Below are 72,089 nucleotides of genomic sequence, written 5' to 3' on the forward strand. Positions count from 1 at the left end.
AATTCCATTGGGATTTTGATAAGAATTGCATTGAATTTACCTTCAGTAATATGAACATTTTAACAATATTAAGTCTTCCAATCCACATGGGATGTCTTTCCAATTATTTGTGTCTTCTTTAATTCCTCTTAGCAATGTTTTGTAGTTTTCAATGTATAAGTCTTTTGCTTCCTTGGTTAAGTTTATTCTCAAGTATTTTATTGTTTTTGATGCTATTGTAAGTGAAATTCTTTTCTTAATTTTCTTTTTAGGATGTCTGTTGTTACTGTATAGAAATGCAACAGATTTTTATGTGCTGATTTTGTATCTTAAAACTTTGCTAAATTTGTTCATTAGTTCTAACGGGTTTTTTTTTTTTTTGAGTGTAGAATCTCTAGCGTTTTCATATAAGATCATGTCACCTGTGGACAGAGATAATTTTACTCTCCCTTTCTGATTTGGATAAGTTTTACTTCTTTTCCTTGCCTAATTGCTCCGGCTAGTACTTTTAATACAATATTAAATAGAAGCAGCAAGAGTAGGCATCCTTGTTGTGTTTTTGATTTTACAGTAAAGGCTTTCAGTTTTTAACCAATGAGTATAGCATTAGATATAGGCTTTTCATATATGACTTTTATCATATTCAGGTAATTTCCTTCTAGTCCTAGCTTATACAATGTTTTTTTATCATGAAAGGGTATTGAATTTTGTCAGATGCTTTTTCTGCCTGTATTGAGAAGATCATGTGATTTTGATCATTTGTTCTGTTAATGTGGTTTATCACAGTGTTTGATTTTTATATGTTGAACCATGCTTTCATCACAGGTACCAATCCCCCTTGGTCCTGGTGTATGGTTCTTTTAATGTACTATTGAATTCAGTTTGCTAGTATTTTGTTGAGGAGTTCTGCGTCTCAAGTCATCAAGAATATTGACCCGTAGTTTTCTTATAGTGTCTTTTTTTGGCTTTGGTATCAAGGTAATTCTGGCTTCATTGGAAGTGTTCCCTCCTCTTCAATTTTTTGGAAGAAACTTGAGAAGTGTTGGCGTTAATTCTCTTAAATATTTGGTAGAATTCCCCACTGAGGCCATCTTGTCTTGGGCTTTTCTTTGTTGGGAGACTTTTGATTACTGACTCAATCTCTTTACTCATTCTAGGTGTGTTTAGATTTTCTATTTCTTCATGATTTAATCTTGGTACATTGTATATTTCTAGAGATTCATCCATTTCTTCTAGGTTGTCCAATTTGTTGGCATATAATTGTTTATTGTAGTCTCTTATGACCCTTTTAATTTCTGTGGCACCAGTTGTTGTGTCTCATCTTTCATTGCTGCTTTTATTGACTCGAGTCTTCTCTTTTGTGTTCTTAGTTAATCTAGTTTGTCAATTTTATTCATCGTTTTAAAAAAAATCAGCTCAGTTTTATTGAATTTTCTACTGTTTTCTAGTCGCTATTTCTTTTATTTCTGCTTAATCTTAATTATTTCCTGCCATCTGCTAACTTTGGGCTCAGTTTGTTCTTCTTTTCTAGTTCTTTGAGGTGTAAAGTTAGCCTAACTTAAGATCTTTCTTTTTTTTAATGTAAGCATTTATTACTATAAACTTTTCTCTGAGTACTGCTTTTGCTGCATCTTCTAAGTTTCAGTGTTGTGTTTTCATTTTCATTTATCTCAAGACATTTTCTGATTTCTCTTTTAACTTCTTCCATTACTCATTGATTGTTTACGAGTGTGTTGTTTGTATTTGTGAATATTCACATTTGTGAATTTTCCAGCTTTCTTCCTGTTATTGATTTCTAGTTTTATACCATTGTGGTCAGAAAAGATACTTGATATAATTTCTATCTTCTTGAATTTTTTGAGACATGTTTTGTGACCTAATGTATGCTCTGTCCTGGAGAATGTTCCATGTGCACTTGAGAAAAATGTGTCTTCTATTGCTTTTGGATGGAATGTTCTGTATATACCTGTTAGGCCCATTTGTTCCATACGGTTGTTCAAGTCTAATATTTCCTTATTAATCTTTTGTCTGGATGTTCTATCCATTTTTGAAAGTGGCATATTAAAGTCCCCAACTATTATTGTATTGCTGTCTATTTCTCCCTTCAGTTCTGTCAATGTTTGTTTCATATTTTTGGGTGCTCTGATGTTGGGTGCATATGTATTTATAATTTTCATATCTTCCTTGTGAATTGATCTTTTTATTGTTATATAATGTCCTTCTTTGTCTCTTGTGACAGCTTTTGAATTAAAATCTCTCCTGTCTGATAAAAGTATGGCCAGCTCTGCTCTCTTTTGGTTACCATTTGCATAGAATATCTTCTTTCTGTCCTTTCACTTTCAGCCTTTGTGTGTCCTTAAATCTAACGTGAATCTCCTGTAAACAGCACATAGTGAGATCTTGGGGTTTCTTTATCCATTTAGCCTCTCTATGGCTTGTGATTTGGTGTTTAATACATTTACATTTAACATAATTATTGATAGAGAAGAACTTATTATTGCCATTTTGTTAATTGTTTTCTATCTGTCCTATAGCTTTTGATTCCTCTTTTGATTCCTTACTCATTTTCTTTTGTGCATTCTCTGTAGGTATTTTCTTTGTGGTTACCATGGGTTTACATAAAATGTCTTAAGTTATAATAGTCTATTCTAAGATGATAAGAACTTAACTTCAATCATATACATATATTTTACACTTTTACTTTTCTCTCACACACGTGTTATTGATGTCACAAATTACATCTTTTTTTTTTTTTTTTTTGTGAGGAAGAATAGCCCTGAGCTAACATCTGTTACTAGTCCTCCTCTTTTTGCTGGAGAAAGATTGGCCCTGGGCTAACATCTATGCCCATCTTCCTCTACTTAAGCATGGCTTGATAAGCGGTGCATAGGTCCATACCTGGAATCCGAACCTGCGAAACCCCAGGCTGCCAAGGCAGAGCGTGCGAACTTAACCACTAAGCCACCAGGCCAGCTCCATAAATTACATCTTTTTATATTGTGTACCCATTAATGTATTTTTATATTTACAGTTATTTTTTTATTCTTTTGTACTTTAACTTCTAAACCAGAATTAAAAGTGATTTATGCTTCACTGTTACAGTGTTATTCTCTATTTGTCTGTATATTTACCTTTACTAGCAAACTTCATGCTTTCATGTATTTTCATGTTGCTGTTTAGTGTCCTTTTCTTTTAACCTAGAGGACTCCCTTTAGCTTTTCTTTTAAGACAGGTCTGGTGGTGATGACTTTCCTTGCTTTTGTTTATCTCAAAGAGTCTTTATTTCTCCTTCATTTTTTAAAAGTAGTTTTGCCAGATATATTCTTGCTTGGCAGGTGGTTTTTTTTCCAGCAGTTTGGATATATCATTATACTTCCTTCTGGCCTGCAAGGTTTCTGCTGAGAAATCTGCAGATAGTGTTATGGAAGAGGTTCCCTTATACAAGACTAGGTAGTTTTCTCTTGGTGCTTTCAAAATTCTCTTTGTCTTTGACTTTTGACAATAATTTGTCAAAGATATAATATGTCTTTGATAATAATATGTCTTGGTGTGGATTTCTTTGGGTTCATCCTAGTATAGTCTTTTGGTCTTCTTGTATCTGGATGACAATTTCTTTCCCTAGATTTGAGAAGTTTTTATCCATTATTTCTTTCTTTTTTTTTTTTTTTGTGAGGAAGATCAGCCCTGAGCTAACATCCGTGCTAATCCTCCTCTTTTAGCTGAGGAAGACTGGCTGTGAGCTAACATCTATTGCCAATCCTCCTCCTTTTTTTTCCCAAAGTTCCAGTAGATAGTTGTATGTCATAGTTGCACATCCTTCTAGTTGCTGTATGTGGGACGCGGCCTCAGCATGGCCGGAGAAGCAGTGCATCGGTGCGCACCTAGGATCCGAACCTGGGCTGCCAGCAGCAGAGCGCGCTCACTTAACCGCTAAGCCACAGGGCCGGCCCCATATCCATTGTTTCTTTAAATCAGCTTTCTACCCCTTTCTCTCTCTCTTCTTCCTCTGGGATACCATTAATGCATATATTGGTTCCCTTGCTGGTTTCCCATAAGTCCTTTAGGCTTTCTTTACTTTTTCATTCCTTTCCCTTTTTATTCCTCTGACTGGAAAAATTCAAATGACCTGTCTTTGGGTTTGCTAATTCTTTCTTCTCCTTGGTCAAGTCTGCTCTTGAACTTCTCTAGTGAATTTTTCTGTTCAATTATTGTGTTCTTCAGCTCCAAAATTTCTGTTTGGTTCTGTTTTATATTTTCTACATCTTTGTTGATATTCTCATTTTGCTCATGCATCATCTTCTTGAGCTCACGGAGCATTTTTATGATGGTTATTTTGAACTCTTTTGAACCATTTTATGATGGTTATTATTTTGATCTCAAAACTGGTATTTTTTTTTTAATTTTTTGTTTATTGCAGTAACATTGGTTTATAACATTGTAAAAATTTCAGGTGTACATCATTATACTTCTATTTCTGCATAGATTACATCATGTTCACCACCAAAATACTAATTACAACCCATCACCACACACATGTACTGAATTATCCCTTTCACCCTCTTCCCTCCCCCCTTCCCCTCTGGTAACCACCAATCCAATCTCTGTCTCTATGTGTTTGCTTATTGTTGTTATTATCTACTACTTAATGAAGGAAATCATACAGTATTTGACCTTCTCCTTCTGACTTATTTCACTTTGCATTATACCCTCAATGTCCATCCACGTTGTCACAAATGGCTGGATTTCATCGTTTCTTATGGCTGAGCGGTATTCCATTGTGTATATATACCACATCTTCTTTATCCATTCGTCCCTTGATGGGCACTTAGGTTGCTTCCAAGTCTTGGCTATTGTGAATAATGCTGCAATGAACACAGGGGTGCATGTACCTTTACAAATTGGTGTTTTCAAGTTCTTTGGATAAATACCCAACAGTGGAATAGCTGGATCATATGATAGTTCTATCCTTGATTTTTTGAGGAATCTCCATACTGTTTTCCATAGTGGCTGCACCAGTTTGCACTTCCACCAGCAGTGTATGAGAGTTCCCTTCTCTCCACATCCTCTCCAACACATGTTGTTTCCTGTCTTGTTAATTATAGCCATTCTGACGGGTGTGAGGTGATATCTCATTGTAGTTTTGATTTGCATTTCCCTGATAGTTAGTGATTTTGAACATCTTTTCATGTGCCTGTTGGCCATCCGTATATCTTCTTTGGAGAAATGTCTGTTCAGGGCTTTTGCCCATTTTTTAATTGGGTTGGTAGTTTTTTTGTTGTTGAGATGCATGAGTTCTTTATATATTTTGGAGATTAAGCCCTTACCAGTATGGTTTGCAAATATCTTCTCCCAATCGTTAGGTTGTCTTTTCGTTTTGTTGATGGTTTCCTTTGCTGTGCAGAAGCTTTTTAGTTTGATGTAGTCCCATTTGTTTATTTTTTCTATTGTTTCTCTTGCCCGGTCAGATACGGTGTTTGAAAAGATGTTGCTAAGACCGATGTCGAAGAGCATACTGCCTATGTTTTCTTCTAGAAGTTTCACAGTTTCAGGTCTTATATTCAAGTCTTTAATCCATTTGGAGTTAATTTTTGTGTATAGTGTAAGGTAAGGGTCTACTTTCATTTTTTTGCACGTGGCTATCCAGTTTTCCCAACACCATTTGTTGAAGAGACTTTCTTTTCCCCATTGTATGTTCTTGGCTCCTTTGTCAAAGATTAGCTGTCCATAGATGTGTGGGTTTATTTCTGGGCTTTCGATTCTATTCCATTGATCTGTGTGTCTGTTTTTGTGCCAGTACCACGCTGTTTTGGTTACTATAGCTTTGTAGCATATTTTGAAATCAGGGATTGTGGTAACTCCAGCTTTGTTCTTTTTTCTCAGGATTCCTTTAGCTATTCGGGGTCTTTTGTTGTTCCATATAAATTTTAGGATTCTTTGTTCTATTTCTGTGAAAAATGTTCTTGGAACTTTGATAGGGATTGCATTGAATCTATAGATGGCTTTAGGAAGTATGGACATCTTAACTATGTTAATTCTTCCAATCCAAGAGCACGGAATATCTTTCCATTTCTTTGTGTCTTCTTCAATTTCTTTCAGAAATGTTTTATAGTTTTTGGTGTACAGATCTTTCGCTTCTTTGGTTAAGTTTATTCCTAGGTATTTTATTCTTTTTGTTGCAATTGTAAATGGGATGGTATTCTTAATTTCTCTTTCTGCTACTTCGTTGTTAGTGTACAGAAATGCAACTGATTTTTGTATGATTTTGTATCCTGCAACTTTACCATATTCGTTTATTACTTCTAAAAGTTTTCTGGTGGATTCTTTAGGGTTTTCTATATATAAAATCATGTCATCTGCAAATAGTGACAGTTTCACTTCTTCCTTTCCAATTTGGATACCTTTTATTTCTTTCTCTTGCCTGATTGCTCTGGCTAGGACTTCCAGTACTATGTTAAATAGGAGTGGTGACAGTGGGCATCCTTGTCTGGTTCCTGTTCTTAGAGGGATAGCTTTCGGTTTTTCACCATTGAGGATGATATTAGCTGTGGGTTTGTCATATATGGTCTTTATTATGTTGAGGTACTTTCCTTCTATACCCATTTTATTCAGAGTTTTTATCATAAATGGATGCTGTATCTTGTCAAATGCTTTCTCTGCATCTATTGAGATGATCATGTGATTTTTATTCTTCATTTTATTAATGTGGTGTATTACGTTGATTGATCTGCAAATGTTAAAGCATTCCTGCATCCCTGGAATAAATCCCACTTGATCATGGTGTATAATCTTTTTAACGTATTGTTGTATGTGATTTGCTAGTATTTTGTTGAGGATTTTTGCATCGATGTTCATCAGTGATATTGGCCTGTAATTTTCTTTTTTTGTGTTTTCCTTGTCTGGTTTTGGTATCAGGGTAATGTCAACTTCGTAGAATGAGTTAGGGAGCTTCCCCCCCTCCTCAATTTTTTGGAAGAGTTTGAGAAGGATAGGTGTTAAGTCTTCTTTGAATGTTTGGTAGAATTCACCAGGGAAGCCGTCTGGTCCTGGACTTTTATTTTTGGGGAGGTTTGTGATTACTGTTTCGATCTCCTTACTGGTGATTGGTCTATTCAAATCCTCTACTTCTTCTTGATCCAGTTTTGGAAGGTTGTATGATTCTAAGAATTTATCCATTTCTTCCAGATTGTCGAATTGGTTGGCATATAGCTTTTCATAGTATTCTCTTATAATCTTTTGTATTTCTGAGGTGTCTGTTGTAACCTCTCCTCTTTCATTTCTGATTTTACTTATTTGTGCCTTCTCTCTTTTTTTCTTGGTGAGTCTAGCCAAAGGTTTGTCAATTTTGTTGATCTTTTCAAAGAACCAGCTCTTGGTTTTATTAATTTTTTCTATTGTTTTTTTGGTCTCTACTTCATTTATTTCTGCTCTAATTTTTATTATTTCCCTTCTTCTACTGATTTTTGGCTTTGTTTGTTCTTTTTTTTCCAGTTCTTTTAGGTGCATTGTTAGATTGTTTATTTGAGATTTTTCTTGTTTGTTGAGATAGGCCTGTATTGCTATAAACTTCCGTCTTAGAACTGCTTTTGCTGTATCCCATAAATTCTGGCATGTCGTATTTTCATTTTCATTTGTCTCCAGGTATTTTTCGATTTCTTCTTTGATTTCTTCATTAACCCAGTCATTGTTCAGTAACATTTTGTTTAATCTCCATGTATTTGTGGCTTTTCTGATTTTCTTCCTATAGTTGATTTCTAGTTCCATACCGTTGTGGTCAGAAAAGATGCTTGGTATTATTTCAATCTTCTTAAATTTATGGAGACTTGTTTTGTGGCCTAATATGTGATCAATCCTGGAGAATGTTCCATGTGCATTTGAAAAAAACGTGTATTCTTCGGTTTTGGGATGGAATGCTCTGTATATATCTACTAGGTCCATCTGTTCTAGTGTGTCGTTTAAGGCCAATGTTTCCTTATTGATCTTCTGTTTGGATGATCTATCCGTTGGTGTAAGTGGAGTGTTAAAGTCCCCTACTATTATTGTGTTACTGTCTATTTCTCTTTTTATGTCTGTTAATAATTGCTTTATATATTTAGGTGCACCTACATTGGGTGCGTAGATATTTACAAGTGTTATATCCTCTTGTTGGATTGTTCCCTTGATCATTATGTAATGTCCTTCTTTGTCTTTTTACAGTTTTTGTTTTAAAGTCTATTTTGTCTGATATGAGTACTGCTACCCCAGCTTTCTTTTCATTGCCATTTTTGTGGAGTATCTTTTCCATCCCTTCACTTTCAGTTTGTGAGTGTCTTTAGGTCTGAAGTGTGTCTCTTGTATGCAGCGTATATATGGGTCCTGTTTTTTTTTCCAGTCAGCCACCCTAATCCTTTTAATAGGAGCATTTAGTCCATTGACGTTTAAAGTAGCTATTGATAAGTATGTACTTACTGCCATTTTTTAACTTTTTTTTTTTTCTCAGTGTTTTAGTAGTCCTTCTCTGTTCCTTTCTTCTTCTATACAGAATTGATGGTCACTTTGGTTTGACCTCTGTCTGAAAGCTGTACTCTTTAACTCCCCTCCTCCCTCCTTTTATGTTTTTGATATCATATCTAACCTCTTTGTGTGCATTTGTATCCTTTACGTTCTTATCATGGAAATAGATAATTTTTCCTATTTGTGGTCTTCTCTTTTCCCCTTAAATCAGTCCCTTGAACATTTCTTGTAACACTGGTTTCTTGGTGACAAACTCCTTTAATTTTTGCTTGTCTGGGAAAATTTTGATCTCTCCTTCCATTTTGAATGATAACCTTGCAGGGTAGAGTATTCTTGGCTGTAAGTTTTTTCCTTTTAGCACTTTAAATATATCGTGCCACTCTCTTCTAGCCTGCAAGGTTTCTGCTGAGAAGTCAGCTGATAGCCTTATGGGGTTTCCTTTGTATGTAACTTTACATTCTCTTGCGGCTTTTAGGATTCTCTCTTTATCTTTAACTCTGGACATTTTGATTATGATGTGTCTTGGTGTGGGCCTCTTTGGGTTTATCTTGTTTGGGGCTCTCTGTGCTTCCTGTACCTGGATATCTGTTTCCTTCCTTAGGTTAGGGAAGTTTTCATCTATTATTTCTTGAAATAGATTCTCTGCCCCCTTGTCTCGCTCTACTCCTTCCGGGACACCTATAACACAGATGTTAGCGTGCTTGACGTTGTCCCAGAGGTCCCTTAGACTGTCCTCACTCTTTTTAATTCTTTTCTCTTTTACCTGTTCACCTTGGGTAATTTCTTCTAGTCTTTCGTCCAGCTCACAGATCTGTTCTTCTGTATCCTCTACTCTGCTTTTGAGTCCCTCTAGTGAATTTTTCATTTCCAGTATTGTATTCTTCATTTCTGATTGGTCCTTTTTTATATCTTCCATTTCTTTGTTGACATTCTCACTGAGGTCATCTATTCTTCTCCCCAGATCAGTGAGCATCCTTAACACTCTTAGTTTGAACTCTCTGTTGGGTAGGTTGCTCATTTCTGTTTCACTTAGTTCCTTTTCTGGGGTTTTGTCCTGTTCCCTTACTTGGAATGTATTCTTTTGCCTCCTCATTTTGCCTCTTTCCCTGTGCTTGTGTCTACGTATTAGGTAGGTCAGCTACATCTCCTGCTCTTGGATAGGTGACCTTATGTAAGTGATGCCTTAGGAGGCTTCCAGTGTGCTTCCCTCAGTTCTCAGTGTTCCAGGGGTGAGCCCTATGTGGGCTACGTGTATCCTTCTGCTGTGGCCTGTTTGCTCTCCCTGTAGGTGCCCAGGGAGGCTGAGCTATGCTCCTGGCCAGCTGTTGTAATGCTCAGCTGCGTGTAGCTGTTGTGGGCCCTTCAGTCTCTTAATCAGGTGTGGGGAGCCCCAGCACAGTTGGCTGCAAGTTCTAATACCACATTTGTGTTGCAGTATTTCTTTTAAGTGAGTAGGCCCCCAGTGTGGCAGGTTGTTAGGCTCAGGGCCTTACAATTGCTATAAGCCTCCAGCCTTTAGGTCTCTTGTCAGCTCTCCTAGGATTGCAGCTGGGTGGGGCTGGCCTCAGGCACAGGAGCACCCAATTGTTTCAGGCTTTGGAAGGTGGGGCAAACCCCGTATGTGGGTCTTTGAGAAGCACAAGTCTTCTGCAGCTGACAAGCCCTGCCGCCCACAGGTCCACACACACAGTCAACACAGTCCTGCCCCGTGTGCGTGCCTCTACCTCCCCACGCGGACCCAGTCTCTCCACAGCAGGAGCCCCACACACTCCGCCACCACCTCACACTCCCCACCTGCTCCTTGTGCACGCCCTGCCCCGCTAAAGTTGGCTCAGTTGCCAGGCTGCAGAGAATCCAGTCACCAATCTATGCAGGCCCACAAGTTGCCTGAGGGCTTGTTGTTGGGTGGGGCCAGTCTCTAGGGTGGGCTGCCTGCCCTGGCTGAGCTGGATTAAATCGGTGCTCTAGTGGGTGGGGCAGACCTGGGCTAGCAGGCTTCAGGGAGAACTCAATGGCGTCTGTGTCAGCACGCCCACACCAGGCCTCTACAATGGCCACCAACAATGTCCCAGTCCCTGGAGTGTTCTGACCCCTCACCAAGATGCACTCAGGGCCTATTAGGTGAGTCTCTTTTCACCCCAGCACTGTGCACCTTTCTTTCTGGTGATGTTAGGATGCTTTCTGAAATGGATGAGTTTGCGCATGGGCCCTTTAAGAGCCGGTTTTAGTTTCTTTGTGAACCGGGTTCTCTGGGGGTACTCCCCAATGATTTAGCAGCAAGCAAAGTCAGATATTATGCCGCTGGTCTCGATTGTGCTGGGTCCACAAAATCCCCACAGCGGGGGCGCTCCCCGGCTCAGGACCCTGCGCCTCCAGGGAGGCTGCGTACCTGTGAGCTGCTCCCGGCGGCCGTGAAGCTGGCGGCTTGTGAAGGCGGCGTTTTTCCTCTCCAGAAGGGAGTCTCTGCCTCTTCCACCTCAGTTAGGATTGTCCGTTGTTGCAGGAGATCCTCTCATCCAGTTTTCAGTTCTGTCTCAGGGGTAATTTTTCCACGAGTAGCTGTAAATTGGCTGTGTCCGCGGGAGGAGGGGAGTTCAGAGTTTGCTTAAGCCACCATCTTGACTCCTCTCCTCAAAACTGGTATTTTGAACCCATCTTTAGGATCAGTTTCTAGAAATTTATTTTGTTCTTTTGTTCGAGCCATGTTTCCTTGGTTCTTTGTTTGTCTCATAACTTTGTGTTGGGATTCACACACCTGAAAAAACCGCCACCTCTTCCAGTCTTTATGGACTGGCTTCATACAGGGTAGAACCCTCACTAATCAGTCATCTAGCTAGAGGTTCTAGGGGCCTCCGAAACCATTTTTTGGGGGGATGTGACTTCTCTGGTCTTGGGCATGCAATTTCTTTTTTTTTTTTTAAAGATTTTATTTATTTTATTTTTTCCCCCCAAAGCCCCAGTGGATAGTTGCATGTCGTAGCTGCACATCCTTCTAGTTGCTGTATGCGGGACTCAGCCTCAGGATGAACGGAGAAGTGGTGCCTCGATGCGCACCCGGGATCCGAACCCGGGCCACCAGCATCGCAGCGCGCGCACTTAACCACCAAGCCACAGGGCCAGCATGCAATTTCTTAATTAAAGAGGCTTGCTAGTTTCTTCATCAGGAGCTTATGATCTCTTGTTCCCTCTGGTGTTTGTCTCCAGCACTGCAAGTCTCTGGTTCTACAGCAGCAAGTCATCCTACTTTTCCTTGTTTTCAGTGGTCGCCAGGCATCCAAAGTATATGGTCTCCCTGTCAGCACCCTGAGTTAAGCAAGACAGGCACCAGTCCCTTAAACAGCCCTCCAAAAAGCTGGAATTCTGGACACATGCTCCACTCATCTCCCTCCCTCCCAAGGGGGAAGCCTTGAGTTGTGTGCATTCTTTCCACTGTGCCGAGTTATGCCAGCCACAGCAAGCTGCTCTCTGCTCTTCTTTGTTCTCAGCATCCCCAGACATCCAGACTATGCCAGTTCCATCAGTGCTCCTAAAGAAATGAGACAGAAACTAGTCCTTCAGGCAGCCCTCCAAAAAGCTGAACACTGGCTGTGTACTCCACTCTTCTCTTTCCTTCAAGAGAGAAGTCACAAACCAAGGTGCTCTATCCTGGTGCTAAGTTTTGCTAGCTTGTGGGAGGAGCTGACATGGGTAAAGTAAAATTGCTCTACTTACCCGTTTCAACGTGACTGTTCTTGGCTTTGTGCTTGCCTGGGATACTACAACTTCTTCATTGGTTTCAGCTTCACTTCCTCTCAGTTTCAAGTCGCAAGAAAAAGAGAGATTCTCTTCCCAGCAGCTCTCACACTTGCCCTTATAATCACCCTGATTGGAGAAACTTGGGTCCTGAGCCCACCTGTTTACCAATCACTGAGGCCAGGGGAACTGACTGTGCTGATTGATCTAAGTCTAGGTAACACATTCCATCCCTGCAGATAGGAGATGGGATCCCATCCAAAGGAGTGGATTACTGTTCCCAAATTGTCAGCATTTACCAGAAATCAGGCAGTGGTTGTTAGAGGACCAAAATATATACATGCCCACATCAGTTGTGATCAATAGTTGAGAAGATTTTGCTGTTAAAACATATTATCTGTTAGCATCAAATGTCTCCTACTTCTGTGAGAAAAAAATCAGATTTGTAAAATATACTTTTGAGCTGAGGGAAATAAGTAGTATTCAAAATACTCTTGGGACGACGTTGCTCTGGAAGCACAGTGTGAGGCAGTATTACTCGTCTAAATTGATGCCTGCCTTCTAGTCACATGAAAGAAGAGACATGCATGCGCAGCAGTTAAGAAGGAGGTGTGAGGGATGCTTAGCTTGATTGAGAAAGGTTAATTACATGTGAAATGAGGCTGGGATTCAGAGGATGTTTGCTCTAGATTTTGTGTAATGTATTAACACTGGGGATTCTCTTTATTCTATTAACAAAATAAACTCATTTTGTTTGGTTTCATTTTACAGTTGCTTTAATCCCACTGAACATTTATACTATTATTTAATTTTACTAAACATTTGTGGGTAGTAAAGTACGTATAGAATTAAGCAACTGCAGGATATTAAAGACATCCAGTTCTTACAGAGATTTGATCTGCTAATTAGCCACACCAATTTTATGGATCATTGCATTTCAGTTAAAATGTATTGTTATACGTTTATAATCTTTCCATAATGAGCTTTTATTGAGTGCATGGACCAACTTCTGTGTGACGTGGAAGAGAAACTTCCCTTCCCCCACCTAAAAAATACGTTCACTGTCCTAGTAAATCACAGTAACATTCCACTGAAAATAGTTCTCTTGGTATTATTAAATGGCTTATTTGGGACCACAGTAGAAAATGCAAATACCTCAGGAGGGAAGAGTCAGAATGATATCCAAAGAGGTTAAACAAAAGACAATAATGGAGAGGAGGAAAGCCAACATCTAATAAATTGATAGGCAATATAAATTTATGGAGAAAACATTCGAGGGTCAAATTTTCTTTCATTATGACAGTGACCTTATATAGTCTTTGCATGTCAGCCTTTCTGTTACTTAAATGGGATAAACTAACATTTTCTAGTTTCTCAACCGGGAATATTCATTTTCAGAATTAATTGTTGACTTTTGAAATACATTTTTAAAACTTCAGATTGGCTACTCCTTCTTGGAAAGAATAGTCAGGTTGAAATGCTACTGACAAAGTTAAACAGCGATGATCAAGAAATCTCCTCCATTCTTTTGTGCCCTAGAAAATGACTCACTCTAAATAACTGCCATTCCTCATATGACTTAGATAAGACTGGTGAATGACTCCCTTATTTGCCTATAACAAAACAAGACCCACCAAATTCCTATTCTTTATCTCATAAATGATTAGATGAACTGTTCATTCCTACTGACCAATCTGGACAAAACACCCACTTTGATTTGACCAAACTTTAGCCAGCCTTCTCTCTTTGCCTCAGGGTCCCAAACTTTGGCCCACCCTCCAGCAATGGAACAGTGGAACAGCCCCTCCTTAATGGCCCCTGGTGGGGAGGGGAGGGTCAGCTGGCCTCAGGGAAAAATATGCCCTGATCAGCTGTCTGTTTACGCTCCCAGCTCATCCCACTTCCTAACACCAGGTTCTTTCTAGCTTCGTTTACCCTGCCCTATAGAAGCAAAGCCATTTTCTGCCTGACCACTGAGGCACTCGCAGATGTTATGGTGGGAGTATCCTCCCTATTGCACCTAAGAGTCCCCCTTCCCTGATCACAATCGTTCCTCTCCTTCTATTGCATTAATCTTTTTGAATAATGTCTTTCCTTACCTAAGTCTGGATTTATTTTTTTATTTGACACTACAATTATTTAAGCTGACCTAGAGTATTTATCAGAAATTATTTGCGAGAGAAAAATCTCATAACATTTGTTCTCTCTTTTTATCTTAATAGAAATTTAGTAGCATATTTTTAGAGATGCTGATGGTATAAATAAAGTTATCAATAGACATACTTACTACACATTTAGATACCAAACAATGCTTAACCTCACAAACTAAACCTCTCAGCCTCACCACCAATTGCCTTCCTGAATTCTTATCTCTGTTAATGGGCCAGCTTCCCTCTGCCACCATGTTGGAGATTCCAGTGCCATCTTTGAATCCTCCCTCAACCTATTCTTCATAATCAGTCAGTCACCAGGTCAGTTGATTCTACCTCTAATTAATGTCCCTCACATTTTTCTCTTCTTTCCGGTTCCACTGTCATCACCACAATTCAAGTTCTCTTTGATACCTCATGTTAATATTATTATAGTACCCACATGATCTCTGTTTCAGTGAGACTCCGCTTCTTCCTGGTAAGATGAGTGCGGATTTGAAGAAAGATGGGGCTCTGGCAGGGTGTTTGTGGTAGAGATTGGATTTTGAGGTCAGAAGTCAAAACAGGAGTTGCTCTTACAGCTCCTGAGAGATTAGGGAGCAGGATTGCAAATGGAAAGCTCAAGGTCATGTTTTTGAGAAAATCCTACTTGTAAAATGCAATGAAGAGAAAAGGTTAAATGACAAATGTAGAGGAAATAAAGGAAAATAAACTATTGAAGACTGAAGTCAAGATCTGAAAGTCAAGAATTATTAGAGGATTAAGGGAAAACAGGCGAGATTAAATATTTGTATGTGAGAAGAAAATGTGAAGAGACACAAGACTGTTCCTGTGTAATTGTCTCCAGTGAGCTGGAATTTTAAATTAGTCTTGGTGGCTCAGTAGGAGATAGTATCAGGATGGGTATCCCCAAGTTAAATAGTGAGGCTGCTTCAGTCTGCTGGAAACTTATGCTTTCCTGAGTCAGTCGGAGCAGTAAATCTTGAAATGATTTGAGAATTTATCAAGGTGTGAGGTTGGTTCCTACATCTGTTGTTCATCACCATACCTTTGTAAAAGTACCAGACATTGTGTTGGTTTTGGTGCTGTGATGACTTAGTCCTCTTTTTTTTTTTTAGGCACTCTATTTCCTAATGATGGGTGATTCAGCTGAGTGATTCAGAAGGAGAGCAGGCAGTATTTTTATGGGCTGGCAAAGCTTTCCTCCGCCTGGTTCCCTGTTCGTGAAGTGGCTGGCTCTGACAGAATAAAGCCACGACTTCTTAGCCTGCCAGTAGTCTCTGGAATTAGTAAGGTTCCAGGTTCAGAGGCCAGCTTCAATGGCTATATCTTCTCCACAATATTCTCCCTGGAGTGAGTGTCATTGTGCCGAGAAGGACAATTGAGTTCTGAGCCAAACCTCCAGTAATCGTATAGGCACCACACTTTCCAGCCCTTATTTCTTTGATTACACTATTCACTTTTCTTGGATAATATCCCACCTTAAGAATATATGCCTTACTGGATTTTAAACTACTTGTGACCATGAAATATACATTTATATCGAAATAATTTTTATTGGAACTTATCTAGCATAACACCATCTAGAAGAGTAGAGTTGTGGTGGTAGAGAATGCTAGATGTTTCCTCTTGTTTTAGAAATAGATCCATCAAATTTTGGATGGACACATGGTTGCCAAACACAAATATTAGATTTTCTAGCCTCTCTGGTTGCTAGGTATGACCATGGGATGAAGTTTTCGTCAATTAGTTGTAAGTGGAAATAGCATATAAAACTTCTAGGGGGTGTCCTCAGAGGGAATGAGCATGCCCAACTTTTCTTCTTTCTCATTTCCCATTGCCTGGAATGCTGATATGATAACTTGATGGCAGGAGCTGGAGCAGCCATCTTAGTCATGTTATGGAAGCTGTGTGTGGAGGAAGATAAAGCCACTGTACTAGCCCTAGAAGGCTTACACTTGGACTTCCAGAGGAGACAGAAAGGTATTTTATCTTGTTTAAGTCACTGTTATTTTGGCATTTGATATAGAATGTGAACTATATGCTAATGTTCTCTCAATAAGTTCTCATTGAATGAAAGAATAAATTAGAAGTGCTATGTCATTGAAATTGACCCCTTCTACTATATATTGGCTTAAAAGACTTGACATTGTATAGCTGGCCTAAGTAGTTTGGTCAGTTGTCCCACCTGGAGGCCAACGGACTTGGTTTGTCATATAGACACAAGTTGATTGGCCCATATATTGTTTTAGAATTAAAATAATTACCAACATTTGTACCATAGCCGATTTCACATGAGTATTATTATTTCTGGGTCGTTTAAAACCTCAGATGACATAGCAACCCTCAGCCCACATTCTGGCCTTGCACCCAATGACAGGAGTCAGTTGTGCCTTTGGATGGTACATGTGCTCTTACATTCACCAGTTCGGGCCAGTTTCCCTCATTTGTGTGACTGCTTGCCTGTGTGGCGATTTGAGTTTGTGACCTGCCATGTAGTATTCTAATAAAAATAGACTTCTATTACTGATGAACACATGCTGCTTCACACACATACACACTATCGAAATGGTCAACGTAAAGCTGTTTTACTGGAATTTCCTTCTCTTATGAGCTCTTCCAGGTCAGGAGCTAATTACCCTTTGCCCTTTGTCCTTTACGTTCACTCTGGTGAACACCACACTCCTAAGCTGTTTTATGGCCGCTAATCTAATTGAAGGCAGGACTAGGGGCACCCTGCACGGGTTTAATCTCTCAAGCAGGTCTCAGCGTGTATAACACTTCCATAAACCTGCAGGCTTCCTCTCATGGGTTCTCTTCAAGTCATTTTCCTGGGAGCAGTTACTTGCTTCTTTGCACAATAAATAGACATTATTAATAATTAGAATCCTAGCCCAATCTGTCATAATTGGGAGGAAATCTCACCTTCACAACCTAATAAACCCCTCAGAAAATCAGCATCTTTTTTCTTTGTATGATAAATACTGACACTTGGAGGAAAAATTACTTAGTGCATTGCTAGGAATTAGTTATTAAGGACAAGTTAAATGAAATTGATATTTTTTAATTGGAAAGAATCACAGAAACATTTTAAGAGGACTTATCTGTGGATAGAGGATTGGGGGAGGGATGATGATTGGAAAGGACTGCTTACACATTATAATTTTCTGAAATTTTTACTTTATATGTATTTATATATTTGTTTACATCAAATTAAATGTACCAGTAGAGATATCTGGATGAGGAGATTCTGGAGACTTTACATTTTTGAAAAAATTAAAAAGAAATATACTAAAAAGGAAATATAACTAAGATACCTTATGAAATAGTGTTATATAACAACACATATAATTCTATTTGTGTAACAAAAACATTTATCTCTCTATATATATGCAAATGTAAAAGCATTGAAAATAGTTGGAATGACACAACATTAAGACTACCAGTGAGGAGACAACATAAGATAGAGAACAAAGGAACCATCACGTGCACTTTAAGTTCTTTTATACTGCATAGTTGTTTCTGAATTTCACATATTACTTGTGTAATTTTAAAAAGTAATTAAAAGTTAAATGCAAGCCATAATCTTTGACCCAATAATTTCATTTCTGAGAATACATTTTAATTATTCTCACCATAATAAAGCAAGTGTTATACATACAAATACCTTAGGAAAATATTTTGTTTTTGAAAAATTGAAAATAAGTTAAATATCCAATTATAAGACACATGTTAATTATGATAAATCCACAAAAATTAATGTTATTTAGTCATTAAAAATCATTATTGGGGCCGGCCCCATGGCGCACGTGGTTAAGTGTGCACACTCCACTTAGGCCGCCTGGGGTTTGCCGGTTCGGCTCCCGGGCATCCCATATAAAGTGGAGGAAGATGGGCACGGATGTTAGCCCAAGGCCAGTCTTCCTCAGCAAAAAGACGAGGATTGGCAAATGTTAGCTCGGGGTTGATCTTCCTCACAAAAAAAAAAAAAAAATCATCATTACCAAGAGCATGTAATGTCATGGAAGCATTTGTGATTTAATAGCAAGTGAAAAAAAGTAGGATGCAAAATTAAATATTCAACTCAGTAATAAATAAAACAACTACAAAAAAAATTAGAAGGAAATACCTCAAATGATAATGTGATGTGTTTCACAGAGCGTTCTTTGAAAATAAAAGATTTTCATACCTAACAGTCATCAGGTCCACTGTGCGGCCTGTAATATGAAGAAATTAAAATATCATAGGGCTAAAGTATAACAAACTTTAGTATCCAGGAAATTAGACTTTTATCAATTGCAATCAACTTCGAATTACCTATAAATATACTTGTGAAGATTTTCAAAGCCAATCCAACTTAATATGTTAAGTTGAACATTAGAAACAAGTAGAATTTTGAATAGCCACACCATTTCTGTATACGCATTTCAGTATGAATTTGCCTATAAAGAAAGAGTAAAGTCTCACGTGTAGGCAAAGAATGTGAACTCATCACATCTCTGGAAATTCTATTTGGTAATGGTGAAATAAACTTTCTCTATAATTACAAATATATTCACTGCCAAACTCCTGTTAAGTGGCTTTTATCTTACTGAAATCAGCATCTCATTGATCTTTGCTTTCCCATTTTTCTCATTCGGTTGGTTAATTTTTCTTTTCTATTTAAAAGGTGACTTCTTTCTTCCTCCTTTGCTATTTTTCTAGTGTAACAGTGAGAAAGGTGTATCTTTTAGACATTAGCAATTTTCTGGAAAATTTAAACAAGATTTTTGTCTTCAAGTGTTCATTCGCACCATTCCTGCCACGGAAAGATTCCATTTCTAAGTTTTCTGATTTGCTCAATTTTAGTATTTATTAAGTTACTTAGAGCACTGTGTATCTGAGAAAACTCCTTATGGATTAAAACATCTCATCTGATCACTCAAGGCTTGGACAGTCTCTTCTCCCAAGAGTTCTTGCCTCTCCCCACACAATGTGAGATCCCTATACTCTTGTTCTATGTTTAATGTTTGAATCATACTGCAGTGGGATTTGAATGACAATCTAAAGAACATTGGATAAGTGAGAAACTTGCATCCTTCATCTTCTTCTCTTACCCCACAGTGTCTCCCCAGGTGAAGCCCTGTAACTTTCTGCCAGGCACTTTTCTGCAAAGTTTAGTAGCCTTAGTTATTGTTAATATATTTTTGCTACAAATATTGTTCTTTATTGTCTTCTTTTTTACATAGCCATGTGTTACTTTGAATCTTTCGTTATATAAGCTAAGCTTTAAGTCACAATTCCAAATAGTGGGATTCAAGATCTTTACCGGGAGAGCAGATTTAACCTGTAGATAGCTCACTTTGTGGTCTCATGAGCAAACCCTATAAACTACCAGATGACTGAAAATTGAGTAGTTTTTTTGTAGACACACCTAGATTCCTCTTTATACCTGGGTGACTAAATCATGTTCTGATTTTAGAAATATAATTGTAATACAAATCGTTCCCTCAAAATGACTAGTATAATATTACCTATTCTATGGTCCTTATACAATTTACCATATTAATTTCATTGCCACTTTACTTTTCTTGATTGTCAATTTTCATTCTATTTTCAGGTGCATTACACCATGCATGCATTAAAATTATAGAGCCCCACTCTGGGAGGCACACAGATGATTAAATAAATTAATGAAATACTTTGCTACTTGGCTTCTATGGCTTGACAAACAACAATTGTTGTTCAGGTCTAAATTAAACATATTCTGTAAGGGCACTCTTCAATGCTAGCCTCATTAATTACCTTAAAAATCTATATCTTCTTGATACCTGCAAAAAACCTATGTTAAAATATAAAGCAATTCCTTGGAAATCAAATCATATTGCTAACCAAAGAAATATCAAGAAAAAGGAGACTTGATTCCCAATCTAGAGAACACTAGAAACTCACTGAGACATTTAGAGTTAGTTTAAGAGTGTTGAAGGTGTTGACTGCCTCTTCCTTCAGAAAGTGATCATTACCTAAAAGACCTGGGATAATACCCATGTAGTCCTGGAAAACACACATTCTATATGGGTGAAGAGTGAAAAAGAAGTTCCTAGGAAAAGTGAGAAGAGATATAATTTTAGTGGACACAGCTTAAAGGGAGACGGAATGGTGAGCTGCTGTTTCTGCCGAGACCCTTTGTCAGAGTATTTTATTTTAGCCCACTGTGAAAGCTATCTTCCATAGCAAAACAAACTCTTGCAGCTTAAAGTAAGCCAAGAAAAAAGAAATCCAGTCCCATACATTTTTCTTAGCTTTATATTAAGAAAACATTATCCCATCTCAATAAATGAGACCTGTGTAGATAAATGGAAAAATAAGATGTGTATATTTATGTATACAGTATTCTTGTAAGATATTCAGAAAGCTTACTTTTCAATATGCTTTAAATTAAAGCACATTCTTGTTTTTATTAAATGATGGGCCAGCTTGACGTTGCCAATTTGATGGGGAGAAAAGAGTGCAGGGGTACAGGTGCTCTCCTTAACCTAACAATTCTTTGTTTTCCATTGATTTCTGGGTTGTTCACATTTACATTTTGAGAGAAGAAAAAAAATCAAACCAGGCGCTTCAGTAAATGCTTTACATATTAGTATAAATTAAGAGGAAGAGACTTCACATAGAAGAAAAAAAATGAGTGGCAGGGGAAAGAGATGCACTCCTCTAGAGACACATTAGTGCATCTCACAACTGGTTGGTGGTGCCTGTGTCTTTACATCAAGGTCAGATTAAAGAGTTTTTTTGATACAGAATGAAAAAATGTGAGTGGAAAGTCAGCTGTGGATATCTTTGTCTTTAATATCTTAAGAGTAGTATTAAGGCACTGTGTTAATGTTTTGTCTTTCTCAAAACCATCCACTACTATAAGCATAATGATAATAAAACCAATATGAGGTTTATATTACTGAATTCACTTCTTTGTATAGAAAAGTGTTCCATAATGCCCTATTCAGATGTCTTTTCAGATGCAAAGATGGAAAAGAGGCATTTTTTTCTTTCAGTAAAAAATCATTAATATATTCAAGGTTTAACTTTCCTTTTACAAGTGTTTCTGAGTGTACCATATGGCACCAGTTAGATTTGAAGGTTTTCATTTGCTTTTTAAAATCTGAGTGAGGTTTCCTTTCATAAGCTCATACATACTGGTTATTTTTTAATAAGCTCAAAACTTCTATATAACACCAAATGCATGATTTAACAGGAAGGAATAAAAAAATACATGGTGATATAATAATTGGCTCATTTAGTTAAGAGCTGCTTTGAAGCTTAATAGTAAAGGATAAGCAGTCATTAGCTTATTAGCTCAAGTTGGACCCGGTACTCAGTTTTTAAAACAAGTGCTGAAATGCATATCTTGACAAATTGTAAAATGCTTCTCCCTCTTCCAGAGCCCCCTCCTTAGTTCTATATTCACAAAGAGAAGGGAGCTTGTTCCTGCCAACTGAGTCAGTTCGGATGGAAACGTTAATGTATTTGAGCAGATGTGTGTCAACATCACTCTGCAAAAAAAGGTTGTCTGTACCCTGCATTGGCACACAAAATCCCCAAATAAAAGCCACTATGATTCTGTACTTCCATTATAACACTCCTATGAAAATACAGTGAAGACCGTAATATAGAAAATTCGAAGATTTAAATGTACTTGCTGAAATCATTCACTAACAGGCCCTGCTGACTGTGATGAAGGAAGGATGGCTTCAAACAAAGACACTACCAGAAGAATCTTTAGGAAATGTGAGTAGAATATATACTAATTAATAAGCTAGTCTTTCTTGAGCCTTATCATATTTTTCATAAAAGAAGTAGTGCAATAACCTACTCCAGATCAAGGTGTTTAGGTAAATTGTTTCCTCTTCAAGTGTGAAGAGCCTAATTTTTTTCCTACTAGATTTTCAATTCAATTTATGTTAATTTCTAAAAGGAGTCCTTTTACCCATGAGGAACTTATGTCTGCTTTTCTCCTACACATTTTTTCCAGTAAAATTAATGGAATAAGACTGTATCTAAATGCAGTGGGGAACATAAGAAAATGAAGACATTGGGATGTGCAAGGCAAAACAATTAAGTTCTTATTGGATTCCTCAGTAATAGGCACAGAACTCCCTGAGGAATTATATGATTCTTAAGCTGACATTTAAAAGCATAAATGACATGTACAATGTTCACCTGGCTTTTATAATTTTATATACCTGTATATTCAATAAATATTAATTGAGCACATATTATTCACTATACATCATTTGAAATTCTTATGACTGATATGAAGGCTGCAATTCACATTCTCAAGAAACTAACAGTCCATGAAAAAAGGAGACAGTTACAATTATAAAAATTACAATAGAGATAGATACAGAAGGGTATAGCAGCAAATAGTAGGTGAATCAAAAGACATAACTTCAACGGACCTTTGAAAGATTACTAAGAGTTATCCTGGAAGAGAAGGTAGGAAAGATGACAGAAACTTGAAGGTGGTGAGAGTACATGTTACAAATAAAGAACAGTTGTAGCAGATGTGGCTTGAATATCAGTGTGGTGGATTAATGTGAAAGGAAATTCGAAAGAAGTTGCAGATAATTGAAGGCTTTACATACCGTCTTTATCAAACCAACAGGGAAGGACTAGAGGATTTTAATCATAGGAGTAGCTAAATAAGATGGCAGCAGAGTAAAGGGTAGGTTAGCAAGAATATGGGAATTTAGAGGAAGCCACTGTAGTAATTTAGGTAAAAAATAAAGGGAACTTGAGGTAACCAATGGGGGTGGAGATATAGAGAAGGTATGTGAGAGGAAGAAAGGACAGATATGGTGACAAGGTGTCCAATAGAGAAATTTTCTAGATGCCTCCAAGTATGGCTTGGGATATTGACTAGGTGATAGTACCAATCTCCACATGGGAGAATATAGGAAGAGGGTCAAGTTTGGGGGTTTATAATAGCCGGGAGATGAGGGTATGTAAATAAAGAATTTGTAGTTTTACAAGTTGACTTTAAGATGCTTCTAGAACATACAGTATAAATATTTAGTAGATATTTGGGTAGATGTGTCTTCAAGAAAGAAGTCAGAGATGTGGGAGAATTTTTAGCATATCAATGATAATGGTAATTCAAGAAAAGGATGTATATCAAAACTCCCAAGAAGAGTGTATAGTGAGAAGAAAGGAGAGCCAAGGGTGTGCTGCTTGAAACATCAATATTTGAAGGGAAAGTGGATAAAATAAGAACATCAAGTAACAAGACATGGGAAGTCAAAGGAGGTGGGAAAGACACGTAGAAAGGGCAACATTGTGGGGGTTAAGATGGATAGAAATTCAAGACAGAAAGATTGATTAAATGCATTAAATATCTAGACAGACATCTAATGCTACAAGGCCCATAATAACTATGTCATTGGTGACTTTGGGGAGAAGGGGTTTCAGTGGCGTAGGAGGAGCAGAAATCAATCTATACTGCACCAAAGAATGAATAGAAAATTTCAAGAGGTTGGAAGATCAAAACAGTATATATTGTTTAAAATAAAGTTAGTTTATTGGAAAGCAAAATATAATCACAGAATTTTCCTACACTTCTGGAAATAACTAACTGGGGGAAGTGAGAGAGAGAGAGAGAGACCAGACATCCATAGAAATTCCCAGGAGGAGAGATATTCTTTTACTCAATTCACTAAAACATTTATCTGAAAATAAGAAGGGGGCAATTTATATTAATACTAATAAAATGAGAGGTGAAATTACTTGGAGAGGAAGTCAGATAAAAAGGGGGTGTAGTGGGAGTTAGAGACAGAGCCAAGATGGTTGAGTTTTAGACTTCAGAAGTAAATATGTTCTCTTTGAGGTACAGGTCTAAGGTGTGGCTGTGGATTCAAGGTGTCAAAGTGTAGTAGAAAAAACTGATATTTGAGTTGAAAAGTTGAAGAATTGTGACACTGAAGTGGTAGCCTCACTAATATTTTTGGAGTCTCCAAAGATAATGGGAAAGGCTCTAAGGTAAGAGACCTTGATTCTGATACCGAAGTCATCAAAGTTTGTGGGAAGCCAAAAATAAAGTAAATAAATGCTACTGATAAAAAGTGGTCTTATCAGAAAGCAAAGGTGACAGTGAAAATAAGAACCTAGGAAACTGTTGACCCTATTTTCCCGGCCAGGTATATGCACTGTGTGAATAAAGAGCAGCTTCTACTAAAGAAAGCAGAATCGGGGGCCAAAATTTAGTTTTAGAGCCACACTTTGGTAAGCTAAATAGAAAGAAAGCAGGTTCTATGATGCGTATAGGAGTTTATTAAAAAGAAACGGTGATCTAAGAGGATACCAATGAGTGGCAAAACAAGCAAACGCCTATACTTTTTAAAGTAAGTCTGTCTCTATTCAATAAACTTATTTCGGTCATTGTTGATTACTTTCACTTCAAGGGGGCTAGCATTTCTTTCATTCTACTGATAGATATTGAGCACTTACTAATCACCTTGAGTGATTTTCAGGTAAATTGAATAGCCTAAAATTTACTCCCTGCTGTTCCTGACGCAGATTGTTGACTCTCAGAGCTTGGGGGTCCAGGTGGCCTGGTCCATTCAGAAACCACAAGTAGGCTGCCTTCTTAAGGCTTTGAAATACATTATTAAAAAAATGTTATTACCAGCAGTAATAACTAAGTTTATTCTGAGACTTGATAGAATTCAATTATACACTGAGGTTGCAGTTGGCAAATAAAAAGAAATTTTTATTGAAATCTTTATTAACCAATTAGTATAATTGGGCTTTAACTTTTTATGTTGAGTCCCTTATTCTATAGATTAAATCCATTGAAATTGTTTCCCTTATTTCAGGGCAGGCACACCATTAGGCTATTCAACTTTCAGACTCTGCTTTGCCATCTGCTTAGTTGAAATGGTTGTGTGGATTCATCCCTTGTTAGGCTTTATTAAGCTTGCACCAACATAACATTTTAACCTCTAAACACAGGAAAAGCAACAAACAGGTGAAGATCAACAAACACTGCAGGAAGATTTTAAATGACTAATCAGATGGAAGAAATGTCTAAAAAGAGCAGGCAGGAAAATGGAACGCCAACTGTTGTAGCCACAAGCTTGAGAAGGTGAGAATAGATGGCTGCCTGCCAAGGAAACCTCAGGCCCTGTAAATCCAACGTGTTATTACCAATAGAAACACTGGTGCATGCATGCGCACACACACACACGCACACACACACATACCTCTGAGAAAGCAACAGCAAATTTTAAACAGGGACCTGTGAAAATCTTCAGGATTTTGCTGGGGGAACTTCCATGCCCTAGATTTAGGTCAAAGAGAAAGTATTATAGAGAATGTTCAGGAAGGATGGATTTTAGAATCAGAAAGATTGAGTCAAAATCTTGCTTTTTCCTCACTAAATGATCAGTTGCCTTGCACAAGTTCTTTCTAAGTTTCTACTTCCTCAATTTTAAAACATGGGTTGAAAACAGTCCCTATGTCTAGGGATGTTATGGAGGTTGAATGTGGGAATGCAGGAAGGGTCTTCAAGCAAGCTCTTTTCCTTCAAAGTAGTCACAGTGTCAGGTGGGCTTGCCTTGCCCTTCAAATACTGCTCTAGTTTCTGCTTCTTCATAACTCAAATCTCCACATAATTTGGATTCTTCTACTCCCAAATAAGAAAGTTTTATGCCTTTTTCTTCCTAAAATTCATTCCTCTCTTCTTCCAAGTGCCCTCTCCCCTTTTCTCTGTTCACCACCATGCCCACTTTCAATCCTTAACTGAAATCCAAGTACTTTCTTTCACTGAACTTTCATGTTGGTCACTTATTTAGCCCTTTTGGAATTTCTATAGCATCTAAAAAATTCATCAGAATGTACTTTATTGTTCAATAAACCAATTTTTATTTTTAAATATATAGCTTCAACCATTTGTACTTATAATACTCAAGACAGACATTTCCATAGCTTTATCAGGATACAAATTCAAGGCCTTTTGGATATGCTGTAAATGCTCCCCTATGGTTTATTGGACGTCGCACATAGTCTAAACTACAGGAGATCATGTAGGACTTTGTAAGCCTTTTTAAGCAACAGGAAGCCCTTGAGGGGTTTTAGGAAAAGAATTAATATAATCTGATTTAAATTTTTCAAAGATCTCTCTGGATGCTGTATGGAGAAAAATTAGAAGAGGACGAAGAATCAGGAGATCATTTAATAGGGTATTTCAATAGTTCAGGTGATAGATTACAGCAGTTTGTACTGGGATTGTGACAAAAAAGATGCCGAAAAAAATATCAGATTATTACAAATTCTGGAGGTATAATCTACAGCATCGTTGCTGAATTGAATATTGGGGATGAGGGAAATGCCATCTGAGCAACTGAGTAAAGGGTCATGTTAACTAAGATGGGGCAGATTGAGTGGGAGGAGGATTTAAGGGGAATGGGATAATCAAAAGTTAATTTTGTGATTTTAATGCCAGTTTTCGCTTCTTTCATGTCTAGTAACCTTGTATATTTCTGTTTTTGAAATCTACTTTGCCAATTTTTAGAGTTTTATGTGTGGATAATATCAGGCTTCTCTTTTGTAAGCAAAGTTGTTTCATGATCTGTTTCTGATAAGTCCATGATCTAAAGTATTTATAATTTGTTTCTGTTGCCTTTGTGTGTGTGTGTGTGTGTGTGTGCGTGTGTGTTCTTCCTTCACAGTGTCTTATTTCCTTGTGCTCTTAGTAACCTTAAACTGTGGGGTGGAAAAACATATCTATTGGTCTCTATAATTTAAGGCTTAGGATGATTGCAACTTCCTCCAGAGAGAATTTGTGATTTATTTTACCATGGCCGTGAAAATAATAGCAATCCAGGATCAACTTAAATGAAGTTCAAGACCAAAAGTTTCCCCCAGATAATCCAATCAATTCAAAATCATGCTGGAAACACATGTGAGGCTTTTCCTTTTCTATTTTACCTTCTCCCCAAGGAGTGAATTTCTTTGGAACCCCAGATTATCGTTGGAAAATTCTCCTGTTAGACTCCTAAATTTTTGCTGGTCTTGGTTTCGATTGCTGTCTGCTCATCTTGCAATAGCTGCAATGCTCATTTACCTCTCTCAATTTCTATTTTTTCTCCACTTTTTACCTGATAATTCTTTATTGTCTTGTCAGATTTTTGTTCTTTTCAGACAATTTAAAAATATGTCTTCTCTACTTCTTTTAGCTACCTGGGGGTTGGGAGGGAGAAAGACTGGTCCAATTATCTAAGCAGTCATTATGGGAAACAAAGAGAAATATTTAATTTCCAGTACATAAGGGTTAAATGCCTGTTATAAAACTAAGTGGAGATGTTGAGTGGGAAAGTGGATATATGAGGTGAAATCTCTCAGGAGATTCCAGTAGTGGAGGTATAATTTACGGAGACACCACCATATGGATGTCACTAAAAGCCAGGGATCAGATGAGATCACTTAAAAAGTGATGTAAATAGACAAGAGAGTCAAAGATCAAGGAACAGAGACTCTAGTAGAATGTAGAGGTCAGAATGAGGAAGAGAAGCTGGTAAAGATTAGGAAGAAGTAACCAATGGTGTTTGAGGTAAACTAGGATATCACGGTGCAATAGTCATGACTTGCAGATGACTTGCAGCAAGTCAATCACTTTACACACACATAAGAGTAGTGCTCCAAAATAACTAGGAAGCTCCTACCCTTAAAGTTAAAAGAAGAAAATATTTCAAGATGGGAATGTAGCCAACTGTGTCAAATGCTCTTGAGAGACTGAATAAATGAGAACAAAGAAGAAACCATTGATTTTTACAATACGGAACTCAGAGACAAAAGTATTTTTGGGGAGCAGTGTGACTAAAACCTTAAGGGAGTAGTCTGAGGAGGTAATAGTACAAGGAGAAGTGGAGACACTGAATGCTGACAACTCAATAGTAATTTTCTATGAAAGAGAGGAGAAAAATGGGGCAGCAGATAGAGGTGAATTTATGATCAAGGTGGAGAGTACTTTTAAATAGAAAACGATATGATTGATTTCTTTTTAAACTAATTGCTAGAAAAGGAGGAACTGCTGATGTAGGAGAGAGTAGGAATACAGGTGAGTGTAAAGTCTTTGAATGGGCAAGGGGGAGAGAATCAAAAGTCCATGGGATTAGGGAGATTTTTTTCATTGTGATTAGGAAGGTAAGCAAAGCAAGTGGGTTGAGATCTATGTAGGTTGACACAACTAGTGTTGGGTGTTTATGTTTTGATTGAATTTATTGATCTTCATGGAGGATAGACTTATTTCTCAAATATTTCTTATCTCTGACAAGAAATTGTATGTTGGAGAAGTCCAAAGAGAACCATATCCAGGAGAGTGACTAGGATTATAAGAGGGTTTCAAAATTTTACCACTTAGGGAATGAGAATAGGAACTGGGGATATTCAGTCCTTTGGAAAGGCTTTGGGCATGTGTAGTCATGAAGCAAAGGCAGTTGTCTTTTTTGTGTGTAGCTCCAGAACACAGAACTATGACCAGTGGGTGGAAGTTATAGGGAGGTAGATTTCAACTCACAAGATGAACTTTGTAATAAGCAGAACTTCACAATTGTGCCTTCACAGAAAATGTTCAGAAACCTGGCTGACTGCCGTGAGGATATCGTGGAGATAATGATTGCATTGAAATGGGAAATTATATTAGACACTCAGTCTGTACCAGAAGTGAGTTCTGTGAATTCCGTGACTAGTTCATCTTTTCCAATCATTTCTCGGCAATATCTTTTCTTCCTTATGATTTGCTCTCAAATGTAGCATTGTAGCATCTCAATCATTCTCAAAGTCTTAATGAAGACTTTGAAAAAAGTTGTGATGATATAGGAAATATAGCTCAAATTGCTTTCTGTGATCATGTTTTGCAAGCTTTACAGACAAAACATGTGGTATTATAGAATTCCTCTGACCCAGGGTTGTCAGAGAAACTAGAGGAATCACATATCCAATTTCCGGTTTCTCCTTCTCCTTTTAATGCTTTTGAACTTGAGTCTGTGCATAAGATGCTTCAATGGGGTTATTGCTTAATTAGTTAGAGACAAGAGAAGAATAAAATTTTAAAGAGAGAATTGTAGATTACAGAGTCCGCTGTTCAGCAGTGACATGGACTAATTCGACAATTGAAGGGTCAGTACCTGCAAAAGTAAGGACACTGCTTACAAGCATTAGCATCCAACTAGTAACAATGTGCACGCCAGGATAATGAACTTAAAACAATAGTAATTAGCAGGCTAAGACAAAGGATTAAAATTAAAAATGAATGGTGCAGTGCTTTCCGCTTGCTTGTAAAACAGCATTAAGCCAACTTAATCCATTTTAATTCATTGTGAAACCTGCAGTGCAAATGAGATGGATTCAAGGGTCAGGTTCAGCTCCTGAAAAAGTGTGATACATTCACCTGTGACAATTCTTTCTGGAATGATAAAGTAAGGGAAGTCTCTTAAGAACTCTGAGTGACTCCATAAGGTCCCCAGAGATCAGGTGTCAAAGTTGTCTATCAGATGCCTGAAAAGAAAAAAGGGAAGCATTACTCAATGCTATTGTGAGACAGTTGTCATTGACTGATCAGGCCTTTGAAGCACGCTTTCACAGTCAATGAAACCACCTGAATAGATGAAAGCCAGACAGCTTCTGACAAACAAGAGTCTATGGAATATTCATTGTGCATCTGGGAGGGAAAGATTAATGTATTAGAAATTAAAATGGGACCAGAATGTATGATCTTGCTCTAACATTTGGCCAGACCTGTGTCACCCACTGCTAGTGCCTGAAGTCGACAGACAATTCTGCCAAGGTAACTGAGAATCATTAAGCATCCTGCTATTGTGCACGGTGAATAATAAAACTTTCCGCCTATTCTTTGCCTGGAGCTGACAATGAATAATTCTGGAGCTATTTGCAATGTTAACAGCACCTATCTTGCCCATCCATCCCTTTACGATAAGGATGGAAATATGCATTTCAACAGTCTGTACAGATACTGATTCACAGGCATTTCAAAGGACACCTGTCACTCAAGTGAAGGACCTGTCAGTCTCCAATGTGTGATGGTGCCAAGAAAATGGCCAAAAAGATTATCTGTACTTTATTTCTCCCCTTTTTCAGATTAAAACACTGTTACTTTTGCCATAGACTGACAAGTGATTTACACTGGCAACTGTAACATGTTTAAGACTAGGAAAAAAAGCTATTCTCTTAGGCAGGCGTATTCTTCCAAGGTTTACAACTGTATCAAATATACTATCACAAACGTGATCTAGACCTTACAGAATGTCATTAGGCTGGATATTAGAAGCATTTAATCTGTTTGCTGACATAAAGGTGACATTGATAGAGTTGTATTTTTGACATCAGTACTCAGGTAAATTTACTTTTAGGAAATTACAAGTAGAGTGGAGTCCTTAGAGTGAGGCCAGCTTGTATTGGACATCTTCATTGAACTTATGTGTGAGCAAGTGAAGATTTTTCTTCATCAGTATATCATTGAATGTGCAGTTTAGAATAGAACAGCTTTCATAATCAATGGAAATTCATGTCATTTATTCTAAACATTAAAATCCAACTACCAAAAAGATTCTTAGTGTTTCATTCCCCTGGACAAAAATTATGACCACTTTATAGATTTTCAGAGATCTTCAAAGTTTTATTCCCCTGAACAAATGCTGTGACTCTCACTCAGATCCCAATTGTCATTGAACAAATTATTTTGCCTCTTTCAACTACAGTTACATTAGTAGTTAAATTAAATTATAAATTAATGAACTTCAAAGGAGTCCACCTTCCTCATCCCTGCTAAATGTCATGAGAGCTCTTCTTCTTACCAAGATGTCATGGGTCTTCTCTTTTTTCCTGAGAATAATGAGTGTATTATACTCCCTCTTGACTGCAAGGCAATTCTTGGAAGATGTATTAATGGTACTCATGCACAAAAAAAGGCTTGCATTTGGTACACTAAGGAAGTGGACTTGGAGTTGCCCAGCCTTGGCTGTTGAGTGATTTCACTCTTCCTTCTTGCAATGCAGTTCTTATAAATGGCAATATTTTTTTTTGCTGAGGAAGAATCACCCTGAGCTAACATCTGTTGCCAATCCTCTTTTTGCTCGAGGAAGATTAGCCCTGAGCTAACATCTGTGCCAATCTTCCTCTATTTTGTATGTGAGTCGTGGCTTCAGCATGGCTGACGAGTGGTGTAGGCCCGCTCCGGGTATCCAAACCTGCAAACCCAGACTGCTGAAGCAGAATGTGCCGAACTTAACCACTATGACACAGGGCAGGGCCCACAGCAAACTTTTTTTTCTTAAAATTATGAATTTGTGGTAATTTTTCCCATATTAACTCATAGGACATATTTTAAAACAGGGAAACGTCAAGAAATTGTCCCAAATCTCCTTAGCGCCAATGGATACATTGAAGCAATTAGAATCAACTTTATTGCTTTACAATAGATAGATGGATAGATAGATAAATGATAGATAGGTAGACAGGTAGATAGATAGATAGATAGATAGATAGATAGCCATTCTGAATCCCCTGCTCTCACCTCTGGCCACAGCAACATGTTGGTCATCGAGCTACCCAGCTCATTTGGGTGGTGGATGAGACCAGGAACCCCAGGAGAGCAGTGAAGTGGTCTCAAGGTGCCCCCTCTCTCAACAGATTTGGCAGCAGGCATGACTGAGGAAGCCAAAGGGTAAGAATATGAGATTTGTTTAAAAATACATGTGATATGCTCTGGCTATTCCCAGGATAGCTTGGGAGGCAGGATGCCAAGGAATGGCTAGCAAGACAAAAAATATAGATATGAATGTCCACTGTCCTCATTTGTAACCATAGTCTGATTAGGGACACTAGGCTTAAATTTTAATGGAAAAATTTCCAGGATGTGGTATTTGGTGATAAGAAATAGAAATGTGCTATAAGTATAAAATATACATTGAATTTCAAAGACTTAGTATTAAATAAAGTAAAATATTTCACTTATAGTTTTTATATTGATGACATGTTGAAATGATAATATTTTTGATATATTGGATTATATAAAATATATTATCAAAATTAATTTCACCTGTATCTTTTCACTTTTCTGAATGTGACCACTAGCAATTTAAAATTACATATGTGGCTCACATTTGTGTCTTGTGATATATTTCCATGGGATGGTGCTGCCCTAGACAGTGTTTCCCAGGATGTGGTACAATTGAAATTGGTGGCAATCTAGATGATTTTAGGCTATGAAGAGATTTATTTTACATTAGTAGTTATGTGTATAATTTAATGTAATAGAAAAAAAATAACTGACATATCAAACCTATAGCTTCATATATAGTATTGCTTTAGGATGAAGATAAAGTAGCATCATGATAATCCTGTTTACATAGACCCAGGAATTACCAATACCACAAACCTTCTGCTAGTAACTGTTCAGAAATACTGATCATGCAGATGATTCCAATTGCTAGTACCTTGAATTTATATATTTATTCCTGCATTCTTTTCAATTCATACCTCCAAACTTAGAAAATAAAATCTGATTGTTATATATGCAGGAAAATCTTGAGTTGCTTTATATGTCTTCAAGAGTTAGAAGAAGTAATTGGTGAAAGGGTTTGATTTGTCAGTCCCTTTAGGTTCAAGCCATTGGATTCTCAATTTTTTTTCTTGGTTTTGTGAGAAGAAAGTGAATATAAGTTTGTGAATTAAGAAGTCATCATTTGACTATACATAGCATGAGAAGAACTTCAAGGTTTTCCAAATAAAACTTCCAACTTGAAAAATCATACACCTGCTTATAACTGACATATGAATGTATCTTGCACATCTATATGTTTATTTGAACAATTAAAGTTATTCTCGGGGGCCGGCCGGTGGCGCAGCGGTTAAGTGCGCACGCTCCACTTCAGCGGCCCGGGGTTAGCAGGTTTGGATCCCGGGCGTGCACTGACACACTGCTTGTCAAGCCATGCTGTGGCAGCGTCCCGCATATAAAGTAGAGGAATATGGGCAAGGATGTTAGCCCAGGGCCACTCTTCCTCAACAAAAAAGAGGATTGGCATTGGATGTTAGCTCAGGGCTAGTCCTCCTCACCAAAAAAAAAAGAAATTTATTCTTACAGCGGCCGGCCTGGTGGCATAGTGGTTAAGTTCATGCGCTCCACTTCCATGGTCTGGGGTTCTCAGGTTCGGATCCCAGGTGCAGGCCTACACACCACTTATCAAGCCATGCTGTGGCAGGCATCCCGCATACAAAGTAGAGGAAGATGGGCACAGACATTATCCCAGGGCCAATCTTCCTCAGCAAAAAGAGAAGGGTTAGCGATGTTAGCTCAGCGCTCATCTTCCTCACAAAAAAAAGAAAAAAAAATTGTTCTTACAATGCGTGCTTCTTACATCAGTATTCTCTTAAAAGACCACCTGAGGGGGCGGCCCCGTGGCTTAGCGGGTAAGTGTGCGTGCTCCGCTGCTGGTGGCCCGGGTTCGGATCCCGGGCGCGGACCGCCGCACTGCTTCTCTGGCCATGTTGAGGCTGCGTCCCACATACAGCAACTAGAAGGATGTGCAACTATGACATACAACTATCTACTGGGGCTTTGGGGGAAAAAAATAAATAAATAAAATTGAAAAAAAAAAAAAAGACCACCTGAATCACAGAGGCAATGAGGGGAACACTGGAGCTATCAGGTATTAGATTCTCTCAACTGTCAGACCTGGTTAGGAATTCCTATAAGAGTTCACTGAAAACATACTCATACATTCAGCAAATATTTATTGTACACACATCAAAAACTGTTTAGGCTCAGGTGATAGAGAGTGAACACAAAAATCCCTGGCCTCCAGGAACTTATTTTGATTGAGAATAAGGGGGGGAGATAATGGGACAAATAAGATTCAATAGGGCTTTGTAGACCACTACAAAGACTTTGGCTTGTACTGTAAGTGTACTAGGGTTTTGGGAAAAGCAGTGATATGATCTTATATTTTAAAATAATAATGCAGACTGCCATATGGAAAATAAGTAGTCAGAGTCTGCAGGCAAGATTGCAAACCAAGAGACCAGTTAAGAGGCTGAGACAAGAGTCTCTAGGGAATCCGATAGTGACTTAGAACAGGTAGGTAGTGGTAGATCTAATGAGAAATGATTGGATTCTGCATATATTATTTTAAAAGAAAGCATTCAAATTTCTGATTGCTTGGGTATGAGGTATGGAGCAGAGAGAGAGTGAGAGAGAAAGAGAGAGAGAGGAATATCAATGTTGACTCCAAGATTGGAAATATGGTGGATATTATGAGGATATATTTGAAATAATTGATAAAAGATGTTCGTGCATATTTTTCCCAACCAGATGGTAAAAGTGAGTGGATAAGAAATGCTTGTTCACACCAGTCCATGAATAGGACAGATTCAAAAGAACAGGTCTCCGAGATTGCTTCATATGGTTTCTTGGAATGTGATTGTATTGAAAAAGAATCACATATCAATATGGTTAGTAATTAGTTCTCAGTATCTAAACCTATCAGAGAAGTGGGATAAAATATCTCGCACTTTCTCGGTAGACACATGTGTGAGGTGGAATCTTCATTCCTAGTTAGCCTCAAAACGAAAAAAAATTCAATCATCTTACTAATATGGAACCTAAGTTTTTTCTTCTACTAAGTATCATCTAGCCAAGTGTCACTTTATACTATTATACAAATGATAGCTTCATTATTTTTATTGATAAACTTACCTTTAGGTGAGAAGTAGGCTGATTATATTTATTATTAATTTCATTTTATATTTTAATTTTCAAATCAATCATACTGTTTTGTATTGTGTTTGTTTTCATGGTTACTTTGCTTTGTGGCAAGTAACACTGATTATACTGTTTTTAAGGTATTTAAATAACACCGTTCAGTTGATTTAAGAAAATTATTAAATAAATACTTCAATAGATGGTATGGGATATGGCAAAACTCACAGAGGTTTCAGTCAAACTATTGAGATGTGGAGAAATGTTAACATTTCCTGTGATGCCTATCAGCTGGGTCAGTCCTCTGCAAGCAGAAACATCTAGGCTTGGTATGCATGTCTGTCATCTAGCTGACTATTATTAGCTATAGAGCATGTGTTCTGTCCTAGTGTGACGTTGTTCTAGGTGCTGTACATAGTAGGTTGCAAGGATAATATTCTTATCTTTGAGAAATTCATAATTTTATGTAGATATATCTAATTTGTTACAGGAAAACACCAACAAACAGGAAAAGACTATCAGATAGGTCACAGACTTTCTCCTCACGATTTCCAGAAATCTAAATCTTTTACTTCAAAATGGGGTTCAGAGCTTCAAAGTCCACCTCCCTCATAAACCTTCCGCTCTCAACGCCACCCTATTAGTTGTAGTTTACACACATCCCTTCAATATATAGGTTCGTAGGCTATATTAAAGAACTTAAATACTGCTTTCTTGTTATTTTCTTATTAGTTATGCATTTCTATTAAACTATAAGCTTTTCACAATTTTCATTTTTTTCTCTAGCCCAGAGAAGTAGCTGCACCTAATTAGTACGTATTGCTGAGATAAAAATGATATTCCATTCTTTTTTTTTTTTGCCTTTTATTACATCCTCAGTTTCAATAACTACTCTTTTCATGACCTTGTTTAATTATCACTCACAGCTTCAAGAATTTTTCCCTTCCCAGTGTCAAAAGTCCAACACCAAACCCTCACTGTTTATTGTTTGCCCAGCACAGTATTTGGTGGCATCAGTCACTTTCTGTATCATCCATATGCAGAGCACCCCAGCAGATAAAAGGAGAGGATAACACCAGAAAACAGCATTTCCCCTATCAAATGGCTAGACCTGTACCAAGCTTCTGGTCGTGTCCAGTACACAAAAATGTAGCCCAATTTAATATCACCATCCTCTCAGGACAAAGAAAGATTTCCTAAATAAATAGAAAAAAAAAAAATTCAAAGTGAGGTTGACCTCTGGTTTGTTATTTAGGCCAAAAGGCACATTTTGCTATAAATCTGTCTCAAAACTAGTTAAGGACTTTGAATTTTCAAAAGTCATGCTGACGTTCTCGTCTCATTTCCCTTGATGTACTCTTTTGCTCTGAAATATTAGCATCTAATCCTGTTTATATTTATCTTTGATGTTTTCAGCTTTAATGATTTCCAACTCAGAACATCCTATTCACTAGAGAATCCATCTGAAAGCCTCACATTTTTTGGTGACTAGAGGACAATAAATAGACTGACAGCAAAGGCTACTCAACTACATGCATGTCACTTAGCAGCATGACAGACGTCCCTTGTCAAATGAAATTAAGTCTTCCAAAATTTTGCCCCAATAATTTAGGGGAAATATTAAGTGATGTAATTTTAGCAAAAAAGCCTGGGAGAATTTGCAATTTTAAACTGCTTATGTCTCCAGGTTGTGAGTTTGTCTTCAATATCATCTGTGGATATCAGGTATATTGCATTCCTAAAAGTAATTTCACTGAAATTTTTCCCTCTAAATTTTTCTTTCAATTCTTAATTAAAGGGAACTTTTCCCTTTGAGTCATTTCACCTAAAATATTGCAACCTAAAATTGATTTAATTAAAGAAATTTTGTAAGCATGACGTATCAAGATAAAGTTTAGAATCCAGCTTAAGAGATCGTGGAATGTTTTTCCCACTTAAAAGAAGCTGAGTGTTTATTTGGAAACTAATTTTTTTTATAGAAAATTAGTGGTAGGTTTCAATTAAAGGTATAGATAGAGAAGATCATTCTAGGTGAGAGCTGTGTTCTCTTGACTTGGAAACTTAGAAAAACATCTCTGTAATGAAAATGTTGATTATTGTCATCTAAAGGATATAAAAATCGGCAACTTTCAACCTCTTCTATGCCAAGTTTCTAAAAAAAATAATTGGGAATCACAGTCAGGAATTCAACAGCAAGACCAACAATGCATTTGCAATCAGTATGTACAAACATAGTGAGTACCCTGTTTCTATGATTCTGTATCATGAACCCTTGTCTATCATAGCTCTATTGTGTCCTTGCTCCTTACCAAATCGTGAGCCCTAAAGGTTAGGCACTGTGACTTGTCCATGGTTGTTTATTAGTGCCCAGCCATACACCTGGAACATGGTAAAGGTTCAAAGGTGTGAATGAATGAATAAGTGAACGAGTAAGTGTGTTGATGAGTGAAATAGGGTAGTAAATAAACAACAGTTTTATGTTGCTCAGTTTCACAGTATCAATTTTTCCCCAAACTTTCCTGGCCACAGGAAACACTTGTTATAAATATAAGCTCTCGGCCTATGCTACAAACTTAATAAGTCAGAATTTTCAGAGATTCAGTATTTTAGAGAGGGAACCTCTATTTTCAATTAACCCAATGATTCTTATTGAGTTTAAGAACACTTCACATTGTGCATTTGGGTGCTATCTCTTTCCAAGAATTTCTTTTAACCTCAAATAATTGACTTGTTAAATTTTCAGGAGGTCTACTTTTCCTTGTCAATTAAAAGGAATGCTATGTACAACTGGCAGCATAACTCCAATCTCACAACTGGCTATGAAGAAAAATAAGTATAGTATCTAACCTGGGCCTGAGGAGACTCTGCTATCAAGGCAGCTTTGGGGGCTGGATGGTGGTCATATTGCTTTAAAGAATTTTTATACTAATATTTTAATTATAGTTATCTCTTGAAGCAAACAAAGCAAAAAGCTCTGGAAACCAACACCATATATAGATTCTTGTCATCCTGGGCCATATGAGACCTCTCTCCACCCTTATCTCACAGTCTAAGACTTTTGGTGAATTTGTAGGATGGGAGTTTTCTGCTTATATTACAGAGCTATGCCACTTATCTCAACTCTGAAAGTTTGAGTCTATCGTAGGTCAACTAACACATGTCACACCTATATGAGAAGTTTTTAATGAAAATTTACTGTGGGTCTTCTTAACAAATCAAGTTTAAAAGAACTATTTTTCCATGGTCAGTAAGACAAAGGGAATAGTGCTTCAGAATATCTGCTCAATAACACTGTGAATCCGAGTCTTGCTCAGGTTGCAGAGGCGACTCAAAACTCTACTTTGAAGAGAAAGAAGGTAGCTTATAAGCAAGAGGAAATTCCATATCGTGAGGCCATGCTGTCTAAAATGTATTAGAACTATGTTGACATGTTACTATAAGAGCTTACAGTATCTACCATAAAATGATATTGATTATGCAATTGGCAATGGCATTGAGAGGATGAACTATATTCAGAAAGCGTACATGAGGCTTTAAGATATTGTAATGTTTACAATGGTGTCCATAAATAACTCATAAATTGAGTTATTCTTCAATTGCATAATATGAATAATTGGCAAGGATCTTTCATAATATTTTTTTGTCTAAACAACAAAACTGTTGAAGTCACCAGCCTCTCCTCAAGACCTTAGCAATCATACAGTCAATGTTAATAAAAACTACAAGTGAATCTAGAGCATGGAATCATAGAAGTACAGAAAAGTTTCCAAACAATGTATCTACTTAGATCTTATAAATACCTCCATAAGCTTTCACAGTGAAGCAAAAATCAAAAGCGTGACTTAAAATGATGTGGAAATAATGTGAGAAAGCTATTTAATGTGGCCAAAAGTTTATCTGGAGTAAAAACAAGTTACTCCTGTATGCTTTCATTTTAAAATAAGAATTAATGAAAATAAACTAAGTAGTCTAACGAAGAACTTACCAAAAGAACAACATAAACATTCGTAAAACAGAAGCAAGGAAATATATTCACTGATTTTATTGTTTTAAAAATATTATTTTATCTTTAAGAGCTGCATCCTTGACAAACAAACTTATAAAACAGACAAGCCTTTAAAAATCCAATTTAAAAAATATAAATGTAAACACAAGAATAATAAAGGGACTTAAATTCAAGTATGGAGGAGACTTAGAAACCATAATTAAGATGTAACAACAAGGCCGGCCCCCTGGCTTAGCGGTTAAGTGCGCGCGCTCTGCTACTGGCGGCCCAGGTTCGGATCCCGGGCGCGCACCGAGGCACCGCTTCTCCGGCCATGCTGAGGCCGCGTCCCACGTACAGAAACTAGAAGGAGGTGCAACTATGACGTACAACTATCTACTGGGGCTCTGAGGTGGGGGAGAAAAAAAGGAGGAGGATTGGCAATAGATGTTAGCTCAGAGCCGGTCTTCCTCAGCAAAAAGAGGAGGATTAGCATGGATTTTAGCTCAGGGCTGATCTTCCTCACAGAAAAAAAAAAAAAAAGATGTAACAACAAATCACAAAGTAATGAACTTTAACTGGATCCTGATTCAAACAAATAAATTGTAAAAAGACAATTGGGGAAATTTGGATTTATGCTGGAAAAGAGATGATATTTAAAAACTATTGTTCGCTATATTAGATGTGATCACGGTATGGTGATAAGGTAAAAAAAGACAATTAAACATGGATACTGCTGTATTTACAGATGAACTAAAATAATGTCTGAGATTTACTGTGAAATATTTTGGTGGAGGAAAAGAAGGTGGAGTGAAATCAACTTAATTGGCAAAATGTTGCTAATTGTTAAAGCTGAATAATAGGTGCGTGGGATTCATTGAATGCTGCTCTTAACATATGTTTATGTTTGAAATTTCAATTCAAAATTTGCTTTAAAAATTACAGAAGAATTTATTCGTTGATAATGAATTTGGAAATCTTGATGGAATGTATTAATTTTTAGGAAATGAAAATTACTAAATTTGATACACAAAGAAGTATTAAGAAAACGTGTGTGTTCTACACAAAAATAGGCAAATAGGCAAAGGATTTGAACATATAATTTTTGAAATAAATGAAATGAGCTATATATAACATATTATATTATATTTGATATAATATCATATTGTAGTTAATATCAAATGTACAACAATCATATACATATACAAATACATACATATACAAGTATACAATTTTTTTAAATATGCAAATATACAGTACAATATATACAATACATACATACAATACAATACATATACAAATATCAACAATAATTTTTAAAGCCTGCCATTTTAAAGAGAAATGAGATAGATAATTTCACCTTTTATAGTGTTCATTTTTGTTTGGGCTCCAGATATGAACCCTCTATTTGAGAGGAAATCTAAGTGGAGTTTAGGCTCTATCTTCCATCATCAAAGACAAGTTGGAAAGATATTCTCTCTCCCATGCTCTTGTGTGGGAATGAGACCTAAGGGTGTCCAATCAGATGGTCCCAACTAGCACTTCGAATTTTAGGAAATGATGCAAAAGTAGAGTAAGTTAAAGATTTGTTTCTTGGAGCTGAGAGTACAGTGACTTTGGGGTGACTGTCCAGTACAATCTAGCAGCAAGGTGACTTATGCCTATGGCAACGTTTAGTGATGACAGAACCAGTGTTGGAATCCTAATAGGATCAAGACTAAAGTAGAATATTGATCATGCATTGTTTCCCTTGGTTTCTGCACAATCCGGGTTCTTCATCTTTTCCAGTAATTCTGTAAATTACTTGGTTCAAATCCTATACATTAATTTACTCCTTACGTTAAGCAGAATTGCTTAAGGTTATTTACAACCAAGAGCTTTCTCTATTTCAACTATAAAATTGAAAAAGACTGAAGAATAAATTGAGACTACTCATTAGTGGATGAGATATAGTTTTAAAGAGCATTTTCCTATACAGTTGGTAGAAGTGTAAATTTCTTGAAGTCTATTTTATAATATGGATTAAAGGCCTGACACTCTGCATATCTGATGATATTTTTCCTTTGGAAACATATCCTAAAGAAAAAATCATGGGAAATTACAGGGATGTACATATTTGCCTTGTTTGGAATTGTGAAAAATTAGAAATAACTTAAATGTCCATCATTCAATTATAAATTATGCAACCACTTACTATCAGAAAAGAAAATGTTCTTGAAATAATTTAAAATGTGAAATAGTCAGTCATGAAACTTTTAAAAAATATGATGCCAACTACACTGTGGTAGTCAACTTCCAAGATGCCCCCAAGATACTCATCTCCCCGTGTTCCATACCTTGTATGGTCCTCTTCCACACTGAATGCTGGCTGACTTACGTGACTGAGAAAATAGTGCAGAAGTGACAGTGTTTGACTTCTGAGGCTAGGTCATAAAAGACATTGCACTTTCTGTCATAGTCTCTTGGATCACTTTCTCTGGGAAAAGCCAGATGCTATTGAAGCAGCCCTGTCAGAGGCCCTGTGGAGAACTGAGGCCTCCTACTAACAGCCGCCACCAACGTAGCAGTCATATGTGTGAGCCACCTTATAGGCAGATCCTCTGATAGTAGTCAAGGCTTCAGATGACTGCAGCCCTAGCTGGTATTTAATTGTAATCTCATATGAGTATCCTCAGACAGAAATGCTCAATTAAGCCACCCCCAAATTCCTGACTCACAGAAATTATGAGTGATTATTGATTACTGTAGTTTTAAGCCATTAAGTTTTGGAGTAATATTTGCATAGCATCAGATAACTAATACAGAGTTACAAATAATGTGTGCATTAATATGTGTACATGCTTAGAAATATACCTAGAAAGATATAAACTAAAAGGCTAGCCATGGCCTCTTTTTCATTTTAACTTTGTGGATTCCCTTTATACATTTCTTTATATTTTTCTGCAATTGTTTAACTCAGCAAGGATTTGGATACTGATTATTTGCAGAACATCAATTCAGAGATTTATCACTGGAGATGATACAGTGAAGCAGTGATAAAAAGAATACCAGTCACATTGTTCGCTTTTATAAAGGAAAATATTTAAGTAGTATTTTTTTAAAAACTTGAACACATTTGTATTTTGTTGGATATTTCCATGAAAACACCTTTTAAATAACAGAAAGTTGCTTATCAAAATAATATTAAAAGTGTCTATTTCCATTTTAAATTTGTGCTGCGATGCTGACAGCTCTGTGACACCAATTTATAATAGTCTAATTGCCAGAACAGGGTATTTTAACAATTGGCCTGTATTTACCTCAGTGATTAAGGGCATCCAATCCAAGCCATTTCTGTAGCCTATTAGTATCTTCAGACAAATAGTTAGTTTAAAGTATGATGCAGACTTTTTCTTCTTCCCAAGGTGGAATAATTGGGACTGGATTTACCCTCCCATCTGAAACAACTAAAATACCAGAAAATATATATAAAGCAATGGTTTGCAGTCATTGGACACAGACTGCTTAAAGTAATGATACTGGGAGAGAGGAAACAAATGAGCTGATAAATACTATTGCCCCAGCTTACTACCTAGAGAAAATCTCTAGAGCATAGCACAGTGGTGGGTCAGAGACAGAGCCCAGCAATTTCCATGAGCTGAGTGGACAGAGCTGGTATTCTGGAGTAGCCATGTCAGCTAGGATTTGCAAGGTAGAGGACCAGAAACAAGGGAGCAGAACAGAGAGAGAATTCCAGAGATCTGTGGAGATTCTCCCCTTTAGTCTTTAGTTAATCAGATGTGATTAAGGGTAAGGACCTGGAGATGGAAAGATTATTCTGTATCATATGGGTGGGTCCAGTGTAATCATATAATTTCTTAAAAGTGGAGAATCTTTCCCAGCTGAGTCAGAGAGACGATAACAGGTGAGTCAGAGAGATGTGACATTGCTAGCTTTGAAGATGCAAGAAGAGGATCACAAGCAGGGAATGTGGGTGTCCTCTAGAAGTTGGAAAAGCCAAGAAAACAGATTATCCCCAAGAATCTCCAGAAAGGAACGCAGCCATTCCAAAACTTTGGTTCTAGCCCAGTGAGACCCATGTTGGACTTCTGATCCAGAGACATATAAAATAAAATAATAAATGGGTTTTTTTTAAATGCCTCTAAGTTTGTGGTAATTTTCTATGCCAGAAATATAAAACTAATACAATGTCAATTACTAAGAATAATCTGATAAGGAGTATTGGCATATATTGAACTAAAACTTAAATTTTTCCTCTTCAACTGTAATACCTCACATTCCACAACAGTTTTTAGTTTTGTGGTGGTTGTATTTCTAACATGGTGAGTTCTCAAGATTTGCTTCAATTGTCTCAATTGCTTCAATTGAAATACTTTCAAGACAGTATGAGTAGAATCTAGATGTTCTTTATTCACTCCATTATTTTACCTTATTATTTTGTTCTACTATCAAAATAAATCTTTGGATATATGGTTCTGGACTAACAAGGGTTCTTGTTGCTGTAATGGAAGTCACAGTGCAAAGACTGGTGTTGCAGCAACAGAGATCAACTATATATAGGCATTTCTCTGAAGAAAGAAAGCATAACTTTTAGAAAATGTCCTCTATCTTCTCGTTTTCAACTGTCTCTTTTGAGGATTAATTGGACCACAAAGTCAAGGGGTCAGTAATTCTTCTTTGTTCCCTGTTTCTACTCACCTTATTTTTCTGTAGGATCTTAGTCCGTTCAGGCTGCTATAACAGAATACCACTGTAAGACTGTTTATAAGACTGGGTAGCTCATAAACAACAAAAATTTATTGCTCACAGCTCTTAGAAGTTCAGCATCAAGGCACCAGCAGATTTAGTGTCTGATGAGAACCTGCTTCCTAGTTGATAGACAGCCACATTTTTACTGTGTCCTCACATGGCAGGAAGGGGTGAGGGAGCTCTCTGGGGTCTCTTTTATAAGAGCACTAATTCCATTCATGAGGGCTCCATGCTCCTGACCTAGTCATCTTCCAAAGGTCCTACCTCCAAATCATCACATTGGATGATAGAATTTAATATATGCATTTTGGGGAGACACAGACATTCAGTCTATAGCGCATAAGTGTAATATAACTCAGAAGCATATTTGCAAAAATGTCACAGTAAGATTATATAAATTAAATTAAAGCCCCGGAGAAGGCTTTGGGACCACCCAGTGGTGTAGTGGTTAAGTTTGCGCTCAGTTTCAGTGGCCCCATGTTTGCGGTTCAGATCCTGGGTGCAGACATACACACTGCTCATCAAGCCACGCTGTGGTGGCGTCCCGCATGCAAAATAGAGGAAGATTGGCATAGATGTTAGCTCAGGACTGATATTCCTCACCAAAAAAAAAAAATAGAGAAGGCTTTTTTTAATGGATGACAAGTAATGTTTATGGTGAGTGTTATATTCATTTTAGTGTCTTGTAGCCATAGACTGAATTAGTTTTAGCTGGAATTTGCTCAAAGTCTTTCTTGCCACAATGAAGGATTGTTTTGCAGACCTGCTCATCTCTGGCCTGTTTTATGTCTACTCAACATAGTGCACAGTGACAAAAAAAGAAAAAAATAAGATTTTTCTTTTTCAAATATATTTGGATGTAGGATGGTTCCAGTGCTCTAATTAGTATTGTAACATCATAAATAAGCCAAATGATGACTGGTACTTTAGAGTCTGTGAGATATTGAATTCTTATGTAGTCTAACTGCTATAACTACTTTCCTGGGCTTGGTTTATGAATATAGGCTTTTCAAAGAGATTGAGGAACAATTGGCAGAAATTTGAGCATGTGTATATAAATATATTATTTTAAATACAAATTTCAAGACAGTCTAGTAAATACAATCTTCTTTGAAAAAATTATTTAAATTTAGTTAAGATTATGGTTTTCTCTAATAAAAGTCTTAAAAAATATGCCTATCACTATGAAAAGTGAAGGAACTGGTTATAAATAAAAATAGATTAAAAGAAAGGTATAAACAATCTAAATTTCAGTCCAATGCAGTACAGTGCAATTCAAGTAAAGACAAGACCTATAGTTCATTGAAAGAATACAATGTACCTATGAGGTATTATTACTAGGTACTTGATTTCTTATTTAATCTTTAATCCTAAATCAGATTTATAGCCATTTTAAAGATGTGTACACTAATACCAAGATTAGATAAATTGTGTAAATTCCTTCAACTAGTAACAAAGGTCAGATTCAGAAACAGGTATTTTGGGTTCTAAAATTTATGTTCTATTATAACTCACTACCTGTCCAATATGTATAAAGCAATATAGTGGGTACTGAAAGATGTTAAGATGGATAGGATTAGGTTTCCACTACGTAATTTAGAAACCAGAAGGCAAATGCAGTGTAAAGTAAAATGGCATAAAAACTAATGATTCCAGATTTGTGGTTAAAAATGTGTGATTCACATCACTCATCATCTTTCTACTATGCTACGTTCTACTCCTATAGTAAAATTTTGTTTATTCATCATTCTCCTCTTGCCTTGCCAACATATGCTTTCAGGTTACCTTAACTTCTTGCTTTTTTCACCTCCAGTATCGACTTTTACTGACCTAGGCACAAAGTGGCCGAGGCTCTGCTTTCCCATCTTCTCATCCCTACCATCTTGCCCACACCTCCCCGCTTGATAGTTCTCCCGATCTCTGAGAGGCCAATATGGACGCGGTCCATTGCTGCGTGGGACTCACCCACCCCCATACTATTTTTTTGAAAACAAAAGCTGTTACAGTCTCTAACTTTTCCTTGATCTCTCCATCTATGCCTCAGCTTAAGAGAAATCCAGGTTTCTCTGAAAACCCTCTCCAAATGATATCTACTGGGCTGTTCTCTCATTCTACATATACCACTAAGAAAATCCTCAATTATACTTTAGATAGTAAATTCCATCAGTGAAAAATTATAAGTAATCATACTACTCTAGTATGACCTAATCTTAACTAATTTCATCTGCAACAACCCTATTTCCAAATAAGGTCACAGTCTGAGGTACTAGGAATTAGGACTTCAACATATATTTTGAGGGAACCCAATTCTACCTGTAACACCAATTTTTGGCTTTTTTTTTTTCCTATTATAGCTTCCATTTCTAATTCATTAATTTCTAAATTTACTTTTATTATTGTCTCCTATCTACTTTCTTTGGGCTTTATTTGCTGATCTTTTTCTAACTTCTTAAGATGTATATTTAGAGCATTGAATTTCAGCCTCTCTTCTTGTGTAACATATGATTAAAGGTTATTACTGTTTCTCTAAACACAGCATCCCACAAGTTTTAATGTGTCATATTTTGTTTTCATTCAAATTCACACATATTCTAATTCCTATTGAAATTTCTTATTTAACCTATTTGTTATTTTAAACTGTGTTGATTTTTTTATTGTATTGAGTTTAATTTAACTTTTTCATGATTACAAATGCCCACATCAGTCAGACTTACTCAAAAAAAGCATTGAGCTTTGCTAGTAATTAGCAAAGGATACAAGATAGAGTCACAGAAAATGCCACATCAATAGCTAGGAGACTCCAAATCCATTAAATACAGCTTTCTTGGACATCTTTTTCAAACCAGGATGTCATTTTGATTCAGAATGACAAACACTAACTGTGTGCTCAGTGAGTTAGTTGGGGTTGTTTAGTTTGGGGATCTCTCAGCTTTTATATTTCACTGGTCACATAGCTAGAAGGAGTAGGTGATTAATTTCCATTTTTCAGTACAGCAATGGCTCACATATCCAAAAATTGCAGGTTTATTTATATACCAGGTGTTTTCTGCTGCAAACATTTCTCAGATTAATAAGCATACACAGTGAAATCTCTTAAAACTCCTCATTTATAACCTAGACAGCAAGTTCCGTCAGTCAGCAATTATGAGGAATTCTGGTTAGAGTCAAAGTCAGCCCTCAGTTTCCTGACAAGAGAGAAACTCGTTACAGACCCACTCTTAATCCTTTCCTACCCAGTTTCATGCTGGTCAGAGTACATACTCTGAATTATGTCAATCCTCTAAAAATTTGGCTTTATGGGCCAGTATATGGTCAGTTATGGTAAATGTTCCCTGTGTTCTTGAAATGAATTTACATTCTTTCATTGTTGGGGGCAGAGTTACATATGTGTGATTAGGTTAAGTGTGTTAAAGCTCTTGTTTGGCTTTTTTGTATCTCTATTAATTTTTTGTCTGTTGATTCTAATCGGTATTAGGAGATATGTGGTAAAAATTTTCCTCTGTGGTTATGAATTTATCGATTTTTCCTCTGTCATTTTTGCTCTCTACTTTGAAGTTTATTGAGTATAGAAATTTAGAATTATTTGACCTTACTGCATATCTCCCCTTTTATCATTTCAAAAGTCCCCGTTTATTTCTAGCGATGCTTCCTGTCTTCCTACCCTTTCCTTTAACCTCTCTGTGTCCTTATATTTAAAGTATGTCAGCTGTAAGCAGTGTATAATTAGTCTTTGTTATTTTTAATCTATCCTGAAAAACTTTCTTTCTTTTTAATATTTAGTATATGTTTAATTTATGTTTAGTATAATTCTTGATAGATTTGAGTTTATATTTACCATTTTACTCTTCGTTTTCTATTTGGACTGTTAATCTTAATCTTTCAGTTCTCCACCAAGAGCATTCGCACATGTGGTTTCTTTTGTCTGGAATGTTCTCTCTCCTTTTCCTCCATTCACTTAGCTATCTCTCACTCAGACTTGAGCCATTTCTTCACAGGAGACCGTCTGGCCTCATGTCTAGGTATGGCTTCTTTTTGCAGTCATTCTTTTAGCATCTTGTTCTTTCTCTTCACAGTGTATAACTCAGTGAATATTTGATTAACGTGTGTTTCTTCTTCTAGACCACAGTTTGATGATGGTAGGACTAACTTTTTTCTGATTGTAAATGAATACTTGCAGCATTAATAAATTAATATGTAGATTCTAAAACCAATTTTACCTTTCTTCACGTCAAAGGTTAAATAAATACGAATAGAACTTTAAGAAATCATCTACACATTTCCTTCATATAGAACCACATCATCTCATTGACGCACCACTGTTACATCAAGTCTAACTTGTTCTGCCATCAGTTGTGTCAGGCTCCTTTTTCAGGAACTATGGGATGCTTTGCAGCTTCTTGTGATAGTGGGCTCATTCCTATACAAGAAAAACAGATTTCCTGAGACAATTCTATTTCTTTCACACCCACATGGAGGGAGAATAGGACTGACCAAGTGCTGATTTATTTCAAATATTTTCCAGATTATTTGATGCAAATTCCTTTTCTACAATATTCCATTGTCATTTTTAAGTGAACTCGGCAAAGCTAAGGGCTCTGACTCATGAATGTTCACTTTCTTCCTGGATTAAGTAGGCAGTCACAGGCAAAAATGTCTGATGACTCAAAGTTTCTATGACTTGTTCAAGTTTTTTCCCTTTTGGAAATCACTGAGTACAAGTGGAAGAAATAATGTTGTGCTGTGTGTCCTTCCTGTTATTCCTATGCAAACAGGACACTCTTCAGGGCTTTTATCCTTTCAGAACTATTCCAGGTTATCAAAGTCCTCTGACCCATTCCTTTAGTAAGGAACAAATTAATCTTCCTGTGCATTTACTTTAAGAAAGTTTCTAACAAATAATTCAAATTTAGCAGAATAAATATCATAGAAATTAGAGAATACTAGGTGAATAAACCCAGTTCAAATTACCTGGAGCCTTGAACTGTCCCTGGGTTGAGTTGCCTTGTATTAGGCTAAATATTATATGATGAGTTTTGTTGAAAATCTAGGGAATAGTGTGTCTTTATCATAAGAGATATATTACTCTCTTCCTAGAGTAAATAGAGTAAAAGAAGGGATCTTAATTTCTCTTCCTGGCATTAAAGGCTTAAAATTTGTCAAATAAATATTTAAAAAAAGAAAATTTTAATATCTAACTCCTCAAAGAAAGCTCTTCTGCCTCTGATTCTTAAAAAAAGAATGACTATTACCTTTAAACCACATAACCTCCACATTAGTGCATTTTTTTTTTACCCCCAGATGTCTGATAACTGAGATTGGTTGGAACTTGAACTGCACACTGAATCAGATCTCTCCTACCATTTTTATGATGCAATTACTTAGATTTTTGTATGGACTGTCGCATACAAAATTTAAATCACAAAATGTAGACTATAAAAGCTGCCCCAAAGTATAATAACTCAGGTATTCATTTGACCAAAGCGTAAAGAAAGATACTATGAAAAAATTTAGTCTATGTATTTATGAACATGAATCTTAGATACAAACAATTTAATTCTAAAAAAAAGAAAAACTATGCCATAAATTTGTTGTGGCAATTTGAAGGAAATCCTCTTAAATTTTTTTAAGAAAATCCAGTCATTTTTAGATTTTTTAGAATTGCTTTTTTCTATATATGCACACTTGTTGGAGAACAAAGTCTTAAAGTAACTCATTTCATTTAGTACCACCACTCTCTTTTTGAGAAAGTGTTCCAGATATAACAAATGTCCTAGTCTTTGGGGGTAAACATCCAATAAATAACTAGATAAATGCTGGCACTTTCCCTTTTTTATCCCATGAATACAAGAAGGCCATGTTTCACTGGGTTCTTCTCTCCTAACAAGCATGGAAATCCCTGTGAATGCTGACATATTCCACCAATTCAGCCTTTTTGTCTTTATATTCTCTATCAGCCATTCTCTCCCAATCTTCTGCTCCATTCCTTATAGGCAGCATACTACAACTACAAACCACCTTTTCCTGAGCACAACTGGAATCTGGAACCTCTTGACCACAACTTGAATATAGAATTTAATTCAGCAGAAAGCAGGTAAAAACAGACTGTGATACTTAAGAAAAATATTAGGGAGGCTTAGGAATCGAAACAGAACTGAAACGCAGGGAAAAAAAGCTTCAATTAGATACTGGGCATCACAGCTTCTGTAGTCTATAGAATTTGCTCATACCAAAAATAGTTACAGCCTGCTTTTCCTCTGCAGGACTACTGTTGCCATATTTTTGTATACCAAGCTTTTCAGACTTTCCAACTTTCTCTGAGGCCCAGCAACAGGAAAACCACCTATTGTCTCAGCCAACCTGTCACTGTATTTCTTAACTATATAATAACAATTTTGTCTTGGGTAGCAAGTTTTGACATTAACACACTGAACGCTTTATTCTTCATTAACGTAAATCTCTCCATTCCACAATAAACTAGAGTTTTGCTTTTCATATAACATAATACATAGGCTCACTGAAGAAAGAAAAAGAGAGAGAGATTGATTTTCCTTTCCAAAGAGAATTCTTGTCCAAAATATAAATTAGAGAATCCTACTTCTGGCCATGGCAGAATAACATTGACAAGATTTGCCCTCCCGTATTAAACAACTAGAAAAACAAAGAAAATATATGAAAAAAAATATTTTCAGAGACTGGACAACAGGCAGTACCATAATATGATTCTGAGATAAGGGAAACAAATAAGTTGAGATTTAATGCATAATTGGAATTTGAGGCTGATGACATTTCCTCCACTGCTAATACAGTTCACACTCTGGAAGGAACGTTCAAAATCGTTGAAGATTACTTTTTTCATAAAGACACAATAGAAAGGATAAACAGAAGGAAATAATGGTTTTAAGTGTATTAGCCAGTATTTTAAAAAAACAGAGACTACTCTAGAAATTTTAGGCAGAAAGGCATTCCATTGAGGGAATTAGAGCCTATGTAACTGTTGGAAGGATTGTGGAAGTGTTCAGGGAATACCACTGCTGGATTTTGGGAAATTAGGAAGTGCAGGAATTGCAGGAACCCACTGTTGATGATCACAGATATCTACGGCACTAAACTGGATGATTTTCAGTAGGATGTTCAGAAACCTTCACACCCATCCATTGCTACTAGAAGAGCAACAATGGCTCCTGCTTCACTTTTTATTTCCCAATGTTGAGCAGGTACCTTTCACTGGTGGAGTCTAACCAGGACTCTGATGGTAGTAGCAGTCCTTGGAAATGCAGTTCCAAGGCTTCTGACTGCTGTAAATACAAGAGAGCAGAGACAATCTGACACAGTAGAACATACAAATTGTAAGGCACTTTATTCATACAACAAACATTTTTGAGTACCTACTTATAATATGTCAGTCACTACCTAGGCTGTGACAGAAGTGTGGATAAAATGACACCTGCCTTCAAAAAATCGCAATTTAGAGGCAAAGATCAGACTTGTAGCAAATACTACAGTTGAGAAGTATATGGTTAGTGCCAAATCTATAATATAAATAAAATGATCAGAAAATAGAGAAAACATCTATGGAGATCCAAATTTTATGTTGTTCGATTGTTGCCTAGTATTTTTAATTAATAATCCTTTCAGTAGTATCTGCATTGCAAGAAGCATTTGCCAGGAAGTAAATAAATCCCCATTTAATTAAATATAATCCACTGCAAGTGACATGTTTTCCTTAAGATGGTTGAGCCATTGTTGGTGGTGGAGTTTGCAGATGAGCTGTAACTCAGTGCAGCTTCCCCTCTCCAGAGTCTAGACCTCAGTTACGCACCTGGAGGAACTTCACTTTGTCAGTTCCCTCAGGGATTATATGTCCCAGGATCTGACTCACACTATGCAACAAACAACAAGCAACCAAAAGGCCAGTGTTTAAACCTACCCTGAGAGGTCCTTCTAACCAGATCACTGAGACTGGTTGTACAAACAGGGCATACTTTTTTACAGGAAGAGCTAGTGCCCAGTTGTACATTTTGGGACTATCCACTCCTTGGATTCAATTGTACACTGCCTGATTGAGGCAGTGGATCTCTGTGTGGACAACATATCCACTTAATAAACAGAGAAAGACCCTAAGTCCTTGCCTTAGAGCAGTGCCTTGGAATACTGACAAGTCCTTATTCAGAAATGTACTTTCTATGCTTACACAGGACACCATATTTGTGTTTGTGCTTGTCATAAGCATGGAATAATTCCTGGAGTTTTAGTCTATTTTACATCAGTTTTATTTTTGATTAGCATCTGCCTGGTGACTTTTTGTGACACCCCAAACTTATTTATAAAACATCTCCTATTGTGAGTTAACTCTGCACATGGCTTATTGTTTTAATTTTCTGTTGATTCTTGTTAGCTAGAATTTCAGAGGGTGATATTTCCAATTGGTCTCCAAATGCTAGGAGTGTGCCTCATTCACTATTTGGAGATAGTGATGCATTGACTATAGCTAATATAGACAGTTAATATTCATAATTATAACCATAAATAGCTCCTGAATATTTTGGGATTATTTTTAATAAGGATTATGAAACATTTCAAAGCTACTTGGTATTATTTTACAAATGGAACACACACTGCTTTTTAACAGTCATGCAGATGTCAAAAATTACTCTCATTACTCAGAGAAAAGTGACACCATATTGTAAAATATTATTTTTATCTCAGCAAAGGTTTAAAAACAATTTCATTCTGATCCCCAGCCTCTTATTCTACTTAAACTCTCCTTTCATATGTAGTGATGTGGATTTCTATTTTAAGTTACTAACAGTTTGTGATTTTTGTCCCTTTCTCTATTTGCAATGATAATTGGCTAATTAGAGAGTTGATCATTCACAAAAAAAACACAGCACTGTTGAGAAGCTGGCTTTGGATATGCAAATGTTCTTATGTATCAAAAGTGTTCTTATGTATCACATTATTTTTAATGTGTTTTTCCCCAAAACTCAAGTGTTACTGTTTTTTCTTGTCTTCACTTTTGAAAGGCCATCGATGACATTTTATTAAATACACCAAAAAAGTAAATTCATTAATTTTGTTTTATGAATTTCGTACTTTTATGTTTGTATACTTTTTTAAATGTGCCACTATCATTTATTTATGCATAAAATCTTGGCTCAACTGACTATGGCATTAACATTCAGTTTCATCTTTACATGTGGTCATTAGTACATTAAGTTTTTAAGAATTATAGAATCTCTTTTAGAAATTTTTATGGGAAAGGTATATTTATATGCCTTATATAGGAATATAAATCTATATTCCTTGAGGATAGGAATATAGATTTAGAATATCCTTTTTGCAAACTAAATAGGGCATTAAATAGAACCATGTCTTCCTCTTGGCCCCACGGTTCTGGGGCTGTATAAAACAAATTTTTTGGTTTTTATAAAGCAAAAAATACGGCAAATCCAAAGTCTTTGATAAACCAATCATTTTGCAAATAATTTCTTCTGTTTCCTTGTTAATTTCCTCCCAGTAACTTTTGCGCATGAGCATCTATTAATCTTAAGGCAATATCAATTTATTTTTAAAAACAGTCTATCCTTTGTTATGTGCTTACTATGTGTAGTTTACAGATATTATTTCATTTGACCCTTATATAAACTCCATTAAATAATAACAGCAATTTTACAGTTGAGGAAAAAGAGGCATAGAAAATCTGAATAACTTACTAAAGACATACAGATAACAAGCAGCCAAGCTAGGAATTGAGCCTATGGCTGCCTGATCCAGTCTATATTCTCAATCTCTTTGCTATAATCAAGCACTACCATGGATCAGTTACTGCAATGGAAGACAAAGACAAAAAGAAATATATGTAACAATACTTAGCTTAAGGAAAGTACTCTCCTTTTGAAAGGATAGCACTTCTCAGATTTCAGCTTTTCTTTGGGTGGGACAAGATCAATGTTGCACTCATTTCGGTGCCTGAAATTATAAGATCTCTTGGCTTTGTCTCCTTGTTTGTCCATATCGAGCCGCTTCTAAGAGATTTCTTCTATATAGAAGGTCAAGTCTTGTGACCTAACTATCTTAGCCAAAGCTTTTTGGATTGTGATGGGCATCTGACCCATGGCATTCTACATAAAGCCTGGTTTACAGTCTAGAAGAAGTCTAGCCCTAATCTTCATTCCACAGGGGTGATGATGGTGACTTGAGCCAATCACACAGTCTCTCTTAGAGGGTTTGAATGGAGACGTATCAAGAGATGTTGTCAGTTAGTGGCCTGAGCAGGAATATCTAGTTAGAGGAGCGGAACCTAAAAGGTAACTAGAGAGAACAAAAATAGAGAGTAATTAAGTGAAACATAATTGTGAATCTACAGGAGTCATCAACAAATTTCTGCTGTAAGGTTAATTATAACCTGGTAACTAGAGCTGCCTACTGGGGCAAAGACTATGGAGAAGAGAGGGAGGAATTTGAGGCAGCTAACAAGAAAGCAAGTTGATGAGCTCTTGCCCACCACCTCCTTTAATTCTCCTGATGAAAGTTCTCATCTTTAGTTCTCATCCAGCATGCCAAGTTCAATTCCCAGCTGTATTACACACTAGTTTTGTGTCTTAAGCAAATCTCTTACCCCTTTGAGACAATTTATCCATCTGTAAAATGGACAAGACAGATATTATATGATAGTTCCTGGCAAATCCTTTAGAAACATTACTTGAATTTACACGTAAAACAAGCAATTCTACATTGAAGCTTCTGTTCAACATTAGGCTCTGTTCCTGCTTATTCTGCCCTCTTTTCTCCTCTAGCATATCTTCTCTCATTTCCCCTTGTGATGACAGTAGAAGAGAGCTCAGTTAAATTTCTCCCAGTTTAATCACTTTCTGAAATTGCATGCTAGGCTTCTGCACCTACATTCTATTTAAGACTATTCTCTTTTGAACAGACTCTAAATAGAAGAATGCCAGTGGACCTAAGATATCCCATATATCCTTTTATCAAATTCTTAATCATCCATTTAACCCATTTCTAAGAAGCTTTTTCTGATTACTCCTACCAGATTTATTTACCATATTCACATTGTCCCTTATACCACAATCCTTGCTGGGACTATCTTGTCACCCCATTAAGGTAGTAGTCTCTTTGAGGGCAGAAACAGTATATTACTTATTTGGCATCTCTAGAAGTATATAACACAGCACTTGAAACATAGAAGTTATTCAGTAAATAGCTGAATTGAAATACAATGTGCTGAGCCATGGGGAAGACTGCCTGAACAGAAGTAGTTACCAAATCAAAAGGGCAGGGAAATGCTTGAGCTGGTCTTGCTGATTTCAAACCTCCTGTCTTTTCTGGATGCAGGAGATTCACCCTTATTGCACGTGTGTGGCTGCTTTGCCACAACCCAGAAGTGCAGGTGCAGATATTAGCATTGAGCAGATTTGCACAAGCAAGAACTCTTCAATTTGTCATGAAGAGCTAGGATTCCAAGAAGAGAGGTGATAAGTTGAAAAATTAGGGGGAAATATGTTGTAAGAAGAATCTGGCACACCCCTTCCCCACCTCCATATTAATGAAATGAAAAGGGTGGGGGAAGGAAATGTTATGCTGTACTTTGGCAGGAAAATTGTGCATGTCCTGTGAGCAGATGAACATGGGACTGCGAACAGGAAGCTGATTATTCCAACACATTATATTTCTCACTGGAAATATCATCCTGGAGGAAAAGTCCAATATCTCTACTTTTGGAGCACCTACCGCTCTAACTTTCTACTCAATCTTGGATTGGAGATAACAAGAAGATATATAATTACCTTGGAGAAAGGGAGTTTAAAAATAAGGTAGATAGATACTTATTACATGTGTGTATTCAGCCCAATACTGATCTGCACTTGCCACCACCACCGTTTCCCGGGAACTGCCTTTCTTTTACTTTCTCTCCAATCAGCTAGTTAGAGTAACTTATCTGTATATACTCTCTGTCCAATGTGGAGCACCTCCTCTTCCCTATTACCACCTCCCCCTCTCCCAGTTATCTCTGATTGTCCCAGGAGTAGGAACCAAAGCAATCTAGACCAATCAGAATCTGTTCTTCTAAAATTGGAATTGAAATGAGAGAGGATTCAGTCTATAATGTAAAAATTGGGGAGTTTTTTTCAGTCAGATTTTTCCACCCTATGGACCAGATAAGTAGAGAAAACTAAAGTGGAATTGAAGTAATAATGAGTAAGAATGAAACAGCTATAAAGACAAGAGAAAGATCGAGAGAGAGAGAATTTGAATTCTTGGTTCCAAATCATTTCTAACGACCATTTGTTTTCCATTCCTTGCCTGGTGAGACAATCCTATATCCTTAAAAATGACTTTTTCCCCCCTAAGGAAAGCTGGAATTGTTTTCTGTTAAATACATTTAAATGAATCTTAAATATTTCAATTTCAGATCACATCAATATCAGTCTGTCTGAGAATGATCCAAGCAGCCCTTTCTCATCCTTAAAATGGAACAGTGCCATGTCTACCCAAGACTAAAAACATCACCAAAGTTAGCATTAAACGCAACCCTGTAAAGATTATTAAAGCTGAGCCATTAAAAAAATAAAAGTCAAAGGTAAGAGTTGCAAAGGTTTTTCAAACAAGAAATAATGTTTAATAAATCACAGAAGCAAAAAATATCATGCAGTAAGTAAAAGCAGCTACCTTCATCAATCAATAAAACAAGTTTTTTGTTGTTGTTGTTCAATTCCACACAGCAGCTTAAAAAAAAGAAAAAGATTTGTGTTTAAAGCTCTGCTGTGCAGTGGCCTCCCTAGCTCCCACATGGAGGGTGGTATTTTGCAAAAGGTAAGACACAGGTGTGCATTGTCTGAAATGGAATTCATTAACAGGTTGCATTATTTTACTCAGCCTCCACGGAACATCACAGCAGATTGATAAGCTGCCACACGTCAGGCAGAGGAAGGCACGAAAACAGTTTTCAAATGAAAAAGCTGTGGGGTTAGGAACACACACAGTATGGCCCATGCCAACTGATTTATCCAGGAAGACAGGGAAAAGATGATCTTTTCTTAATTTCAGGGCATTTTCAGTGTGATAGAGCACTGAATCCACTTACTAACCTCACTAAATTACTTGGCAAGGGCTGGACCCTATTTTTCTTTAGAAAAAAAAAGTACCAGTGAAATAAGATAATTTGTAGTTCTGGGTTTCTAATATACAATAATTCTAACCATTTAAAACAGTTTTTGTAGGAAATATTTTATAGTTAGAGAAATAGTTTTTGACATTTTGGGGGGAAAAGAACAATGGGCCGTTTACAGGTCTACACAGCAGATTAATGAATCTAATTGAGTCTGTAGGGAAATGTTTCAGTTTAACTACTGGAACTAATTTATACATTCACTACATCGTAATAAGTCAATTTAAGTTTCTGGAAATAAAACTGGATATCCTGGGTATAGATTTGAACTATAAATTTCTGCAAGAAAGGAGTCTGTGTGTTCATTATACATTGTAAAATTACCATATGGACCTGTCAACACTTCTTAGCACAGCTTTGTAATAATGTCATTTAGTTTAACATTGTAATGTGCCAACTGAATTAATGTGTATGACACAAAGCATGCCTCCCTCCCAACCTCTGCTTCTGGGGAGCTGTGCAACTTTTAAAGATTTTTCTTGAGGCAAGAGCCTCCTGCATTTGCATAGAGAACTTCAATACAAAGATTGAGTGTAATCACATTTACTAGGAGCTGCTGAAAAATAAGCTACAGGGCTCTGACGCCTAAACTTTCCGGAAATATGAGATCTTTACAAATGGGAATAAGTTTTTACCTGAGAAATCTTACCTTACAACCAACACTAATCTACATCTAGACAGCAATTAGCTTTCTTTATTAATTTCTTTTTTAACTGTGAACTTAAGAAGGAGAGTTGAGAAAACATTTTGCATAATAACACTTGGTGGTACTCTATTACTCAAAATGTTCTCCTCAATCTGGATATTTATAACTTGGATATGAAAACATCTTTATCCAGATGTCATTAGACCAAGACATAATCTAACTCTATGGAAAAATAGTCAAGAAAAATGAGAAATGGGGAAAACAATGGGTAACATTTACCATGTGTAAAGCCATTTACATGTACAATCTGATTTAATTCTCATAACCCATTTTGTAGGTGAGGAAACTGAGACAGAGAGAGATTAGGTTGTTTCTCTAAGCTTTTATACATAGAAAAACTTGGATTTGAACACAGATATGTCTAATGCCAGAGCCAGAGTCCTTAACCCAAATACTGTACTCCCTATTCAGAATAATAATAATTACTAACTCTTATATAGAGCTCACACTGCTTCAGACAATTAAATCACCTGACTCATTTTATCCTCACAAAAGCCATATAAGCTAACTATTATTATTATACCAATTTCATGAATGAAAAAATCGAGCCATAGAGAGGCTGTATAATTAGCTTGAAGTCACATTGCTAGTAAGTGGCAGAGTGGGGATTTGAACCAAGGCAAACTGACTTTAGGATTTGATTTTCTTCACAATCACTGTGTAGATTATACAGTTTCCTCCGAGAGTGGATTTCATCTCTTTCGTGTGATCTTAAGAGCTTCCCAAGTCCTCTGTATAAAAATGTGGCCCTAGCCATTCTTCAGGTTAAAGTATTGCCTTTAAAAAGTTTCTTTTCCCTTGGAAGAACAGTACACTATCACATAAACATTTATGAACACACTAGGATAAAAGAGTTGATCTGATGAGCTAACTGCAACTATGCAGAGAGTTAAATTTCAAGTGAAGGAATCTGTTTTGATAAAGATAAAAGTTTCAGAAAATTTCTGGGTGCTCCCTGAAAAAGCCATGCCTAGTAGGGAGTGAAATTATGGAAGGTTCTGAATAAATAGACCACTACTTTATACTCTGAGGAAAAAGGACACCTAAAGGGAAACACTTTGCCTCAGACTTGGATTTTTAAGCCAGAATGACACATCCAAACACCAGAAATGGGATGGCCAGAGAAATTTGACTTCTTCACAGAAATCTTCTTGCTTGGTTCCAGACCAAGCTTTCAATCAGCTTGTGATCTCTCTCTTTCCACTCTGTTCCTACCATTTAGACTAGACATTTGAACTTTGATTTTCTCAGTTCTGACCCTTGGTGCTCTGGGACTGGGATCCCCACTGGGAACTCTGGTGGTTTATGGTCTAGCTCTAATCTCCATGATCTAAATCCTGGTGTGATTGATAATTCATGCCTTAGAAGGGAAGAGCCCAGGCCCTGTAATGAAAGCTCAGAGGCCCTGAAGTCAGATGTTGATTTTGCTGTTTTGAAGTCTTGATTGGCATGGTTGACTATAGCTATGATGAAAGTTGCAAGAAAAGCAAAAAGCAATAGTTCTCCCCCTACCACCACCACCTTCACCACCAATAACATTCTCAGCTATTTATATGTGTCCTCTAAACAACTGTCCTGAAAGATCCTTTGGCAAATTTTGTGGGATCCCCTGCCACTCTTTCAGTATTGTTGGCTATTCGCTTTCTTATAGGAAGAAGATGGACTAAACATATTGTAACTATTAAGAAAGTTACATAAAAATTTAGGAGTGCTTCCCAGCAGAGAACATATCTTTACAAAAATCCTTTAAATAGGTCTCTATTTGTCCAGAAATCATGCTTAATTGCTGTTTTCTGTTTCTGTGGAAGATTATAAAGAAAACCAACCCTCAGTGTCTTGGATAAAGTAAGAAAGATTGAATGACACCATTTAGTCCAGCTCAAGTGGGGTAGAGAGAAGTATTATTGTATACTCTCAGACACCATCATTTATGCCCCTAGAGGAGGTGAAAGGGCCCCATAACACTCCCTACTTGTGAGCAGTTAGTTGGCGAACCCCACAGTGGTTTATGCTGAGTTGAGGCCAAACCTCTTTAATCAAGAGAACTCTGTGGGTCAGGCCTGTTCCTCAGACATTGACATGGAAGAAACATACCAGCAGTGATCTAAAAACACTGAAAATAATACCTGAAGAGTAAAACAGTACAATAGTAATGCTTTCTCATTGGCTTCTGTTTCTCATGTTTTGGAACATCTGTCTCATTGGCTTTAAAAGGAAAAGTATGGAAAGATTCAAAAATAACCATGTTTACCAAAGTGAAACAAATGTAATTCCTAGGACAGTTGAATTTCCCATATGACTCATGTTTAAAAATCACAAAACTAAGTATGGTTCTAATAAATTATCTGAGTAATTTACCCAGTTGAGAAATCATTAGGTCAGAAAACTCATATTAGAGCATAAATGTTCTGGCTTAGGTTTCTATATGGATTAGTGTGGGGTATTCACCTTGATTCCGCCTTCCTTCCCTGCCCAGGCATTGGTATAGTCTCACGCCATGAAAACCACAGTGAAGGAAGGGGTTGTAATTATCTCATGAATTTAGGTAGTGCAGATCTACATCATGTGGATTCCAAATGGAATGTTTTTGCCTTGGAATTAAGTTCCAAGAGCATTATAAAATAATATCCTTTATTGGGAAATTCTGACTTAGTTCTATTAACAATTTCATAAGTATGAGAAAAATTGTAATACTATACCATTTTAATAGTATAGTATTCTCTTTTTTCCTGCAGTTTTGTAAGAATGTACACATCTCTTTTGTTTTATGATAATGATATATGGAGATAAATGCAAAAGATCATTCTCTTTCTCTTGGTTACCTTAGCACTTTTCCAGTCTAATTTCTCTTACTTCCGCCTACCCCCTGCCTTCTGTATATGCCTAGCTTTTTCATTTAGATGAAATGTAATTTGTTCAAATTGTCCTTTCCAAACTTTAAGAAATCCTATGTAGTATATGAGGCAACACATGGCTTTAAAATACTTAGCATTTGTATGATGCTGCTCATCTTCAATGCACTTTAGAAATATTAGCTAATTAATTAATTAGTTCCTGATTACAAGGGGGTAGAAGTTCAAGGAGAAAACTGACGTTTCTCCACCTTTCTAAAAAAAGCTTGCTTATTTTAGAGAATTTTATTTCTCCTTTTGAGTAATCTGTACTATCATAAAAAGTGTTATATAAATGCCCTTTGCTGGGACCAGGTATAATAATCATTAAAAATGAAGAATGGTAGTAATAATACTAGTACAAATACATCAATATTTTGTAAGGTGGATACATATTTGTTAAACTCCGTGCTCCTTAAGAGCAAGAACAGTGTCTTGTTCTCCTTTGTGTTCTGACACCTAACCCAGTTCCTTGCACAGAAAATTCAAATACATTAATTTATAGGTGATGAAGTCTAATTTATAAGCTATATTTCATACAGTGATAAACAAGATAAGAGGCAATGCAAAACAGAATTACTCCATGTGAAAAGCAAAGTGAGGAACTCAACAGAGTAGTTAATTTTCTGATCACAATGTTATATCTACATGTCATTAAACCTCAGGAAAAAAACAGAAAAAAAGAAAAAAAATTGCCAAATATGAGCATAATCTGTCTGTGTGTAGAGAATGATTTAGCTTTTGATGTCGTTTCACACTAAGAGCAATCTAATTCTTTCAAATATATTTTCTTAGAATAGTTACCTTGATATCATAACTGTTGAATTGGTTGAGAGCATAATCCCTCCTCATCCATCTGAAGTCAAACAGCTAGATATTTCAAATTGACTCTGTTTTACACGTGTTCCTGATTTGAGATAGACCCAAAACTAGGCTGTCCACACATATAAACAGTACACATTTTTTGATAGCCAACATATTTGGCAATAGAGAGAAACTGATTGATATATTTTTTAAATTTAGAGTTAACTTCATAATTTTGTACACTAAATCATGATCTAAGATTTATACTTCTTTTCTGGACAGAGAAGGTTCTGCCCATTCTCTATTATGGAGCAAAGCAAAACCAACAACTGATAATTTATTCTGGTATATAATAGCTAAGAAATGTAACCAAAATGATTGCCGAAGCAATCTAAAAAGTTGCATTTGTGAGCTTCTTATTTACATTTATATATACATATATTTTTTATCCCTCAAGATACATAGGAGAAAAATAGATGTTAAATCAGCAGTGCAGCAATGGCTTTTTTGGTATCTGACCTCTTTAAAAAATTGATAAATATTTCTAAAACCTCCCCTCCGAAAAAGTAATATAAAAGTAACATAAAACACAATAATTTGCACTTTATTTCAGGAGAGTCACACCCCTCAAGAAGCCCATTCACGGTCCATGGAACCCAGGTCTCTTGGAAGATATTGGTACAGTAGACAGAAGTGGAGACATCTAGAAGAAAAGGTTTAGGAGAGCAGATTAGTTCCTATTTGGTATGTTGAAAGTTTCAGGTGTCAGTAAATATCAGGTTGAAATTTTCGACATGTAACTGGAAATGCAGAAGCTGGAGAGAGAGAGATTGGGGCTAAAGTAGAAATTTTTGGTCATATTTAGTGATCATGGAGGTGATGACTAAAATCATGAGACTGAGTGAACTCAGCAAGAGAGAAAATAATGGAATAGGAAAGAAAAGATGGTTGCAAAGATGGTGAGATGCCTACTTGTAAGGAGCGTGAGAAAGAGCAGATGAGAAGAAAATGGAAAATGAGAGACCAAAGAAGTAGAAGAAAAGCCGGGAAGATCAATGTCTGAAGAAGAGAGATTCAAGCAGCAGACAGTAAACAGAGTCAGAAGCTTCAGAAAAACAAATATTGAGAGCTGAGTAAAGACCATTTAGTTTGGTGAATAGGAGATCTCTATTAAACTAGAAGGAGTGAGTCACTAGATTTTTAGGTGTTAAAAAGAGAAGAGGAGAAAGAGTGACAAAGAAAAGAAGCCAACATAATATTGAGAAATTTTGTAGTCAACTAAAAGGAGAAAGGAAGGTAGACAATGCTTAGACAACCTTAATTATATGAATCATTTTAGAACCGAATTCAGAGAACATTAGTGAGCAGCAAAAGAGTGAGCAGGTAACTTTCCTCCCACCTTCCCTTTTCCTATCTGATTATTGTCTCTCATGTATTCTCCTTTGCCTGAGGCATCGGAAGTTGCTGAACTAGATAGAGTGGGTGATTTAGCAAAGCCAATTTCTCCCATTTTAGACAGAGAGACACATGTCTAATATATTCATTATATTAGGACTATGAATTGCTTGAGAAAACAACTAAAAGATAAAAATTTTTTTAAAAAGGATCCTTGACTCTGAAATAGAGTGACTTCTATAGTTATAGGGAAGTTGTCACCAGCCCAGAGAATGAGTCTGGATGATGTGTGCTGACCACTAATGTTTACAAGCTGATGAGATGCTGTGAGATTTCCCTGCGGATACAGTCTTGAGTAAAGGGCTGGTGAAATTACTACAATCCTACCTCACTGAATTAGTTGAACAGGCTAATCCTCACAAATGGATAGGATTTAAGATGACTGTGAGATTTTTATCCAACTGCATAAATCTATGTATAGATATAGGTGCAGATTTGTAGACACTGAATACAACCTAAAAAGATACGGACATTTTCATGTAGCAACTTTTATGTACATTTTAAATCATTGTTTAGTATGTATTTCTCTCAAATAAAAGCATGCTGAAATGGAGGAATTTTTTGCAATAAAATATAAAGCCAAGCTATTATGTTACTAGCTGAAGAGGACAATGCCTTAGATATATAAATTTGTGCAGAGGGAGTTTTATATAAAATTCTCTGACCAAAACCACCACATATGAAGTTGGAAATACAACATCTGTATATGGATGAATAGAGAAGTTTAGAATATTACTTAAAAAAAATTATCTCTTTACAAAATATGCACATGAGAATCACTAAAATTTAAGTATTCTTTTTATTTAAATAAAGGATGCAAAAGGTATTGCGGTGGTAAGTATGCGTATATTCACCCTTAAAACAGAATTTCAAATAGTCTTTTGATAAAATCCTTTGCCAACCTATTTTATTATCCCATATAATTGAATTTTTATTTTCTGTTACTATAAACATGCTTTCTATTTAATTCTAATCCAAGAGTAATAGCATTTTAGAAGACACACACACACACACACACACACACACACACACACACACACACACCCCTACCTAGATCATATAAGCAGAGGATTTAAGAGCTGTGAGGACATGTTGAGCGTGTTTAGTCTAACTCAGGCCTCAGGTTAGCAGACTTGAAATTAGGCTCACAGAAGGTGAGTACTTGTCCCAAGTCCACAGTGTGAAAAATCTGGTAAGGACTTTGACATTCAGACTCATAGTCAACCACCATTCTCCCTTATCATCCTCCATCATTTCACAAATATCCTCTGTAAACATTTCACTTTGTGGCTTCATATATTATGCCAACATGCATTCCCTTCTCCCATACCTCAGGAGGGCCACGGTGATTTCCTGTATTCCCTCAGACACAGCAAATTTGCTAAATGCATAAGGGTCCAATCTCATGGTGTTAACCTAGGTCTTATTTCTTGGGATGATTCTTTTCCCAGATGGAGATGGCTTATTGGTTTCAAAATCAATTGTAAAGATAAGAATTGATTCTTTATAATATCTCTGTCCTGCTCCCATTCCTGCTGGATCCATAACATAAGACAACACCAAATGACTTTATATGCACCGATCTTTGAAGTTTGCACAAAGTTTCTAGTCTGAAACATTATCAATTACACTGTCATGTGCACACAAAGCTTCTGGCAGAATATGTATCCAGTGGGTCATTTTAGCTATGTGGTGTCCCTTCTGGGCATTCTTTTGGTAGCCCATGCAAGGTGTTATTGAAGAGCTGGTGAGAAGAGGGAACAACTACATCTCTTCATTCGTATTCAACCTAAATGAAGAGATCTGAGATAAGACTCATTTCATCCATGATTTTAATTCATGGTAAATATTCAAATAAACCATTCTATTTCCTCTAGTCCTAATTTGTCTTTTCCTAAGAAGGGAGAAGAATCTAGTGCTATAAAAGATGCCTGGGATCTCACCTGAGAAAAAAACCACACACTATGTTAGGCTAATGGAGTAGAGCCCTTTTAGAGTTCCAAAGTACTTTAAAATGTATGACCTCATTTAGACCATATCTAAGTGTTTAACCACATGTTCCTATTTGGGAACTGTGTAAAGTCAGGCTTCAGGAGATTTTTTGAAGTCATGAACTCTAATAAATATTCTGTTATTTTTATTCTGAACTGTTATTTTCCGTCTTAAAGCTCTAAGTACTATACAGTGCTGACAGTTTTTAGTCTACATGTAGAATATGGGGTCCATAATTAGGGACTGTTACAGCCCAATGAAAAGGGAGTATATATATACCTATATATATAAAGGTAAGAGGCTCAAAAGCTCATGTGAGCGCTTGGTCACCAGCATGCCACTCTCATGTGCCAATGGATCTTTTTCCTAGTTATCCTGTAGGGTATTAAATATTTAAATATTTTCCCCAGATTCCGTAATCTCAAGATCCTTCTATTGGATGACTTATAGGCCTCAATGAGAATATTCTGTGAGACTGGAAGAAAGAAAGTTGTATTCTGTCTTCCTTTTCTACTTGTGAGCCTCTTTGATTGAAGCTTCCCTCACTGATGCCATCAGATCAGCTCAAGTTAAACATTTGACAGGTCCATCTGTGTCCACAGTCACCCACAAACACGAGAAACTGCCACCCATCTGCCTCCCTATCCTCTCGCTTTGTTCCTGCCCTGGTTATTTTGTTCTCATGCAGCCACAGGGGATGTTAATATCCTCCTCCCTCCCAAAAATGTGAAAAGAAATGGATTCTATGCTAGCTTGTGCTCCTGAGAAAGGGATGTTATAGAAATGGCATATGTCATTGTACTGTTATTCACATGTGTTCCACAAATTCTCTAGCAACATCCTCACATTTGAATGAACATGTTACTTAACTTCCTGACCTGGATTCACTATTAATCATTTCAGTAACTAAGTATGACTCATCAATTATTCTGCACTTTCCCCAAATGGATTGTTTCCTCTTAGTGACAAAAAATGTTATAAATTTGGAGACACTTTTTAGATTCAATTCCTTTCTGTTTTATTGCCTGCCTTATATGATGTCATTCATGTTACCAAGAGTTGAATATTTGTTATCTTTTTTTGGCTTTGGAGGACAACAATTCACTTTTTGGTAAAATAATGCCAGGATGATTTTAAACCAGGGAAAGTGCAAATAAAAAACTTAAAGATATGAAGCAATAAAAATTTTTTCTTTATTGCACTGCTGGGGTATTTCTGGATGAAATTCCAATAGTAATTAATGAGTCTAAAAATAACATTGTAATTCAAACAATTCTGTAAATATGATAAGAATTCAGAATAGCTGTCAAAACTCAAAACAAAACAAATATGTCAGTGAATTTCAAAAAGGATTACTTGAATCAACTTTAATCATTGTTTTTAAAAAGAAGTCATATTATTTGAAACATATCTACAGATTACAAGTGTACAAATTTGCAATCAATATGAATTCAAAATCTTGTAAGATATATTCATCCACCATTGTCATTTAGCTTTGAATACATGCAAAGAACCAATTTGCTGTTTACTTTTCATTGCCTTTCTGATTCATTTTCCTTGGTAGGTAATATCACTCATACTCTAAGAATATGTATGAAATGCCAAATTATGACAGTGCAAAACGATTTTACTTAAGTAAATACTTTATTTGTATTTTCAAAATCTGCAGCTTTTCCTTAAAAAAAGATTTTTTTTGTTGTGATTTATTTCTTGATGCTCAAAAAACTTCGAAGGATTTTAAATCTCTAACTGTATTTTTGAACGTACAATCAATTTAATGTCTCTGACTAATGCAAAGTTCATTTTGTTCAGATGAAAGTTACTCTAAATATTGTCTGAAATGACTTGATTTTTTTTCATTCTTTTATTAGGTAACTGATCTTTAGGTTAAAAAAACAGGTTTGTTAAATGAGATAAGCCTAAGTTAATATTTTAGAAGACAAATTATTGTTATGGTTATTGATTCCTTTCCTTATTTTATGTGGAAATGAATTGGAGATGCTCAAAATTCTCATTTTTTTATTCCAGGAGAATGTGTACATAATTAAATATATTTCTGTGTAAATGCAATAGCACCCTCTGGAGGTCTGGAACACTTTGCATAACTTCCATAAATCAATGTCTTCTTTTGTTAATTCTACATATTTTTGTTGACTTCGACATTTAATATTTTATATTCTGATAATCGCATTTGTCTCTTAAAGTGATTAAATATGTTTAATCTATTATTACTTTCTATCATGCATTCATCATGATTTGTGTGTCACCTCATTTGTAATGCTACAATGTAATAACAAAACATACAGTTCGGCTGATCTTGGTGATGTCTCCATACTTTTCTATTTTTTATCATGTGAAAATATTTTCCAAACAAGACATGACAACTTTCATTTCTGAAATCCCTTAATATCTGGTCGTATGTAGACAACAGGGAACTAATTTTACCTCCTTTGAAGATTTCTCATGGAAACAGTTACTTTCATTCTTTGAGTCCCTAATCAACAAACACAGCTGTGGTTTTTCTGTGGTTTTGAAGAAAATTTATTAGAGATGGGAGACTACGGAAAGGAGCAGAGGTCAAAAAACATCGGAAAAAATATCATGAGTCACTGAAACACATTCAAGAACCAAAGTAACTTCTATTGTGCCATAATAATACAAATGAATGATCCCATAATCATTCCTCTCATTGGCCTCTCTGTAACAGCTCTGCATACAAAGATCTTTTTGAAGTTCAGGGAGATACAAACAGAGCTGTTCACCCACCATAAAAAAGGGGATGAGCATATGACTAATACAGGGTGAGAGGAAATAATGTCATGCAATTCTGAATGAAGCTCAGGCTTTCCTCTCCCAGAAGGTTGTTCAAGAGGCCACATCTCAGCTAGTTGGGGGTGGAGGTGAGGGGACGGTATTGGAGTGGGACTGAAACCTCAGTGAAACACGGCACTCAGCTGGCCTCTGGAAAGGTTGATCTCCCTTGGCTCTAGTTAGGGGGGTCAGAGACCCACTCAACACAGTCCCCTGAAGGCAAAAGAATGCCTGTAAGGAGGTCACACAGAGCCCTCCCAACTGTTACATGCAAAGATAACAAACAAACACAAGGACAAATGGAATTATAATTCTAGCCCCAAGCACTTGAATACACTCAAACATGGATACATGAAGATGCACAAAATCTTAATTTCTAAAGAAACTAAAATTCATAGGACCATTTAATACTGAAATGCTTATATATCTAATAGGAAATAGGAAAAGAAGTTTGGAAGAGTTAGAACTGCCTCAGTCATTCCCTCCCCAGGATTCAGTTTCTTCTCCCCCTCTCTCTCCTCCACTCTCTTAATGATATCTAATCATCTACAAGAGTCAGGTCAGAACTCTTCCAGCAAAACTAGGAAATTTAACAATATTAATCATTACAGAAGTTAAATATGTCCATGCCGTGTCATTTGGATTTTGCCACTGACTTTCTTGAGTTTATCCAGGGTAAGTTTCATAAACTCTCTATACTTTGGTTTATATAAAGTGGTCAGGAGATTTAAATGACAAGATGCTTGCAAAGCATTAGGTGGTGTCTAGCACATAGAAACAAAAGCGGGTTTTCATACAGTTTTAATTATTTAACAGACACTTAGCATCTATATGGACTAGGAACTGTTCAAAGTATTTTATAAATATTAACCAATTTACTCTTCCTAGCAACTCTAGAGATAGCTAATGTATTATTATCACCACCATCACCTTATCAGGTAAATCTGAGACACAGGTTAAGTAATTTTTTTTCAGAGTTACACAGTTAATAAATTCTAGAGCCAGCATTCAATCCCAGGCAATCTGGCTGCAGAGTCAATGCTCTCAGCTACAAGGTGGTTCTGCAATGGTGCCACTGCTGTCATCACTGACATTGTTGGACATCGTCCTATAAGATTCTATTTTGAAATTTGTCAAATAAACCTATATCACAAGATAACGATGACAACTTTAACTATGAATGTAAATACAATGGCATGAGTGAGATATCAGGATAAGAAATGGAATTTGTCTGAGATGATGATTTGTTTTTTAAACTGTTCTTAACATTTATTTCTTTGCATTCATTCCTCCCTTGGTGGCCACAAATTCCCGAATAATCATCCCTCTAAACTCCAGATAGATTCAAAGTAGAAACTTAAAGTCAAATGAGAAAAGGAAATACAACAAGGGCCATTGACCCTTCTTGTACCCTTTGCACCCAGCCTTGTGATTCTGCACACGGTCTGGCAGTTCACCATCACAGTGCTATGGGTTTTCCATCAGACTCATTCCCCAGGATTCTCATAGGTAAAGGCTGGAAATGTAGAGAGGCCATATCTTCCTAGAAAGTAATGGGCTTATGTCCGATAACATTTGTGCTTTTTGAGTCATAAAAGAGCAATGGCAAGGGCCCTGAGTATGCCTAGGAGTCTTCATGTTGTGTTTTTGGCTCTTTATGGCTTAGACCCAGTTCCCTTTGCAAAAGACACATGCTTAGCCAACTGCTTAGGCTGTGAAAGGGCATCTGTCCGCATACCTCTTAATCATCAGATCTCAAACTCAAGTGTGCATCAGAACGTCCCCAGAGATTCTGATTCAGTATGTCTAGAACAGGGCCGAGAAACTTCCGAATTTTCAGGTTATTCTGATGCAGATGGTCCAAAGACTGCACTAAGAGAAACATTTCAAGACCATTAGTTCTAGGGAGCCAGGGGGAGTGGTGATCCAGAGTCTCCTGGAAAGCTATTTCAAGTCCATGTGCCTGGATGCCCACCAGACACAAAGAATCAGAATCTCTGCAGGAGGGAGGGCTGCGCATGTGTTTTTGGAATGAACTGCTGAAGTTTTCTGCAATGCTCCCTGACTTTGCTCTGTTCCAGAATTGTGGTTTGAAGGCTCTGTGTGGGGGAACCCCAGGAATTTAGGAGGTGCTTCAAGGCCTTTTCTGTGTCCAAATATGGAGGTGTGTCTCTTCAGTTTTCTTACTAAAGCTCTGCTTATGCTGTTTTCTTTAAATAATGTGATTCTATACAATGTAGCTTTTATTGGAGGGGAGGAGGGGTTCTGGAAAAAAAAAAGAAGAAAAATTATTTCAAAACCATGTCTCTAGAATTAACATCGGGAGTTTCACTGAGGCCATATAGTTAATTCTGATCATTTGAACCAGCTTTGTATCCACCTCTATTCCCTCTCTGTCAACAGACAAAAGATGTGATATTGGAAGAGTGTCTCAGATCACGGAAATCTCTGAATCTAAGTGTTAATCACAAGTGACACTGGGAACTTGTTGATTCTATTTTAAGCCCATGACCTAAAATGCACAAGAAAATACTTTTCATTTCATTATTATCTAAAGATAATTCCTTAGAAATAATCATAAAAATCAATAAATTGACAGATAAGTCTACCAGTTAGTTATAACTGATTTTTCACAAGCTTTCCACTTCCACGCAGCTATTAGCATCAAGAAAAAGGCTTATTTATTCTCGATAAGCTTCAAAATGAGCATGTGGACTGAATTGAATGTTCTATTTACTCTTGGTTACAAACTGACAAGGTTGCCATTGGACCAAGAAAAATGTTTATAGTGTGATTATTAATATCTGTTAAGAACCCAGGGTCAGGATTGTAACCATAAAATTTATAATACAAAATTTATAGTCTGTCAAACACTGAAAGTCAAAAACTAAAAACAGGAAACAAACTAAATGTAAAAATATAGGTGAACTAGAGAACCAGATTTAACTGCTTTCTTGACAGATATTATTCTTTTCTTTTTGAAGATATTTTGGTTTGATAGTATCATCTTGAGGTTCAAAATCAACTAAAATAATTGGACAGAAAATGCTTATACTCACAAATAATTTCTGATTTTGCTGTCTATTGAATAGAGCATTAATCACTGAAATGGGTAAACAAGTTCAAAACTCATTTAGAACACTAGTTTTACCTCCTCTGCTCATCGGCTTTATCCTTCTCTAACAGAGCCTTCAAGTAGTAAATATGACTCATATACACTTTATTCTTTTCTCTCTCTCCAAGCACCAGGAAAACAGAGACATAGGTCAAAGTTAGGCTCAAGATACGGAAGAAATATAGTAAAGTCAATTATAGCTGAGGGAAAAAAAGTCTAAAAAACATTTTCAGAAGTATTATCTTTGCATCATCATCCATTTAACAAATATTTGTTGAGTTCCTACCATGTGCTAGGCATTGGGGATGCAAAAATGGGTAAGAGGCAATTCTTTGTGTTGTAGAAAAGAGTTTTTCAAACTGGGAGTTGTGGCCCACTATTGAATTCTGAAATCAATATAATAGGTTGTAACCAACAATTTAAAAAAATCAGAGTAGAAAATACCAAATGACATTGCCCATAGTAAGGGAATATATTCTTTTATGGAAGTTATGTTTCAGTCTGTGTCTGTGTGAGTGTGAGTGTGAGTGTGAGAGTGTGTGTGTGTGTGTTCTGGATCACAACATAAAAATGTATTTCTAATGGTAGTTGCATTTAAAAAGTTTGAAAGCCAATGTCAAAGAGTCTATCAGAAGAGGCAGGCAATTAAATAGATAATTAAAAAAAACATGGCATGTCGTCTTTCATAGGTGTGGAAAATAACCCTGCAATCTAAGGAGAGAGAGTGACTACCTCTGCCTGGAGAGTTGGAAATGACTACGGAAGAAGAGTCTTGATATTTGAACTGGATCCAGAATGGTGAAATTGAAGGTAGAGAGGATGATCTTAAAAGGAAATTCCAAAAAGAAGGTACCAACTGCGTGGGGAGTACTGAAGGGACGCACTATGTTTACAGAGTGGTGAGAATGTGTCTGTGGAGGAAGCACGAGGTTTATGGGGGTGAGGGCAGGGGCAACGGCATGTGATAAAAATGGAGAAGTGCATAGGAAACAGGCTGGCCATTGAGGAAAGGAATGACAGATCCAGTTTGCTTTGCTTTACTTGTCTGTCTGTTTTTCAGAAGGTGACTGTCACCAAGATGGACTGCAGGAGAAAAGGAGACGTGAGATTATTGCAATCACACTGATCATAGTGAGGGTGCAGAGAAAAAGATACCACATTTGGGAAGATGCTAACATAGAATCCATATGATTTCATGCATGTGCGCTGTGAGATAGATGATTTAAGAATGATCCTATTATTACAGAACTACAGAGATAAAAGCATCAGAATGTAAGAGAGACATCTATTTTTTCCCTTTT

At 36.6% G+C, this 72,089-nt stretch overlaps 1 long non-coding RNA gene across 1 annotated transcript; it reads left to right on the plus strand.

The window, feature by feature from the left end:
• The first annotated feature begins 10,489 nt into the window (after positions 1–10,489).
• Positions 10,490–22,187, plus strand: LOC147916273 (uncharacterized). The gene is made up of 3 exons (XR_015553201.1): positions 10,490–10,590; positions 16,224–16,334; positions 22,044–22,187. It is a non-coding gene; the product is annotated as an uncharacterized LOC147916273 (long non-coding RNA).
• Positions 22,188–72,089: the final 49,902 nt, after the last annotated feature.

The sequence above is a fragment of the Ceratotherium simum genome, chromosome 9 (genome assembly GCF_057802395.1).
Source record: "Ceratotherium simum simum isolate JZ-2026a chromosome 9, ASM5780239v1, whole genome shotgun sequence".
Classification (NCBI taxonomy): domain Eukaryota; kingdom Metazoa; phylum Chordata; class Mammalia; order Perissodactyla; family Rhinocerotidae; genus Ceratotherium; species Ceratotherium simum.